The 58,275-nt window shown below is 33.5% G+C and overlaps 2 protein-coding genes across 2 annotated transcripts; both read left to right on the top strand.

Annotated features, from left to right (window-relative positions):
- The first annotated feature begins 2,596 nt into the window (after nucleotides 1-2,596).
- On the top strand, nucleotides 2,597-32,676 carry LOC129741367 (uncharacterized). The gene is made up of 2 exons (XM_055733090.1): nucleotides 2,597-2,667; nucleotides 28,203-32,676. Exons 1-2 carry the CDS (start codon nucleotides 2,597-2,599, stop codon nucleotides 32,674-32,676), a joined length of 4,545 nt encoding a protein of 1,514 aa, XP_055589065.1.
- A 188-nt stretch (nucleotides 32,677-32,864) lies between these two features.
- LOC129741366 (uncharacterized) lies at nucleotides 32,865-34,124 on the top strand. Its single transcript, XM_055733089.1, has one exon. It carries the CDS (start codon nucleotides 32,865-32,867, stop codon nucleotides 34,122-34,124), a length of 1,260 nt encoding a protein of 419 aa, XP_055589064.1.
- Nucleotides 34,125-58,275: the final 24,151 nt, after the last annotated feature.

Raw genomic sequence — 58,275 nt, 5'->3', positions numbered from 1 at the left:
CCATTTCGTCAAACGGCCGTAGGGTCATTTAACCCGATAGGCCCATTTAGGAAACCTTTCCCCTAAACGGAAAACATGCTCTCACGCACCACAGAAATAAAAAAAAACTGAAACAAAAATCAACAAAAATACAAAAACACAAAAATGTAGAAAATGTAAGAAATGTCAAAAATGTCAAAAATGTCAAAAATGTCAAAAATGTCAAAAATGTCAAAAATGTCAAAAATGTCAAAAATGTCAAAAATGTCAAAAATGTCAAAAATGTCAAAAATGTCAAAAATGTCAAAAATGTCAAAAATGTCAAAAATGTCAAAAATGTCAAAAATGTCAAAAATGTCAAAAATGTCAAAAATGTCAAAAATGTCAAAAATGTCAAAAATGTCAAAAATGTCAAAAATGTCAAAAATGTCAAAAATGTCAAAAATGTCAAAAATGTCAAAAATGTCAAAAATGTCAAAAATGTCAAAAATGTCAAAAATGTCAAAAATGTCAAAAATGTCAAAAATGTCAAAAATGTCAAAAATGTCAAAAATGTCAAAAATGTCAAAAATGTCAAAAATGTCAAAAATGTCAAAAATGTCAAAAATGTCAAAAATGTCAAAAATGTCAAAAATGTCAAAAATGTCAAAAATGTCAAAAATGTCAAAAATGTCAAAAATGTCAAAAATGTCGAAAATGTCAAAAATGTCAAAAATGTCAAAAATGTCAAAAATGTCAAAAATGTCAAAAATGTCAAAAATGTCAAAAATGTCAAAAATGTCAAAAATGTCAAAAATGTCAAAAATGTCAAAAATGTCAAAAATGTCAAAAATGTCAAAAATGTCAAAAATGTCAAAAATGTCAAAAATGTCAAAAATGTCAAAAATGTCAAAAATGTCAAAAATGTCAAAAATGTCAAAAATGTCAAAAATGTCAAAAATGTCAAAAATGTCAAAAATGTCAAAAATGTCAAAAATGTCAAAAATGTCAAAAATGTCAAAAATGTCAAAAATGTCAAAAATGTCAAAAATGTCAAAAATGTCAAAAATGTCAAAAATGTCAAAAATGTCAAAAATGTCAAAAATGTCAAAAATGTCAAAAATGTCAAAAATGTCAAAAATGTCAAAAATGTCAAAAATGTCAAAAATGTCAAAAATGTCAAAAATGTCAAAAATGTCAAAAATGTCAAAAATGTCAAAAATGTCAAAAATGTCAAAAATGTCAAAAATGTCAAAAATGACAAAAATGACAAAAATGTCAAAAATGTCAAAAATGTCAAAAATGTCAAAAATGTCAAAAATGTCAAAAAAGTCAAAAATGTCAAAAATGTCAAAAATGTCAAAAATGTCAAAAATGTCAAAAATGTCAAAAATGTCAAAAATGTCAAAAATGTCAAAAATGTCAAAAATGTCAAAAATGTCAAAAATGTCAAAAATGTCAAAAATGTCAAAAATGTCAAAAATGTCAAAAATGTCAAAAATGTCAAAAATGTCAAAAATGTCAAAAATGTCAAAAATGTCAAAAATGTCAAAAATGTCAAAAATGTCAAAAATGTCAAAAATGTCAAAAATGTCAAAAATGTCAAAAATGTCAAAAATGTCAAAAATGTCAAAAATGTCAAAAATGTCAAAAATGTCAAAAATGTCAAAAATCTCAAAAATGTCAAAAATGTCAAAAATGTCAAAAATGTCAAAAATGTCAAAAATGTCAAAAATGTCAAAAATGTCAAAAACGTCAAAAATGTCAAAAATGTCAAAAATGTCAAAAATGTCAAAAATGTCAAAAATGTCAAAAATGTCAAAAATGTCAAAAATGTCAAAAATGTCAAAAATGTCAAAAATGTCAAAAATGTCAAAAATGTCAAAAATGTCAAAAATGTCAAAAATGTCAAAAATGTCAAAAATGTCAAAAATGTCGAAAATGTCAAAAATGTCAAAATTGTCAAAAATGTCAAAAATGTCAAAAATGTCAAAAATGTCAAAAATGTCAAAAATGTCAAAAATGTCAAAAATGTCAAAAAATGTCAAAAAATGTCAATACTGTAAGAAATGTAAAAAATGTCAAAAATGGCTTAGATCGAGCCAAAAATTTACACAAATATAGATACCTAAATATTGTCTTAAATATGCAATGAAAAAGACAATCAGCAAATTTGATTAAAATTCTTCTGTTCTTAGTTTCTTCTGATGAAGAATAAAGTTTGAAAATATTATAAAGTTAAAGCGTTGAGTATAGTAAAAAACTCCAGATTCTTGGGGCGTCACGTTTCATCCGCAAACCCCCTCGCGGTACGTCTGTCTTCTTCGTCGTTTCGCGTTGATGGAACCACAATTAGCCCGAAAATGGAAACTTTTCCAAAACCACATTAACTACACTAGCACAGCCGAAACGAAACTTTCCACCCGAAAATTGAAATTTTACCCCGGGAAAAACGGCACGTTTGAACTAATTTCACCCAGTTGGTTGTTTGTAAATTACACCTCCAGCTCACAAATTTAATTCCCGTCCAGAGCTAAAAGCTCGTCGACTAATGGCTGTGGAGCTGTTTCTCTCCATCTGATTATCCGATTAGCCAGAAGGCGACGAAATGTTGAGAGATCAACTCCCACACCGGACCATGGACCAGAAACCATCGCCTCCTCGAGACCACTCCAAGACTTATGGCCGTGTCCGGTTTGCCAAAGTTCGGTACAATTTATAGGACTTTCCGAGGGGTGTTCTCGGTGTTTTTTTTTCGGGACGCTTTTCAGCTGTAACTCGGAGAAATAATGCTTTCCTCAACTTTTAACTCGGACGTGCATTGTGTGATAAATTGCCACTTAACTTCCGACACGGAGGGAAGTCGGTGTTTTTTTTCATTTTATTTTTGGTGTTCTGAAACGGATGGCAACTAACTACTCCCTGCTGTGATGAGCATCGGTGAGGTATCTGTTGAGAGGAATCTTGGGGACTGCCAAAAAACAAGACTTGTGGCCAAAGTTTCGGATGAATATCAGTCGCCAAGCTTCAACGGAGATCTGCGACGTTGAAAAAATTTCAGTCAATTAATTTTCAAATGACTTTCTTTGTTATTTCTGCAGTGAAAAAAAACATGCAAAAAAGGTTAGCAAAAGGATTTTCAGATCCTTCAAGAATAAATAACATTAGAAAATAAAGCAAAAGTTGAACATAGAATATGTCTTACAAATTCTGATCACAGTGTTGTATAGTCTTCAAAAATACTTGGGCCTTGCAGTAATGAAAAAGCTCTTGAATCTTTTGATATTTTTGATATTTTTGACATTTTTGGCATTTTTTGTCATTATCGTCATTTTTGTCATTTTTGTCATTTTTGTCATTTTTGTCATTTTTGTCATTTTTGACATTTTTGACATTTATGTCATTTTTGTCATTTTTGTCATTTTTGTCATTTTTGTCTTTTTTGTCATTTTTGTCATTTTTGTCATTTTTGTCATTTTTGACATTTTTGACATTTTTGACATTTTTGACATTTTTGACATTTTTGACATTTTTGACATTTTTGACATTTTTGACATTTTTGACATTTTTGACATATTTGACGTTTTTGACATTTTTGACATTTTTGACATTTTTGACATTTTTGACATTTTTGACATTTTTGACATTTATGACATTTTTGACATTTTTGACATTTTTGACATTTTTGACATTTTTGTCATTTTTGTCTTTTTGTCTTTTTGACATTTTTGACATTTTTGACATTTTTGACATTTTTGACATTTTTGACATTTTTGACATTTTTGACATTTTTGACATTTTTGACATTTTTGACATTTTTGACATTTTTGACATTTTTGACATTTTTGACATTTTTGACATTTTTGACATTTTTGACATTTTTGACATTTTTGACATTTTTGACATTTTTGACATTTTTGACATTTTTGACATTTTTGACATTTTTGACATTTTTGACATTTTTGACATTTTTGACATTTTTGACATTTTTGACATTTTTGACATTTTTGACATTTTTGACATTTTTGACATTCTTGACATTTTTGTCATTTTTGACATTTTTGACATTTTTGACATTTTTGACATTTTTGACATTTTTAACATTTTTGACATTTTTGACATTTTTGACATTTTTTACATTTTTGACATTTTTGACATTTTTGACATTTTTGACATTTTTGACATTTTTGACATTTTTGACATTTTTGACATTTTTGACATTTTTGACATTTTTGACATTTTTGACATTTTTGACATTTTTGACATTTTTGACATTTTTGACATTTTTGACATTTTTGACATTTTTGACATTTTTGACATTTTTGACATTTTTGACATTTTTGACATTTTTGACATTTTTGACATTTTTGACATTTTCGACATGTTTGACATTTTTGACATTTTTGACATTTTTGACATTCTGACATTTTTGTTATTTTTGACATTTTTGACATTTTTGACATTTCTGACATTTTTGACATTTTTGACATTTTTGACATTTTTGACATTTTTGACATTTTTGATGTTTTTGACATTTTTGACATTTTTGACATTTTTGACATTTTTGACATTTTTGACATGTTTGATATTTTTGTTATTTTTGTTATTTTTGTTATTTTTGACATTTTTGACATTTTTGACATTTTTGACATTTTTGACATTTTTGACATTTTTGACATTTTTTACATTTTTGACATTTTTGACATGTTTTACATTTTTGACATTTTTGACATTTTTGACATTTTTGACATTTTTGACATTTTTGACATTTTTGACATTTTTGACATTTTTGACATTTTTGACATTTTTGACATTTTTGACATTTTTGACATTTTTGACATTTTTGACATTTTTTACATTTTTGACATTTTTGACATGTTTTACATTTTTGACATTTTTGACATTTTTGACATTTTTGACATTTTTGACATTTTTGACATTTTTGACATTTTTGACATTTTTGACATTTTTGACATTTTTGACATTTTTGACATTTTTGACATTTTTGACATTTTTGACATTTTTGACATTTTTGACATTTTTGACACTTTTGACATTTTTGACATTTTTGACATTTTTGACACTTTTGACATTTTTGACATTTTTGACATTTTTGACATTTTTGACATTTTTGACATTTTTGACATTTTTGACATTTTTGACATTTTTGACATTTTTGACATTTTTGACATTTTTGACATTTTTGACATTTTTGACATTTTTGACATTTTTGACATTTTTGACATTTTTGACATTTTTGACATTTTTGACATTTTTGACATTTTTGACATTTTTGACATTTTTGACATTTTTGACATTTTTGACATTTTTGACATTTTTGACATTTTTGACATTTTTGACATTTTTGACATTTTTGACATTTTTGACATTTTTGACATTTTTTACATTTTTGACATTTTTGACATGTTTTACATTTTTGACATTTTTGACATTTTTGACATTTTTGACATTTTTGACATTTTTGACATTTTTGACATTTTTGACATTTTTGACATTTTTGACATTTTTGACATTTTTGACATTTTTGACACTTTTGACATTTTTGACATTTTTGACATTTTTGACATTTTTGACATTTTTGACATTTTTGACATTTTTGACATTTTTGACATTTTTGACATTTTTGACATTTTTGACATTTTTGACATTTTTGACATTTTTGACATTTTTGACATTTTTGACATTTTTGACATTTTTGACATTTTTGACATTTTTGACATTTTTGACATTTTTGACATTTTTGACATTTTTGACATTTTTGACATTTTTGACATTTTTGACATTCTGACATTTTTGTTATTTTTGACATTTTTGACATTTTTGACATTTTTGACATTTTTGACATTTTTGACATTTTTGACATTTTTGACATTTTTGACATTTTTGACATTTTTGACATTTTTGAAATTTTTGAAATTTTTGAAATTTTTGAAATTTTTAACATTATGATAATTTTAATAGTTTTGACAGTTCTGACAATTTAGCGATTTGGACAGTTTGAACTGTTTAATTTTTTTTACACTTTTTTCACCTTTTTTGTCGTTTTGATTTTTTTTGACGTTTTCGAGTCATTTGTTTTTCTTTTTTGCTTTATTCATATGTCATTAGCTGATTCTGTTTCCTTTGCTACACCTTTCAAATGTTTTTTGATTTTGAAGATTTTTTTCATATTTTGATTAAGTTTTCATTATTTAAAAATATGTTTTTAACATCATTTAGATTCAACCATTTTGAAATGCCTGCGTTTACTTGAGTTTGAAATTTTATACAAAAATGATTTTTTCCTGTTTTTCTTAAACTTTTTTTTTTTATTTACATTTTTAAAACCTGATCTTAAACTCATTCATCTATAGTTGTTGTAAATTTTTCGGCCTATGCTATAAAACTCCCTCACGTTCACCACTTGCAAGAAAGATACTGAATCTTTGAAGTAATATTTTTCGTATGCATTCATGCTCTCACGTTAAATATGGTTAATTTTGTTTGATAAATTCTCGTGTTAGTACACAAAACTCGTATGGGTGCCCCTTTGTTGTCCATCTCGTGGAAGACGAGAGGTGTCTCCTTGGCAAATTCTTTCACTTTCTTGATTAGTTTTTGAGATTTACAACAAGATTTTTATGATTAGTTTTTGAGCTACACAACGAATATTTTTAGGGAATCTTCCCCCTGTAAGGCTGGTCGGCCTCAAGTAATACCAAATTTGATTTCATTTTCCTTATGAGTTTTCCAGATAAGACGAAAAATGTATGTTTCCTCTTCCCACTGGAAAAGACAAGAATGATCTTGAATAATCAAATTAGTTTGCTTCATTAGTTCTCGAGTTATGTAAAAATTGTATAGGAGTCGCTCTCTTCTCTTTGAATGTTCCGATTAAAAAGAGAACAGGGAGGGGGTGCCAAATAGTAATAAAAAATCTTTTAGTGCTTTTTGTATCCCTTCTTTTACTAATTTGATTAGTGTTCAAGTCACGCAAATCGAAATATATGGAAGCATGTCCCCGCTTCTTATCTTCCCACTGAAAAAACGAGAGGGGTCTAAAATCGTTGTTCAGTTTGCTAGATAAGCTCTAGAGTAATTAAAAAAAATGTACGAGAGACCTCCTTTTCTCTTTTTATTTCCTCATTTAAATTAAAGGAGGGTACCACATATTCATAGAAACATTTCTGGAACCCAAATATCTTTGCCTGCTAAATTCGATTCCGTTTTCTTGATTAGCATTAGAGTTTTGCAAAAAAAATGTATAGAGCCCTCCTTGGCCCTTTGTAATTGAGAAGGGGTGAAAGAAGAGCACCCTTTTGAAAGAGAAGGGGGTGCTTAATCGCCTTGGAAATATTTTACGTACCCAAATATCTTTCCATGTCCAATTTGGGTTCCATTTACTTGAAAAGTGATCGAGTAACGCAAACAGTATTGCAGCATCCCTCTCTGTTTACTGTTCGATGTAAGAAAGGAGGGGTCCCAAACAATCAAAGAAACATTTCTCGTATTCAAAAACTCTTCCATATCAAAGTTGATTCCATTTGCTAGATTGGTTCTAGAGTTGCATCAAAATTTTCAATGAAGACCCTCTTCGCCTTTCCTATCTCCCCAGTGAAATGAAGGGGAGGAGCGTACCAAATTATTATAAAAATATTTTACGTACCCAAATATCCCGCCATGCCAAATTTGGATCCATTTTATCGATAAGTGTTCGAGTTACACAAAAAAAAATAAATATAGGAGACCCCTCCCATTTGTCTACTGAAATAAGAAAAGGGTACCAAACCATCATATAAACATTACCATATCAAAATATCCTTCCATGCCAAATTTGGTTCCATTTGCTAAATTAGTGTTCGAGTTTTGGAAGAAAATTATATGGAAGCCCTCTCGTCCCCTCCTATCTCTCCTCTGGTAGAAATAAGGGAAACCAAACCTTAATAGAACATTCCTCGTACTCAAATACACTCCCACGCCAAATTTGGTACCATTTACTTGATCGGTTCTCGAATTATGCAAAAATTTGTCTTCTTTTAAGGAAGCCCCCTTCCTCCTTCTTGTAAAAGGGGGGGGAGTCTAAAACCATAAAAGAAACCGCTCATCTGCCAAGTTTCACACAAATCGGATCTGTAGTTTCCGAGTGTATAGAGAACAGACAGAAATCCATTTTTAAATAAATAGATTTTCATGTCTCTTTATGTTATTTTGATGTCATTTCTATTTCGAAATATTTTCGTTGTTGAAACAGGTTTCGGTGCTGATTTTTGACTAAAAGGATTTTTTTTTAAGTGAAAGTGCAGATATTCACGTGGCCACGTTCAAGGCAAAGAGGCCAGTGTGGGGATGAAATTTTTTTTTTTCGTTGTGTAAAGAGATTTTTGGTGGTTTTGTCAAAAATCAGGGCATAGAAAAAATTTAGGTTTTTTAGGACACCACTAGATTGATGGAAGTATTGTCGCTGAATTCCGAAACCGGAGGTTTCGTCAACATCAGCGACGGCGACATCACTGAAGACAGTTAATGTTGACCAGACATTTATCAAACATCTTCCAATTTTCGGAACCAAACAAAGTAAGTGTTGCCGATTGGCGGGTTGTTTTCTAAATTGAAATGAAATCTTACATCGTCGTTTATATTTTGTTTCATACGACGTAATGAAAGCTCACGCGAGGCTTCACTATGGATTTATTTTTCAGAGATCTCTGAAAAAGTAAACAGAATCAATTTTTAGGTCTTCTTCTAGCTTTTCAAACATTTTTTGAAAAAAATATAGTTAGCTATAAGGCTGTAAATTGAGTTCTCAAAAATTGGTGTTTTTCTTGCCACTGAAAACACACCAAAGTATTTTAGTAGTTTTTGAATGAAAATGTGATGTTTTCACAAAAACTCATATTCAAATTATTTCAAAGTAGTCGAAGATTCCTTTGAATTCAGCTACAGTATTTGAAAGACCCAAATACTAGTATTTCACTAGCTACTTGCTAGCATCCTCAGTGGGTTATCGACTGAAGAAAGTGTATCATTTCCCTCCCTTAAATTGTCCAAGCTAGGTAGCTCTGAATTATTTGTAGGTAAAAAGAACCTTCGAATGCTCGGCAAATGTGCCGTTGTCAGTTTCTTGGGCCTACCTACCCTTTTCTGGGTGTTGTCAGGTAGATTATTATTGTTACCCGCCCTATTTTGGGCGTTGTCAGGTAAATTATATTTCTTCTTACCTAAGAACTTGAACAGCCAACTATGACCTGGTCCGTTGTCTCCGTTCAACAGATTAGCTGAATTTTGATTGAAACCCAAACCCTTAACCCAAAAGGACTGTGCGAGGGCTGAAGTAGCAGAAGTCCTGAGGAAAGGTATCAAAGGACACTCGAATAAGGATGAGCTTGATGTGGTTAAAGAGCTCAAAAAGAAACCGGTGTTTTTTGTGAAAGCGGATAAGGGTAACTCAGTAGTTATTTTGAATAAAACTAATTACAATCAGTTAATTCAAAGTAAGATCGATGAGGGCCCCTATCGAATTCGCAGAGAGGATCCTTTGCCAGAAATGGTGAAGGAAGTAGAAAAAACACTAAAAGAGTGTGGGCCCATTCTGGGGTTTGCGCCGATCGCATTGAAAGTATCAGCCCCTATCGTCCCCAGAATCAAAGGTTTACCTAAGATTCACAAACCGGGGAATGAAATGAGGGAGATAATTTCAGGTGTAAACGCACCCACAGAAAAAGTGGCAAAATGGTTACTAGAAGAGTTCAAAAGGATGCCAAAACCTTTTAGAACTAGATCGGTAACCAACACTCTGGAATTTGTCAAGAGACTTCAAGCTTCAGGCAACATAGAGGAGGATGATATCATGGTTTCTTTTGATGTTTCAGCACTATTTCCAAGCGTCCCAGTTAAAGAAGCTTCTAATCTGTTAGAGGATTGGTTGCTTCAACAACATAGTGGCAGCGCTTGGAGACTCAAAGTGCGAAACTACAAGAAACTTGTTGACTTGTGTATGGGACAGACATATTTCAAGTTTAGGGATCTGTTCTATAGACAGACAAAAGGGGCTCCAATGGGAAACCCGTTGTCTCCGTTTCTTTGTGAACTGTTTATGGCTCACTTGGAGGAAACTCTTGAAAAACAGGATTTACTACCCGAAAAATGGTGGAGATACGTCGACGATATTTTCTGTGTAGTAAACAAAGATTTTCTTGAGGAACTCCTGACAGCCATAAATGGTTTACATAAGAATATCAAGTTCACTTGTGAAGTGGAAGAGGATAAGAAAATCCCTTTCCTGGACGTTCTCATAAAGAGAGAAGATAATCTTTTCAATTTTTTAATTTAATGATTAATGGCATTTCGGTGAATTATACATTCTAATAGGAAGAATTTCAAATGAAAGTAATGAAAATTATAGACGGATAGATTAGATTAGGAAGCATGAAAGGTGTTGAAAATGAGCCAAGAGCGTGATTTGAGAAAACTTCTTGCCGCACAAGACCATTTGTCCCACATCGTATTATTGTCTAGAAGAAGCAAAGTCGATAGGCTGACTTTGCATTGATCTATACAATGATACATGGATGGATCGAAGCACGTGTTTTTCGTACCCCGATCGGACAAAAGGAAATGTACGGCCGGCTCAGATGAAGTTTTCTATTGCGAGAGCTGGTTCGATCGATGTGTAAGCTGTTTTCGGGTGTTCGTTGTTTGCACGGCGACGCTACTACTTTATTGTTTCGCGCACTTTGAGTAACCGTCAACGTCCCTACTTCTTAAGCCATGCACATCAATTAGTGAACTGCATTTTTATTTCCCCATATTTCCCCCCTTTTTTCTTTGCCAATTGATTTTGTTCTCTTTTCAATTTTGAGATTTACAGGAAACCAACCAATACTATGAGGGTTATCCCGAGCACCTCTAATCATTCATTCGGACATAAGATGGCCGCTTTCCATCATATGATCCACCGAATGAATTCGATTCCTCTCTCAAAAGAAGGGGAAGAAAAGGAACTTCAATATATCTTCCAAACGGCTAATAAGAATGGATACCAATCCAGTTCTATTCAAGCCATCATCAACAAAAAACAAAAAATTCTTCAGAGAAAATCCTTCACTACTTTAACTCCAATTCAAAACGAGTTTCAACGGAGATCGATGGAATTTAATAGCTTCAATGCTCTTGAATTACGATCCAAGTTAACAAAATTTGATATTGAATTGGTTTTTAGTAGTTCCAATAATCAATTGAAATCCATTTTAGGATCAACAAAAGATCCGGTGGAACTTTTGCATAGATCCGGTGTGTACAAGATCAGTTGTTCTGACTGTGATAAGGTATACATTGGACAAACAAAAAGGAAGTTAATAGAGAGATTCGAAGAACATTTGGCAATTGCCAAATCAGATTCGAAGAAAAAAGTTCTCCCTTCACAGAATCCTAGATCTTCAGTAGCATTACACATCTGTGAAACAGGCCATTTGATCGATCAAGAAAATATTTCTTTACTTCGGTCGTTGAACAGTAATTCGCTGAAGTTAGATGTAGCGGAAAGTATTGAAATTTTCAATCAAAATTCAGCTAATCTGTTGAACGGAGACAACGGACCAGGTCATAGTTGGCTGTTCAAGTTCTTAGGTAAGAAGAAATATAATTTACCTGACAACGCCCAAAATAGGGCGGGTAACAATAATAATCTACCTGACAACACCCAGAAAAGGGTAGGTAGGCCCAAGAAACTGACAACGGCACATTTGCCGAGCATTCGAAGGTTCTTTTTACCTACAAATAATTCAGAGCTACCTAGCTTGGACAATTTAAGGGAGGGAAATGATACACTTTCTTCAGTCGATAACCCACTGAGGATGCTAGCAAGTAGCTAGTGAAATACTAGTATTTGGGTCTTTCAAATACTGTAGCTGAATTCAAAGGAATCTTCGACTACTTTGAAATCATAGTTTCATTCAGCTAAGAGGTTCTTCAAACCTTTGATTATTAGTCATATTCAAAATTAATGTTGGAGATATTCGAAGGCGAATTTTATTACAGTTCTGTTTTGGAATGCATTCTAACTAGGCAAAAAACTGGTTGGAAACATTGGATTTTCATCCTGTTTCTGTTAACCAAAGTAACAAATTTGTAGGTTTTTTTTTCTGGAATCAACGGAATTTTTGAGTTTTTTTATTGTACTGAAAGAAAATTTTCAAGTTATTTAGATTTTTTTATAAATTTATTCGTGTGTCGTATTCCATTTATGAAAAATACACTTATGGAATCTCTGCTCTTAAATGTGATCTGTTTACATGTTTTCGTATTTTTTAAAATATTGAATGTTTTTCCGTCGACGTGTCTCGCAAGCATTCCTTTTAATTAGATGCGTGTTCCCAAAAACTTCCCAAATGCTCTAAACTCTACTATGGGACATTTTGTGGCGCTTCTGCTTGGTTATTATCTCCCATGGTATAGTTGGTAAGTAGAACAAGCACTGCGCAAAACCGAATTGACAAATGAAGCGCAGATTTTAAAAGGCTTCTGCTACGAAAAAAAGGTTTCTTACTACTCCTCCGGTAGAAAGACGGAATGGCACAAGGAGCGTCGATTTTTAAAGGCTGCTACTACGAAAAAAAAAATAGTTTCTTATTCGGCCTCCTGAAAAAGACGGATTGGCTTAGGAAGCGCAGATTTGAGGCTGCTGCTGTTGGTTGCTTGTTTTGATTAGGCCTTCCGGTGGGAAAAGACAGATTGGCTCTGAAAGCGCAGATTTTTAAAGCTGCTGCTGTTGGTTAAATCAAAATTTGGCTGTTGGCCAAATCAAAATTTGGCCTTCCTGTGAATAAAGACGGAATTAGCTTAGTAAGTGCAGATTTTTTTAAGGCTTATTCTGCTGATTTTTGTTTTAATTTGGTCTTCCGTTGGAAAAAGCCGGAGTTGGCTTAAAAAGCGTAGATTTTTTAGACTTTAGCTGCTGTTTGATGAAAACTTGCCTACAGAAATGATCCTGTGAAGCACAGTCTTACTGCTGCAGCTGATTGTTTGTTTTAATTTTGGGCTTCCGGTGGAAAAAGACAAATTGGCTTAGGAAGCGCAAATTTTTAAAACTGTCGCTTCTCATTGTTTGTTTTGATTTGGTTCCCCGGCAAATAAACACAGATTTAGCTTAGAAAGCGCGGATTTTTCAGACAGCTGCCGCTGATTGTTTGTTTGGATTTAGCCTTCCACTGTAAAAGATGGATTTATTATGAATGTGCAATACTGACGATAAACAAATTCAAATAAATTGCTATGGCAAAGTTTGTAATTTTGGCAACACTGGCAAAACAAACAAAACAAAGTCAATCATTGATCTATTCTTGAGAGAGACAGACGTGTCTGAGTGAATCTCTGAATTGAGACTCGTAAAAATCGTAAAATCACGACAAGTTTCATGAATAAAACCTTCAAAACAATTTGGATTGAAATTAAAAGTCAAAAATAAAATTAAATTACCAACAAATAATTTTAAAGACTAATTATTTGGTCAACTGTGACTTGTCAATGCCAAACTCAAGAACAAAAAGTCAAAAAATATCATAAGCAACCATGGTTAAAGAGAAATGCTAAAACTGCCCGAAGCAATGTTGTCTTTCTCCGGAGATATTCCAGCTCACCTGGTCCAGCTCAATAAAGTGATACAAGCAAACCCCAATAAAAGTCATTGCTTAAAATATCAGCTTGCCCAAGCTTCGTCTTCATCCAGTTTTACGGATCGTTTGAGCCACAAGCTTCGCCCGGAAAGGATTTATCCGAGCCCGGAGTGCACATTCCCGAGCTTGGAACTTGAAGACAAATTGTGACAAATGAGTATGGGATTCTTTGGCTTAGGATTTTTTCGAAGGAATACTTGCAGCTATGGTCTTTGGACGAAATATTCGAAAAGACGTCCAATTATAGTGAGGAATTTTTCGATTAATTCATGTGCTACTGCTTATTTCGGCGAACCTTCGTCTAATTGTGACTTAAGTTGTTGGATCAATTTATTAGCTAGAATAATATGACAGGAGGCAATTCGCTAATACAAGTCCAAATTGAATTTATTAAGTCATGTTATTACACCTCTTCATTGGTCCCCTGAAATCTGAGAGAGGGAAAAAAAAATTAAAAACTCGGTTAGAGAATTTATGTTTCCTTTAAGCGGAAAGTTTAATTAAGTGCTAGTCCGCCTAATTAGTCTTAAAGTGAAGGTTAACAACAGCAACTGAATCGGATGCATATTTCTTTTTTACGGGTTTCTTCCTTTATTCGCGAGCCTTGAGCTGTCGCGTCAATTTCGCAACTTGGAGGTAGAGAGTTGCGTTAAAATTTTCGCTCAAACCGGTACGCTTCCATCGTCGAGTTTCTGGAAAGTTTAAAAGAGCTATGAAGCTACTTATCTTGACTGGAAGCTCCCTCCGGATGACGACAAAATCGCGACGCACGACATTATTAATGACCAAACATAATTAAGATTCAGTGCGGCTCTCACAGGATTGTTTTTTTCTTTTTCTTGCTTCTGACATTTCTTGACAAAACCGTAAAGCTAAGTTGTTATTCGCCAAATTTATGCCAGGGCACACGCAAGATTTCGCCCCGTTCGTCGTTCTCCCTAGACGATGTTGACTTGGCTTGTGGGCTCTCAACGGCAATGCACTTCAAGACGTGTCGTTTAAGGTGCTGCACGAGATATAAGTATAAGAAAATGTAAATTTCCTTCCACCTGGATGCTGGAATATAAAGAAGAAAAAACCGAAAATAAGCAGATGAGGTTGAAGTCAGTAGCTTTTCGTTTCTTTTTCATCCCGAGAGACTGTGAGACTGGAAAACAGAAGATTTCATTACCAAGATCCTGAGCCTGGTCGCCGTCGTCGTCGTCGTTCTTAGCTGTTTATCTCCGAGTTTCATATTTTGCTCCCTTCTGGTTTATGGGCAAACATTACGAACAGAAAACCGAGCGTGGCTGCCAGAAAAGTTTGGCAAAAAATAATCATTATAATAATAAAACATCGGCTTCAGATGGGCTTGAGTTGTCGATGCTTATGATGATGCTGCTGATGCTCCCGTTGATGGTGGATTTCGCAAAGAAGGTAATTTTGTGTTGTTTTTTTTTTCGTTCTCCGGTTTTTGGTTGTGATCATTTTGTTTCGTTTCGCGTTGAGTTAAGGGGGATCAGCCGCTGGGAAATTTTGTGAATGGACCAACAAACTACAGACTTCAGCTCAAGCAACAAACTCGCAACACAAAACCAACCAGAAGAAGCCCCCGAAAGCTTTTGCGGAAGGTAGTATTTTACAAAGTAATTCCCGCTTTACTCTCCGTTTTGATCACCGAAAACTGGCAGCTTCGACGAAGCAGGTACCGGTGCCTACCGGTTGGGAATTAAATTTATTGCGCCTTGTTTGGGCTTTAATTTGGGCGCGATGATGCTTTAATATGGGTTGTTGAGAATCGAGATTTTTTCGTTTAATTTTGTTTTTCTTCCGAATCCTTAAAAAATATTATCTACTTGCACAAGAAACGTTAACTGTAATTGGAACAAAATCTTTAAAAAAAATGATAAACTTTTTTTGACGGTCGCCATGAAATCCCAAAAAATCACCTTAATCAGCTACCATTTTTTTTTAAATTGATTTAGGTAAAGATTTCTTTACTTGTCTTGGGGACTTGGAACTTTGGACTTGGGACTTGGGCTTGGGACTTGGGACTTGGGATTTATGACTTGGGCGGGACTTATGACTAGTAACTTAGCACTTGGGACTTGAGCTTGGGACTTGAGCTTGGGACTTGGGACTTGGGACTTGAGACTTGGGACTTATGACTTGTAACTTAGCACTTGGGACTTGGGTTTGAGACTTGGGACTTGGGACTTTGGACTATATCGAATTCGCGGAAAGTTATATTTTAGTACCTTTTCGATTGCTTCGAGTTTTTATGTCCTTCTAGATTCAAACACTAAAAATCAGGGCTGGATTAAGCCATAAGGGGGGGGGGGGTTCTCGGCAATTTCCACGGAGGGCCTATGAAATAATTTTTTTAATATGCTGTCCCAGAGATCACAATATTTAAAACATACAAAGAAACTGTAAAAAGTTCGATATATTGCCATCAAAAAACCATATTGACTGATATCTTCAAACAATAATTGTTTATCCATCACGCGCAAACATTGCGAAAAAATTAATCAACTAATCGAAAGTTAAAATGCTGATTAGAGGTGTTAAATGAAAAATTCATTTCAAAATTTATTTAATAACTCTATCATCATCCAAAAATCTAATAATAAAAAAATTACGGATAGATTTTTTTTTGTATTTATTAAGGACCTTTTTGATCATTTAGGTCCAGGATAGATAAAAAAAATCCCTCATGACTAAGTGACAAAAAAAATCTAAAATAAACAAAAAAAAAAACCGAATAAAATTCAAATTCCATGGAACAAAGCAATCATTCCAAATATCCTGGTTTTAGCAATTTTATTCACAACATAGTCCGAAAAAATACGGATTTCAAATGAATTTCTTCAATTTCTTTACTTGTTTCAAAATTCTGCAAATTTTCTTTCAATAACTGACAATTTCTGTATTTTTTTTTTAAATTTTGACCAATCTAAAAAAAGTTAATCAATCGTAACAGTTGTTATGTTTTCTTTTAAATGAGGAAAATATACCTCCATATCTTAAAATAATTTTTGAAATATTTTCATCCTGGGGTTTCAAAATTAAGAAGACAAATTATTTCCTAAATTAGGCTTAATTTTCTTTGTTTGTTTTATCCAAATTGTGTTTTTGGAGTTTGAGAAGAGAATTGAACGCTGCTGACGTGTTTCGATAAAAAAATATGAAAATTTTTATAGGTTGAGTAATTTTCTAATAGATTTTTTTTCGAATTATCATCGAATTCTGCTATAATTTGTGCTGATTTCATGTTGAAAAATTCGAAATCACTTTCATATAGATTTTTTTTTTCGAATTATAATCGAATTCTGCAAACATTTGTCCGAATTTTTTGTTGAAAAATTCGAGATCAAATGCTCAGATATTGCCAGGTATTGTTAAAATTTGTTCAGCTTAATAGGCTTGTAAAAGACGCAATTTTCTGTATTTTTTAAACTGATTGTTTTTCTCTTTAAAGTATTGAAAAAAAAAAACAGATGACTAGGTATAGCGTTTTATAAAACGTGTATTGTGTTGCTTTTAACATAAGCTTGTCAGTTTGCTCGGTTTACCCGGACTTGCCCGGATATATGATAAATAATTTGGGAAAGGTTCGGCCTGGCCTAGATTGAAGTCTTCATTGAAAATACACGGTTTTTGCCTGGATTTATTCACTTTATTTACAGAATCTAACATAAAACTCAAACCAACCATTACAATTTATGATTAAAGCATCCAAAACCGAATATTACTGAGAAAATTTTAATAAAATAAGGCTGGAACAAATATCAATTTCTTCTTTTGTCACCCCCGAAATTTTCAAAAAACCCGAAGGGGGAAATAAATGAAGTTTGAAGTATTTTATGTAAATTTCGAACAAAAAATCAGATATCCGAAAGATTACAAGACCAAAAAACAAATTTTTGGAAGATTAGATTTATATCACCTTTTGTATTCTTGATTTTATTGAATTTTCCGATAAAAAATACTTGATTTGTAGGTTTTGTGCAATGATATAGTATGCAATATTGTTGCATACAAGATTTCGTGCAATTAATTCCAGTCTATTTGTTTTTCGCATTATTTTTTATTGTAACCCCCCTCCCCCTTGCGATGTTCTAACTCCGAAAGACAAAAGAAGGATTTGAAATTTGTTCCGGCCTAACTGTTAACTGTTATTCGGAAGCCTAACATACGATTTAGTCTGCTGATGTATTTCGATGAAAAAAAATATTAGTCTAGGAATTTTTTCTCTTGATTTTTGTTGGGGAAAAGTAAAATTTCATTATTTTCCCAAATTTGCCCGGATATTGCCCGAAAAATTTTGATAATAATTACCCAGATATATAAAAAAATATACAAAAAGATATATAAAACTGCTCGGATTCACTCGGCTCAGATACTTGCGAGATAAATTCTGGTGACCTTATTTTAGTATGCTACAGCTTATGCTGGACGTGATAGCAAAAAATGTAGATACAGAAAATGTGAGAAAATTAGTTATCTATAACGATTTCTTGAGTTCCAAAGTTATTTGTCTTGATCCAGATGCAACATTTAGCCACAATTAGCTTCAAAACAACCAAATGAACTTAGAAAGTGGTTCTTAAATCATATTCTGTACTTAATGTTCTGTGGAAATTTAACGTAAGAATAAGGACATAGTTTCAAATTGATGAGAAAACTTAAATAAGAAAATGAGATTGATTTTTTCTATTTGTTTCATCAAAATTAGATCAGAATGATAATGAAACAACTTTGAACTCAAATTTTGCTATTTGCTTCAAAAATAAAATTCTTAAATAAGATTAAAAATTTATAATGCAGAATTTGAACTCGGAATTCAAATTTTGAATTTGCAATCCTAAATCGAATTCATTATTCAAATATAAATTAAAAACAAGATGAAAAACTCATTTCAAAAGGCTACCAATCGAGCTCTGAAAATTCAAAATAATAAAAAAAAACTATATAACTAATGAAATTTGAAATGAAACCGTAGAATTTACCGATCCTAGTTTTTTCCAAATATCTCCTTTTTCCCAAAATCGCGGCGCGAAAAAAAATTTCTCGCCTTTCTGCTCTTTCGACGACATTTTTTTAAACTATTGTGTTGGACCAAAGGACCAAAGAGTGCGCACAGTGATTCAAATCTTCAAAAAGCTGAAAAAAAAGTCCAACTTTAAAGTCAGTGTCAATAAACTTAATAATTTAAGATTCGAATCTTCAACTTTCAAGGAACCTTTTGATGTAATTAGATATTTTCTACGACTTTTTTTTTTAAACCTTTCATGAAACGAACAAGAACGACAACTTAAACACTAAAATAATAAAAAGGATTTTTCATTCTTGACTCCGAACAATTAAAAAAAGTCATCTTTATCCCTAAAAATTCATTAATTTCTAAACCAATATAATATATTATGTATTTACTATTTTACAGTTTGGAGATAAAAAACATTCTCAATGTCTTTAGCTTATAAAGTTTCACTTAGTTAGGAACCCAATATTCGAAGATAAGAAAATTTCAATTTTCTCTGTTTATTTTTCGGAAGCAAAAAAAAAGCACTGCCAATCACCGTATTGAATTATAAACCATTGCAAAGGTGAAAGTTTCAACAAAATTATATCTTGAAATTAGCTTCTAGTTTATGTTATAGTTTGCTTTGAGTGGAATGTTGTTTGGTTCAAAAATGAAAATTTTCATGTATTCATACAGAGTAAATCAAGCATTGATTGCTTCGATATATAGGTAAATTCATCATAAAACATAAATTTTAATATTCATACAACTTACCAAGTGGAACTTTGGAGTCCATGCTTAATTTTAACAAAATTTTTAATATAAAATTGAAAAATATTCAATTTGTCAGTATGGGACTCAAAACCTGTTATGGAAATTTAAGAAAAAAATAACAAACATAAAAAAAAAATCGATTTCATATTCGTTCCATCTTTCCGTATACAATCTTCAATTAAGAACCTTTTTTATAATGTTTGCTAACCTTTTTTGATATTGAACCACAGTGCGTATGACAACCGAAAAATCATCCATACTCTGTTCGAATATCTCGTATTTAATTTCCAAGTGGATATCAATAAAATTTAGTCAAAATATAAGAAAAGTACATAAATATTAGAATAAATAATGCTAAAAATGTTGGAAAAACATTACTATTCGACCTAATTGCTAAGCAGCAAATTTCAAGTTCAAATAATACAAAATTATCTGATCATGGGAACGAATCGTCCACCAGTGAAATATTTATGAAGAAAACATTTGATCGGTGGAACATTAAAAAAAACGTTTCATTTATGGAGTAAACAATTAGGCTTCTCTTAGCCCCCAAAAACGTTCGATTACCGAGCTTGTCCGATTCAATAGCGTTCGACTAACTAGCGAGAAGCCAAAACTTCAAGAAAATGTTTTTCATATTTTTGTAAAGTATCGGCGAGCTAATGTAATTTCATTACTAGAACAACTAGGTATGAAAATCGGAGAAATTGCAAAATAAAAATGTACAAAAAACAGTTTCTTTTGAAAATTTATTAAAAAAAATCTGTGCTTTGTATTTTGAGTATTGAAAGATGCGAAAATTATATGACAATTTTTTAATTCGCTTTTCAACATTTTTCTTCTGTGGTTGTAACTATTATGACAGTTCATGGATTAGTTTTCAAACCACTTTTTTACATTTTTATGGTCATGATCTTAAATTTTTATCAAAAAATCCTTTTGCGTATCATATACCATCCAACTTCAGCTTTCTCATGCACTAAATAAAATTGTTTTCTCAGAGTTTTGTAGCTTTTCGATTCAAACACCCTGTTGTCTTTTTGATTTTTTTCTTAGACTTTGAATAACTTAAAAATAATTTGATGCAGCAAAATATTGGATTTAAATTCCGAGGTTTTCAAAACTATTAGTATTCTACAAATCGATTAAAAAACAAGAGAAATAATGCGGTTTCAGTTAGGAGTATCATATTGACACTCCAAGAACTCCAACGGGTTAAAAAATCTGGGATGGACTAGGTTAAAACTTCGATTATTTTATCAGCTCACTATATAACGCCAAACTTATATTGCCTGGTTAAACAAATTAACCGTTTATTTGCAGTATTTTAAAAAAATAACCATTTTTCACTGTTGCCTCAAATCCAGCAACCTTTAGCGTTTTTCAAATTCTTCACGTTATTTTTATTTCAATTAAAAAAAAATATTGCCAGAGTGCGATGTTAACGTCCCTTCTTAAAAAATATCACATTTTCTACCATCTATAAATCCAAAAATATTTTTAGAAAAAGCTTTAATCATTTAAGCATTCTAAATGCAGTAGACACGCGACATTAAACTGAATAGATTTGGGGTCATTTTTAAATATCACAAACCGTTGGTTTTAAAAAGCTTCATTTTGGTTTAAATCTCACTAATGATTTGTAGCAGAATTTTAAGAAACCCTCACATGAGTTAATTTTGACTCTTAAGATTGTATGAGAAAAATTAATATCTAGTTTATTAGTTCTGAATTTAAGTTCTGAAAAAAACAACATTTTTTTACTTCTCTTTTGGAACCAAGCCTATGCTTGGCTTTTATGTCAATTTATGGATTCTTTAAAGGAAATTTTCCGCTAAACAGCTTTATCGAAGACCACAGGAGAAAATTTCCTTCAATAAATTTATTATTTGTAAAAAAAATCCTTTAGCTGGCTCGGTTTCACTGGAGACACCAAAATTATGCGAATTTTTTAGAACAACAAATCAATTTTACCATACAAACCCAAAATTAAAAATTAATTCATGTAATCGTTCCTTAAAAATTCTGCAAAAATTCATTCATGACCACAGGGTTCGAAAAACTCAAAACGAATCCGAAAATCGACTGAGTCTAATGTGACATACCTTTGGGTAAAGAACGTAAAAAAAGTCTTTTTTAAATTATTATTTTGTAATTAAAAATGAACTCATTGAAATGCATGTGTTTCATCTATATATATAAAAATGAATGTTTGTCTGTCTGTCTGTTCCCTATAGACTCGGAAACTACTGAACCGATCATCGTTAAAATTGGCATCTAAGGGTTTTTGAGGCCGGAGATGGTTTCTGTAATATTCAAAACCCCATCCGACTTAAGGGAGGGGTGGCTTCCATACAAAGTTTGTAGTTTTTCGAACCAAATTAAAGTCATGACATCCATTTTCTCGAGATTTTTTTTCCTTTGGGTGGTTTGTTTTTCGTCTCCATGGTCGAGGCGTCGTAAGCCAACGTCGCAAAAGCTATCCATGGCAGAGCATACTGATCAGTGGGAATATTTTGGCGCGTATTTCTCAACCAAGTATTTTCTCAATGCAAGGGGTGGCGATATGAAGCCTTGATGTGATTTTTTTTTCTACTTATTCCTAACTCATTTGTATAGCACATGGTTATGAATGACGCCTAGATGTGACCCAGATTGTCATTTTGAAGATCGAATAAAACATATAAATTTTTTTGCCAATTTAGATCGTGTTAATGTAGGTAGCATTTGTTGTCTAAAAATATAAATTTAGTTCTGATTCTAATGAAATAATGGTAGGAAACTTTGGGGACAACTGAAAATAAAAATACAGAAAGTAAAGAGTTTACATAGATACAATCTTTTAACCCATTTCGCCTACAAAGTTATTTTTCAGTCAAATTGATAACAGAAATATGAATAAGATGTTTTCTACAGAGGTAGATCGCAAACATTTTGTTGAACATGAAAAAAAGTTCTTAACTGAAGTTTTATCAAGCGCCATTCAAATTTAAAGAAGAGAAAAAAAAATCCGATCCGACACATGAACTGATCAAGAGCCTCTTCTTTAAATTAGATAAGATAGAACTGACGTGTGCATAAGAGAAAGGTATCAATGAAATAAACTAATTTTTATTGAACAAAAGTGAGGGAATTCATTTTCCGAAAGAATTTTCATTCAAGGAACACTAGAGCAATAAACGTCCAACTTTTCTCTGTTACAAAAAAATTTTTTTTCTTCTAGAAATGGTTACTTCGGTCTAAATACACAACTGAAACGAATTTAGAAATGAAAATGGGAGCTTTTTATTTTAAATAATTCTTAAAAAAAATATATCGTACTTTTTGTTAACATACCAATTCCAGTACGTACTTTACATGAAAAGTGTTTTTGTGTTACATGGCTGCGTAAAAGAGACTTTTTTTATCCACTTCTTTTTTGAAAAGTGAGACATTAGATCTGATATTCAACTGGAAACAAAAATTTTATGAGAAATTTTTAGTAAACCCCTACAGTTAAAAAAAAAAATTCCGTCCTGACAACTTACACGGTGGGGCAAGGGCCAACGTCGAACTTTTAAGAAATTCATCCTATGATTCAATATGTTGGAAAGACCAGAAGGGGTATTCCGAATGTTGAAGCGTTGATTCCGAAAACTGAAGCGGATATTCAAAATTCTTAAATGTCTTTAGTAATGAAGGTCATTTGCTTTGAACAGCATTCGTTAAAAGTGGAGTAACAAACATAAATTTATACTGCAGCAATAATGCAGATATAAATATCAATGAAATTTGACAAAACAAACAAACAGAAATACCAATCAAATCCGTTTTAAAGCCATTACTCTGACGCATCTGAAAATAAGTTTTGCATTTATACTTGCCCCAATAAACGGGGAAAATGTTAACTTAGAATTTTTTTTTTGCCAACATTTTTGAATATTTGACTTTCAAAGAGAAAATAAAAAACGTTGAAAATTTATTTCGTGTTGCAACTGATGTTTTTTTTAAATATTTAAATTTTTTACTTAAACAAGTTTATTAAAAAAAAGAAATTTGCATTGTATAAAATCGATAATTTTCATACCATGACAAGAGCTGTTTGGGAAAATTTCAAGCTGTAATGTCTCATGTCCATGAGTTTGGCATATGGCGAAACATTTTTTTAACATAATTTTGGCGCAAAAAGGATAGATATTCAAACTGCTGGGCGAGGATGGTGAAAAACGCTGTTTGAAAGTGTTTATTTAAAATACTTTTCATCGTTTTATTTCGAATTTCTATAGCCTATTTTTTCAACATCAAAAAATACACCATCTAAAGCAAATCAGGAGCTGTAAGTGATCATAACAAAGGATATAAGGAATATACTCAAAAAACTGTTCCGACTCACGCTATTGATCGATTTTCGAAATTCTATTTCTATAAAGTACAATATGCAATAAATTCCAACATGCGAATCTTTTTCTTTCAATTTGAAATTTATGTAAACTTGAGCCGGGTAAATCAGCCTACCTTCTTCAAGCAGTGTGGGACAAAATTGGAAAAGATGGGGGAGCTCCCATGTAAGTTTAAGATAAAGAGCTTTTCAAAGAAGGAGCCATATTTTATAAAAGGATTTTTTTGCGTACGGATATTTGACAAAACTCAAAAAAAGATGTGACAAATTTTTTTATCGAAGTTCCTAACTTCCCACTTTGGAAAAAACCATGTTGAGAATCCATAAATTTTGACATTATGTAAGTCATTATGAAGCTTTAAAAACAGAGTACAAATTTCAGATCATGAAAAACAAATTAGAGATCAAGTTTCAGTATATAATGTATACCATCTTTGAATTGCAATTCGGAACTCCAGCTGCCGCTCTCATTTCGAAGTTGTTGGTCCTGAACTAGGTTTAATTAAAAAAAATGCTTACAAAAATCTAAATTTGAATGAATTTTTACAAATTACATTTATTTTTGGAAGGTGTAGCAAAGCACACCGGGTCAGCTAGTTTTATATAAATCTTAATTAATGTTTTTCAACTGCAAAACATAGCTGAAGGAAAAAAAATGGTCTTCGATCTAGCTGTTGAGTGAAGTTTTTCCTTTAAAGAATTCATAAATTGACATAAATTTTTCTTATACAAACTTGAAAGTCAAAATGTTCTCATGTAAATTTTACTTAAATATTCTGCAACAAATCATGGGTGAGATTTAAAGCAAAATGAAGCTTTTTAGAACTAATGGTTTGAGATATTAAAAAATGCAACTCAGTCTTATGTCAAAATGTCAGGAGCATTTTTTTAAATTGGTGTACACGGGGTGGCCTTGGCTTAAAAGAAAAAAAAAACATGATTTCACTGTTTCCACCCCCGTATATTGTTCCTTTTTGCGAAGCATATTTTTCGGATTTTTTTCTAAGATTTTGGATAACGGAAAACTGAAGTTGTGTAGCTGAATTTTGCCTAAGAAACATATTTGAGTTCCTTCACGAGGTTTACAAAACAATTTGTTTTGTAAAAATCGGTTGAGAAAAATAGAAATATACCGATTTCACACTCTAGGTCTGATTGGATTTTCATGGTGTGTCCATGAAAAAATTAATGATGCAAGATGATGAAGATTTCTAGAATTTATTGAGGGTTCCCGAATAAAAAAAAAAGTTGAAGGCTAAAAACCCTCTAAAAATAAACATACAACAACAACAACAACCATTTTAAAATCACGAAGGCCCTGTTTTTATTTTGACGAACAGAAATCGCGATATTAAAAGATAGTATAAACATTGAAATTTTTATGTGAGCAAATCAATCAATAACCGTTTATCTTTAATTTTAAAAATTTCATTGAGAAGGTGTTTTGCATTTTTTTTAATAAGTTCTCTTGAATTTCCTGATAACTGAAATCCACTATCGTGTTTCTTATTTCCAATTATCTGATTGCATGCAACGTTTTTCAATTTCCAAAATTTGTCTAAAATTTATGTGAATTAGTGAATTAGTGTTTGCATCGTAAAACCTATCATCAAAGAAAAGAAGGCTACAACAGAGCGAAATAAAGCTTATTAAATTTGTGCGCCTGCAAAAAAAGCTGAAAAAAATCTGTTTTGATACTAGTTATTTAAGCTCCAAACCACACATCATAAATTTTGGTTTTTTTTTGGAAAAAAAATCACTTAAAAAGAACTCAGCCGACAAGATGAGACCAATTATGATAATTATGTTTTCCCATTGTGGGCGCCACACGAACACATTTTCTGATTATGATTCTCTTCTCGAGAGATCTCCCGGGATGTCGGGGAGGAAAAAGAATGGGATGGCACCAGGTAATAGGGGACCTCATTTGTCCCCGTTCGTGGATGTGATTTGAGAAACTAATTTGTGCTTGAGCCGGAGGCGAAAAAGGCAGAGTGAATGATATTCTTGCGTTCATTTTTTTTTGCTGTTGTTCTGATGTTTTTTTTTCGCCTTTTTGGGCGAGATTCTATTGAAGAAAAACATAACCGAAACAGCATAACTGGCACGTACTGGTTGATGATGAAAGGGGTCTCAAGCCGAGAAAAAGAAACAAACTCTTCTTGCTGACAGGAAACCTCCAGAGGCTGTGACTTTTTGGGATACAAATTTGACTCCCGAAACGCAACGTTAAAGGTGTTTCTTCTATTCTGTCTTCTAGTTACTTCAAGCTATGACAGGGATCTATCGAATCAAAGAGTTGAAAATATTCTCACCGGTTCGTGACTGGGACTCTGATGATGCTGGAGCTTGTGTGTGATTTTCGGTTGATGGAATTTCCGGTTCAACGTCTTCCAAAATCCGAAGCTAGTTGATGGGATTTGTGCCGGAGTTTATTTCACAAAATTTATCTGCTGATTACAGCTAATCTTTTCCTTAGACGCGAGGGAATTGAAGAGAAATACCCTATTATGTGATTTATTTCTTCGGTAGAATAGGTGGTTAGGAATAAGCCTCACATCATCAAAGATCCACGATGGGGTTAATTTGGAACACACACGCGATACTTCCGTCATGTCTTTCTTTTGGAGGTATTCGAGCCACCCAACAAGAAGCATGGCTCCACGAAACCCGCAAAAACCGATACTTATTAGTTGCCATTCTGCGGTTCGGTCGATGCCGCCGTCTGCTAACTAATAGAAGAGTTACTCTAGTTTTACAGACGCTATAAATTACAGAGTGCCACTGACTGCGTCTAGCGACATCCTCTCTAGAGTCGTCATCATCACCATCATCATCTAGCGACTTCTTCTAAACAAGCAGCGCCCCCTGGTAGATTTAATTTGCGGTTTTATTTGCAGAGACGCGGCGGCTAATTTCAACTCCTAACTTAGAGCCATAATCAACATCAACATCATCAAACAGCATTATCATCGTAAAAAGGCACGATTAATAAATTTTAGGGAAAAGTCGTAACCATAGGCCTCGTGGCTGGCAACTGGAGACAGATGATTTATATGGGCTGACGGCTCAGAAACAGTTCGAAATTTGGGTGCAGCCATGTGGAACATTGCCAGCGGAAAATTGGAAGAATGAGTTCGCGCGGTGCAAATTTTGATTCCAAAAGCCAAAACGGAGCTTAACAACTAACAACAGTTCTACTTTTTCAGTTAATTTAATGAGACAGTGAGTTATGGTTTTGATTTTACTTTAAAACGGGGACAGATTTATGATGCTTCAAAGTATTTCAAATGAAAAATTTGCTAAAAAAAATTACAACACCAAAAAAACACAATAAATAAGAAACATGACTTCTTAAACCATTTTCTAACTGATTACACTAGTTTGCAGCATTTTTGAACTTAGTAAACTGAAGGTCATTTTTAATGTGAAATTAGGCGCTGAATCCGGAAATGAAATTAAAAAAAAATCTCAACAGAACAGTTTTTGAGTTATGCTCCAAATATGAAATTGAGGATAAATAAAAAAAAAGTACTTGTACTTAGATTAAAATATCTCGGACTGCGTATAGTTAGAATTATCTTTTTTGAACAATAAAGGTGAATAAATTTTCTATCGATCATTCCAACATCATTTTTGCATATGATCAACAGTATTGTTGATATTAGAGACATTATGATAGAAAAAAATATAAAAATCGTATCGTATTTTTTAGAGAAAATTTTTTTTCAGCGAAAGTTTTAGACTCGATGTTAAATTTTAAAAATACGATTTTCTATTGGCCTTAAATTTCAATTCAAAAAGGAGATTTCAAGTGGTTATTTATCAAAATCGGTTGAAAATTGAAGAAGTTATGGTTAGTTCACCATAACAGTAATATTTTCATTTTTTCAACCGATTGTGATAAATAACCAATTAAAATCTTCGTTTTCATTGAACATTTAAGGGCAATAGAAAATCAGATTTTTTAAAAGTTACCATTGAGTCTAAAACTTTCGCTAAAATAAATTTTGCTCTAAAAAAAATCGTTTTTTATAATCATTTATATCATAAAGTCACTACTATCAACAATACTGTTGATCATATGCCAAAATGGTATTCGAATGATCGATAGAAAATTTATTCACCTTTAATATTCAAAAATGAGATTTTAAATAACTGTTATGTAGTCCGAGATTTTTTAATCTAAGTACACGTACTTTTTTATTTTTCCGAAATTTTATATTTGGAGCACAAATCAAATTCTGTTCTACTGAGCAAGGTTGCCGAAAAAAATTCTGTGTTATAACGAAAAAAAATTCTTGAATTCTGTGATTTGAACCTAAAATTCTGTGACGGTTTTCTGTGACGCTAGTTCTACGAAATTCATTGCAGAAATCATGTGAAACATCAACTAATTGTGTTGCGCGCTACGAAGTCCCTCGGACGAACCACATACAGGTTTTCGGTTTCCAGCCGCCACTTCTCGAATTCTGGCCGCGAAAACGTCGACCCCAGTAAATAAACCTGTAGTGAACGAGGAGAAAACCCCCGCAGCAGTTGCTCTTGATCTCGCTGGATGGATTGTGGATTTAGATCATACGTCACTACAACGAACTACTGGTAGCATTTCCATAGGAGAGGGTCAGGACATTGAGTCTGTTGATACAGATGAGGCTTCTATGCAAAATCCGAGTGCCTCTAAATTCCCAATGGTAGACATACAACCCTTTCTACGCCTGCTAAAGGATGTGGAATCTAGCGAACAAAGAACTGGAGCCTATCCGAAGCCTTCACAGCCAGAATTCGAGAAGTGGCGGCTGGAAACCGAAAACCTTCGTCGTGTACAGAGTTTACAACAACAACATGCCCAGGAAAACGATATTCGTCGAAAGCGAGAAATCGAATTGACGAATCAGCTGAAGTTGGTTGAACAACAACATCGTGCGGATGTGGAGAAAATGCAGGAAAAGGAGGCGGAATATCGTAGACAAATACGACGTCAGGAAGAGGAACGTATCGAGTATCGTAAACAAGCTGAGAAAGCATTGGAAGAGCGTGATCGTGAATTGAGTCGATTGCGTTTTGTTGAACAGGAACTTATGAGTCGGCTGGATCAACTTTCTCAGCAGTATAAAAATTTATCGTCGGAAATAAACAACGGACCCACACAGTTACAGAACTGTAAGGCAGCGGCAGGTAACAGTACCCTCCCCCAAAATGTTGGACCATCGGTAAGTGAAAATTTTATACAACGCACTCCCTCTGAAAACCACTATGCACCGATCGATGCACATCTAAGTACACCCATCGGGGGAAGAAGCCCTTGTTTCGATATCCCACAATTTGCACCACCCACGTTGCCTCATCAACTGCCCTGTCCCCCCGCTCCGGTTGCTTCAATCGCAAATCCATCGTTCGAATCAAATCAGCATAGTGATAATCTTTCTGGACCAACACCGCAGCAGTTAGCTGCCCGTCATGTCGGGAAAAAAGACCTTCCTGTGTTCAGCGGAGACCCCGTGGATTGGCCACTCTTTTATAGCAGCTATCAGCACTCCACACAGTTATGCGGTTTTTCGAATTCTGAAAATCTTCTTCGCCTACAACAGAGTCTGAGAGGCAATACTAAAGAAGCCGTGAGCAGTTTCCTGTTGCACCCTTCGACGGTTCCTGAAGTGATAGAGACGCTTAGAACTTTATTTGGCCGACCAGAACAGATCGTACATCACATGGTCAATAAGGTACGCAGTTCACCAGCCCCGAAAGAACATCGATTAGATATGTTGCTGAACTTTGGATTAGTTGTACAGAACATGTGTAGCCATCTCAAAGCCGTAGGTTTGGAAAATCATTTGTCTGATCCTACATTGCTTAAAGAACTTGTCGACAAATTACCACCTACAGCCCAATTCAACTGGGCTATGTATCAGACACAGTTCTCCCACGTGAATCTTAATGATTTTTCCAAATACATGCAGCACGTAACCACCGCTACTAGTCGCTTAGTAATGAACGGCGGAATAAGCAATACAACATCGAAAAGCAAAGGAAAGGAATTTGTTCACACGCACGCTGAAATAGTCGATGACTCTCAACAACCCGAATCGAGTCAGACAGAACAGCTGAACTATATTGGAGTGAAAACATGCGTCGCGTGTCAGAAGTCCGCTCACCCATTGGAGAAATGTTTCAAGTTCCAAAGTATGAATATAGATGACCGTTGGAAGCTAGTTAAACAAAATAATAAGCTTTGTAGACGTTGTCTTGTTGCCCATAGTAGATGGCCTTGCAAGGGAGAAGTTTGTGGGATAAATGAATGCTCAAAGAAACACCATCGCTTATTACATTTCGAACCACAAGTAATGCAGCATGCCACCGTGTCTATACATCGTGAGGTTACATCATCCATTCTTTTCCGCCTACTACCTGTAACGCTTTTTGGTAGCAAAGGCCATGTACAAACCTTTGCATTTTTGGACGACGGATCTTCTGTCACGATGTTAGAGGAATCTTTAGCAAACGAACTAGGTGGCGACGGAATTACAACATCGCTCTGCCTCCAGTGGACTGGGGGAGTGAACAAAAACATCTCTAATACTCGAATTATGGAATTTGAGATCGCAGGAACTAGTGAGACTAGGCGTCATAAATTATCCGAAGTATATACTGTTGAAAGTCTCGATCTGCCTGAACAAAGTCTGTATTTCAACAGCATGTCACAGGAGTATCCACATCTACAAGGTTTGCCCGTAAAAAGTTATGAATGCGCAGTGCCGAGACTACTTATCGGATTGAGCAATGCTCATTTGCTTATGACATTGAAGGCTAGAGAAGGCAGACAGGGTCAGCCAGTTGCTACCAAAACACGGATTGGGTGGTCAATTTTCGGTCGAGTGCCAGGGAAAGCGATTACATTGCCACATCGCCAGTTACACATTTGTGCTACGAAAGCCAATGATAGTTTGCACGAATTTGTGAAAATCTTCTTTTCGATTGAAAGTCTGGGTATACGAGCTGCACCAGAATTGCAGACGTTAGAAGACCAACGAGCCTGTAAAATACTATCAGAAACAACAAGACGTACACCAAGTGGCCGTTTTGAAGTTAGTTTATTGTGGAAATATAATTACATTGAATTTCCAGATAGTCGCCCCATGGCTGAGAATCGCTGGAATTGTTTGGAGAGACGATTAACGAAAAATCCCACTCTGTATGACAAGATCCGTCAGCAAATTGTAGATTATCAACTTAAAGGCTATGCGCATAAAGCCACCCAAGCTGAATTCGAACGCTTTGATCTTCGCCGTACGTGGTTTTTACCCATGGGAGTAGTGCTAAACCCAAAAAAGCCTGAGAAGGTTCGTCTGATATGGGACGCAGCTGCTAAGGTCGACGGTGTATCATTAAATAGTATGCTCATGAAAGGTCCCGATCTTCTTACTTCACTTTTGTCCATACTTTTTCGTTATCGAGAGCGCGAATTAGCCATTGCAGCGGATATAAAGGAGATGTTTCACCAAATATTGGTGCGGCCTGAAGATCGTAGTGCGCAGTTGTTTCTATGGCGAGATTCGCCGGACAAACCATTGGAAACCATGGTGATGGATGTGGCCATATTTGGCGCAACGTGCTCGCCTGCGCATGCACAGTTTGTAAAAAATTTGAATGCGTCAGAACATCAACATGATTATCCCAGAGCAGCGGATGCTATCACCCGATGGCATTATGTAGACGACTACATACAGTGTGTTGACACTATCGAGGAAGCGGTGGAATTAGCCCTGCAGGTGACTGAAGTCCACTCCAGGGGGAAATTCGAAATTGTTAATTGGATATCAAATCGAAACGAAGTTCTGGAACAAATCGGCGCCAACAATCCAAGAGCTGTAAAGAATATGCATTTTGGTGAAGATTCAGAAGGTCAACGATTATTAGGAATGATTTGGCAACCGTCCTCCGATGTATTCTCCTTTCCCGTGCAATTTTGCAAGGAGATTGCAGATTTAGTTAATTGTAAAACCATTCCAACGAAAAGGCAATTATTAAAATTGGTTATGAGTTTGTATGACCCTTTGGGACTGATTTCCGTATTTACGATTCATGGAAAAATAATCATTCAGGAGGTGTGGCGAGAGAGAATTGACTGGGACGAACAAATACCTACAGAAATTTTCACTAAATGGAAACAGTGGCTGAGCGCATTGCCAGATATAGAAAGCTTGAAAATTAAACGATGCTACTTTCCTGGGTATTCGAAAAACACGTATGACCACGTTCAACTGCACATATTCGTCGATGCGAGTGAGCAAGCGTATGCAGCAGTAGCTTATTTGCGAGTCGTAGAAGGTAATCAAATTCGATGCGCTCTGGTATCTTCGAAAACAAAGGTTGCACCTCTGAAGATTTTGTCTATTCCACGTCTGGAGCTGCTTGCGGCCTTGATAGGAGCCCGGCTAAGGAAGGTTATAGAGGAAGAACACACCATCACCATCCATGAAGTTTTTTTTTGGAGTGACTCGACGACAGTACTGTCATGGATACGGTCGGACATGCGTCGCTATAATCGGTTTGTAGCTCATCGAATAAATGAGATACTAGAATTGTCCAAAATTGAAGAATGGAGATGGGTTCCCACACGCCTCAATGTCGCTGATGAAGCTACGAAGTGGGGACGAGGTCCTTCATTTGACGCAGAGAGTCGATGGTATAAGGCACCAGAATTTCTATACGAACTGGATGAAAACGAATGGCCAAGAGATCGCACTATTCACGCTGAATGTAGTAAGGAAGAATTACGCATCGAAAGTGTTCATACTCATGTGGCACGTGTTCCAATCATCGCTTTTCCAAATGGGAACGCATTCTACGAACGACAGGCTACGTTCATTATTTTGAAGATTGTTATATGAAGACATTTCTGGGGAAGCAGATCGACACCATTGGTATGGGAAGCGATCACTTGAAAAGAGCAGAACGTACATTGTGGAGAATTGCGCAAAATGATTCCTTTTCGAAAGAAGCAGATGTACTCCGATATAATAAAACGGCGAGCGATTTGAATAAGAGAAAGATTTCAAAATCTAGCCCCATAGCTTCCATGGGCCCAACTATCGACGAGTTTGGGGTGATTCGAGTAGATGGTAGAATGCAGGCCGCGGATTGGATGCAACACGATGCCAAGTACCCGATTATCCTACCAAGAGATCATCGCATTACACACCTTATACTGGACTGGTATCATCGACATTATGGGCACGCGAATGATGAAACTGTCGTCAACGAACTGAGACAACGGTTCAGAATACCTAGACTACGAGTTGAATTAAAAAAAGCCAGAAAGGCCTGCCAGTGGTGCAAGGTCTACAAAGTATTACCTGTGGCTCCAAAAATGGGTCCGCTTCCACGCGTACGACTGACACCCCTGGTACGTCCGTTTACCTTTACTGGGATTGACTACTTTGGTCCATACCAAATTAAAATAGGAAGAAAAGCGGTCAAAAGATGGGTAGTGTTATTCACCTGTTTGACTTTAAGAGCCATTCACCTAGAAGTTGTTGCATCCATGTCATCCGACTCATGCAAAAAAGCTATCCGTAGATTTGTAGCACGTAGAGGGGCCCCTGAAGAGGTTTACACAGACAATGGGACCAATTTCCTTGGAGTGAGCCGTGAGCTACAAATGGAATTGAAGGCGATTAACAATGATTTGGGAAGTACGTTCACCGACACTAGAACTCAATGGTTTTTCATACCACCTGCGGCACCTCACATGGGTGGATGCTGGGAACGGATGGTGAGATCCGTTAAAACAGCGTTGAAATCGTTGCCATCTGTGGATAAATTTGATGAAGAATCCTTTCATACGGTTCTAATTGAAGCTGAACACATGATTAATTCAAGACCGTTAACATTTATACCGCTTAAGTCGGAGAATGAAGAATCGTTAACTCCCAATCATTTTTTGATGTTGGGGTCTCAAGGAGTATGCCAGGGTGTTAAAATGGCTGACGTAAAGGGCAAAGTTCTAAGGTGTAGCTGGGACCTGATTCAGAGTGTATTACAAAATTTCTGGCAGCGGTGGGTGGTTGGTTATTTACCAACTATTACAAGACGAACAAAGTGGTTTGAGGATGTTCGTCCGATCGATATTGGAGATTTAGTCGTAATAGCTGATGAGGGTGCGAGAAACCGATGGATCCGGGGTCGAGTGATAAAGGTGTATCCTGGAAAAGACGGAGTATCTCGAATGGCTGATGTGCAGAGCAACGGGCGAGTTCTAAGTCGTCCGTGTACGAAACTTGCGCTTTTGGATGTAAGCAGTGAACATGACGCCGAACGAGATGTTCTATCGACATGAGGGGGAGGATGTTGCGCGCTACGAAGTCCCTCGGACGAACCACATACAGATTTCAAATGACTGCTGGTTGACAGATTGGAAGAGGCGTCGCGACGCTGATTAGTAAGACATAAGTGTCAAGAAACATTTTGTAATTGTAATCAACACGTTTATATCACGTTTATATCACTGTTGAGTAAGATTTATAATTCTCTTTTCTAAATATTTGCTTATAATATCTATACAGTTCTAGCTTACTTTGCCTTTATTTCTCTGGTACGATCTGTTCGTGATAGTAAAAAGTAGAAGGAGACTAAATTGTAAGTCTGATCATATGAATTATTAACACAAATCATGAACAATAAACGTTTTGCAGCTTGAGCTGGATTTACCATAAATTGGATTTATTCTTGCTGGAGAACTCTGGACCACCTTCGCGAACAAATTGAAAAATATGTACTTACAATTTTGATAGAAAAAAATCATTTTACTTCACCTTGTTTTCATATTTTCATGAATTATAGTCAAAAATAAAAAGTCAAAAGTGACATAAAAATTTCGGACTTTGGAAATCTTTACAAAATTTAGAAAATCTGTGAATTCTGTGAAAATTTTAAAAATTCTGTGTTCTGTGACACAGATTCTGTGACGAAATTTTGCTTAAAATTGTGTGATAATACAGATTTTTCTGTGATTTCGGCAACCTTGCTACTGAGTGCTTTTTCATTTTCGGATTCAGTGCCCGATTTCACATTTAAAATCTAGGTCGGTCAATAAAGTTTACGATAATTTTTAAATTTTGTTTACTAGTGTTCTAACCACACAAAATCAAAAAATAATTACTTCAATGCTAAAACAAATCAAATTTTCGAAAAAAAATCATTATGAAAGTTTCAAATCAATGCTGTTTCCGGTGAGTCAATAATACATTTTTCAAAATGAAGTTCCATGTTTTGAACTAGAAATTTGCTTCAAAATAATTTCTAAGTGGTCTTGTTTTCAAATTTAAATTAAATATTTCCGTAACACAGATTAATAAATTAAATAAATGTCAAATCAGGTAAAAATTAAAAATGGCTATAAATTGTAAGGAAAATGAGAGAAGTTTTATTTATTTTCCATCATAATTTAAACTTCTTTTCTTCATTTCCATTGAAGGGTTGATTGAAACAATTTAGCTGTAGTATTTTGAAATTGAATAAAAAATTTGAATACGATTAAAAATGTGAATTTGATCGAAAAAACATCCATTTTGAACTAAGGAGAAATAATTCAATAGTTGATGATTTAATTTTATTAGAAAAAAAGAAAAAAAAAATGATATTATTTCAAGAGGAACAGTTATCAAAGTCAGAAACAATTTTTTTTTCTAAAACACTTTTTTTTCCAATTATAAAAAAATGCTTAAAAAAGTCCAAAATAATAACTTCATATATTTTAGTTTAATAAAACAGACAAAGTTAATGTTACGAAGGGTGATTTCGTGAAAAATCAATAAGAAATTGACAAAAAAAAATAAAAATAAAGGATTTCAAGTTTTGTTGTAAATATTGAAAGCACAAAGCAAAGACAAAATTTGTTAACATTGCTCTATAAAGTAACGCTTTAAAGTTACTACCTTCAATAATTTCTCGAATTTTTTAAAGAATAACTAAAAAATCATGATCGATTAAAAAACATGATTTCATATTACAAAAATAAATGTTAACTTTGTACACTTTCAATTGCTGGTTTAAAAGTTTTTAATATTAAGTTTTAAAGATTTTGTCATTTTCTATTGAAATATTTGGTCCTCGAAAGGACATAAGGTAGAAACTATGGTTTTTCTTATTAAGAAATTCAGATTTAGACGCTTATGTTTTCAAAACACAAAAATTCATAATTGAAAACAAAGTCGAACAAACAAAAAATATTTCTAAAAATTTAAATAGTTTGACATTAAAATTCGATAGATTGATTTCAAAATTAAAAAAAAACTGTACAATAAAATTCGATCAATTTATTTGAAAATTAAAACCAAATATAAAGATGAAAAAGATAATTTTTTTTACATTTAAAATGATTTTTTTTTTCAATAAACACGTCTTACCATATATAAACTTATTAATAGAATTCAATTATAACTCTAGGGAACAGCATTTTGGTGCTTATGTTTTGAAGATTGATTTAAGCCTCCTTCCTGAACTCGAATTTATTTTCAAATTTGGTCTAACATGTTTGGTTTTGGTGATAAGGAGTTTATAAGTTTTAAAATAAACCAGTTAAAAATGTTGAAAACTGAATCACAAATAAACAGTTTTTTTTTATCTGAAAAGATATCATAGAAAGTATTTCTTACATTACTGCAGAAAGTTTAGAAAACTTTACTTAATTTGACAAATTTTTTGAAACCTGCAGAACGATAAAATTTAGGATTTATAACTACCTAAAATGCAAATTGGTTCAGAACCTCTTTAAAAATTCGCTAAATGAGGAAAAGAAGAAAAAATAGAAAAAATTTAAAACTTTTTCCGCAGAACTTAAAATTGATTGAAATCTTGAGAAAAGTGGTTAATAGAGTAAAAAATTTGATTTCAAAATATATTATTTTTGTTTTTAAGTTTTATATTGGTTGGTCTTCATAAATAGTTTTTCGTATTTAAAATTTAGAAAAAAAACATCCTTAATCTTTCAAATGATGTTAAGGATTTTTATGAAGGATCCTTTAGTAACGAAATAGGAAACTTACTTTCACCGAAGGTTGAAATTTTAAAGTTTACATCAAAATCTGGTGAACTAAGCTTCAAATGGCCAGAAGCTCTCCTGCACGTATCCGGGATATTGTATTTGAAACCTGGCAAAATTCGAGCATTCTATTTTCAAATTTTCAAACAAAGATCCGGCACAATCCGGGAAAATTATTCAATAACAGTTACAAAAAATCGAGGAAAAAAACATTTTTATCATTATTTTTTCATCGAAAAACATAGCCAGATTTTGAATCGTATTTAAGGCTCCCAAAAAATCGTTTCTTTTTATTTTTATAAATCAAGCTTGGAAAATTTCATTTTTGAGCTACAAAATTTAAAATTATTAGGTTAATGTTATCGACGTTTCGACCATTTTTGTTGGGCTTCCTCAAGGGTATTGTTAAACAACCGTCAGAAGGCCACCAAAAATGGTCAAAACGACGGGCAATTAAAAAAGAAAGTTGTTTGCTTGAAATCCAATACCAAAAATAATTAAAAATAGAACATTTAAAATCATTATGATGTAATTTGAATTTTTGCTTGGTTTTCCAAAGAAAAATGTGAATGAATCCGGACAAAATCAGGATATTTTTCAACAAAATTTTAGCAACCTGATTGGGCTGAACCTTTTCCAATTTTTTATCAAATATCCGGGCAAGTCCGTGTAAAACTGGGTAATCTGGCCAGCTTAATTTTGCATATTGGATTCGAACTTACAAAAAGTTTTTTTTTTAAAGAAAGCCTTCAATTTCGAAGAATTTCTTAAAATAAATACAATTTTCAATAGTAATTCAAAGTTCAAATCGCATTAATGCAAACTTGATCCTAGTTTGAGATTTAAGTTTTAAATTTGATTCATAAGAGAACTGCAATATGAATATGCCAAAACATATCGAAAATAAGTTTTTCGTAAGAAAAAACTTGCAAAATGAACTCAATGTATACTTATTTTTCGTCCTTTTGGCTGAATTGTGCAAACGAATTTACTTCGGTTAAATTTCAAAATCGAACTAACAGTCAACTTGATAACATTATTTTTACTGAGTAACTTATTTATGAATTGAATCTGAATCTAAATCTTGAACGGTTTCAAAATATGAGGAATTTGTTCAAAAAACGTGTTACAAAACATCAAAAACAGCCCAGAAAAAGAATTTCATAAAAAAAATAAGATACACAAAAAATTCAACAAATTTTACAATAGTTAGAAACGGAAACGATACGCCGTATCTAACCAGACAAAAAACGAAAACTTTTGCGGTAAGAATCACTAAGATTCAGTAGAAGTAAACTTAATTGTGCCATAGATTTTAAACCCAGGTGAAGATCCTAAAAGGATTGGAACGTTGGATATGTAAAAATAAAGTCATTTTTACTAAAAAAAAAAACTTGAGACCGAAAGCCGAGAATCAACTCACTGAAAGAAATAAGAGCCAAGAATTTAATTCAGTTTCAGAGCCTCCAATCATGAATCCCAAATTGATTATTTAGGTTTCATTGATTATTCTCGATTAAAAAAATGTTAAATCAAATTTAATTAACATCTTCAAACACAGCATTTCATTCCAATTTTGAATGATGATTCGAACCGAAAATCAAGAATTCTGAACTGGATAAAATATCCGGAATATGAACACAAAAATTCTATTTCAATTAGATTATAGAAACTAGAAACTTAAAATTTAGTATTCAGAAATCTCGTATTTATAATTAAGTATTCATGAATTATTGTCCATAATTTTTGAAAACTTTAACTGAGCTCTAAACCTGGGATTTGTTTCTGAGGTTTTGACATCAGTTCTGAATCAAGATTATTACTATCGAATACTCCATCATCATAGTTTGATTAAGAGTAGCATATTTTGAGTGTTGAGTAAAATACCTAGCTTGCTTTTGATGGACCCTCATGGAGGTGAACCCTAAACCCCCTCCCCCCCCCCCCCCCCCTCTCGCTCCTAGGGCTATGTTGAGAGTATTGGAAATTATCGATTGAAAACCTCTTTACCGAAAAGGTTCTGTGCAATAGAAGCATTTTAAATTATTTCGATTTTTGAAGATGGTGCTTCTTTTGACTTTTTAAAGACTCGATTGATAAATAAATCTACAAAAAACTTGTACAAACAAACCATCACGTGCTCTCGTGGTATTGATCGCTTACCTGTAAAAAAAGAAAGAGAAGAAATAACAAACATTAAAATCGATTTATTTCCAGGAAATCTCGAAACACAAACATTTGCCAATGTTTCGCGCAAACAAATGTTGAATCAGTACGTGGTGGTACGACGCACAGTGCGGTGACCAGTGGACAAAAGTCAAAAATTTTAGTTTATCAAACATTAAATTCAACTTGGTGGTTTAAATTTTGAAATATTTTGACCTAAGATAAAGCATACATCGGCCAAGTTCCCGTGAATACCATATTCGCTTGAAAAGGAAATTGTTGTATTCAGTTATTTTCTATGTGTAACATTAACAGTACCAAACTCAATCGTTCGTGAAAGCAAATATTTGACAGATCCAATGGATCTTTTGTAAAAAAGATTGAAAATCTTCAAAATATGGGTTTTTTAAGTCATGGATTTTAAGGCGTCAAAAATCAAAATTGAGACAAAAACTTCAAAACACAGTTTTTCTGACGTATTTTCAATAATTGAACATTAAAACAAATATTTTATAGAATTAAAACTGTTTACGACTTTTGTCCATCGGCTCTATGGGATCACCGCACTGTGCGACGGCTCTAACACGATTTATTCCGTTCAATTTCCTGATACCAAAACGTACTTGAAATAACACCAGTCCCAAAAGGTTGTTGATACTGAGTTACACCCAATCATCAACAAAATCACCATGATGATGGGAGCCTACGTCATCATCGTCATCCTGATCAACAAGAGGAACTTGAAAAAAAAAACGGTAACAAATTCTATTCTTTCACCAAACAACATCAACATCGACCATCATGCAAACACTTTCAACGAAATTAAATCTCCTCCTCTAAATAACGAACTGAATCGTGATTAGTGCCAATGATTTTCAACTTCGCTACAGATTTACGTCTTTCGACAATCGCAAAACGAAAACTGACAACGAAAGTCGACAGTCGAAAATCGATTATCAAAAATAAACAATCAATAATCGATAATCGACAAGCGACAATCGATTATCGAACAACCGACATTAGACAATCCACAATTGTTAATCGACAATCGACAATCGACAATCGATAATCAACAATAGACGTTCCTTAATCGACAATCGACAATCGATAATCGATAATCTACAACCAACAATCGAGAATCGACAATCGACAATCGAGAATCAACAATCGACAATATAAAATCGACAGTTGATATTCGACAATCCTCGAAAAAAATAGCTGCTCCCAAACAGCTTTAAAACAGTCAATCGATCTTCAAAAGAAGAACAAACCGGAAAAGTCCTCGAGCACCACTGAAAAGCTCCACTTGAGGCGGTGAGTAATTTATGGGAAAAGTTTTTTGTGTTTGCTGCAGCATTCAGATCTTCCATGCAATTTTTCCGACCTGTTTTGCCTGCCTGTCTAAGAAGTTATTGTTTTGGAAGCTTAAACCGCAGAAACTTTGCTAATTTTCCACCAAACGAGAACCAAACATAAACACAATCATAAGTGGTAAACTCGTCGTCGTCGTAAGCATTCCACAACAAATTAGAGCTTGTTACTATGCCACATTTGCTGCTGCATACAGTTGCCAATTGGCACCGAGCTTTTCAGAAACTTTGCTCCAAATTTCCCACTTTTTAATTTTAGTGAACGAAGGATGCAGAAAAAAAAACAGGCGAAACTATGTTACAACACACCACACTTTGTCCGACTCCTGCTCCGGGAAGCTTTATCCATGAGTTATGTTCCATTCATCCAGCTTATCCATTCACAAATAGACACACAAGAACCGAAATGTTTTGACTGGATGCCAGCTAGGGAAGTTTTTTGCGATACCGGGAAGTCAGCTCGCAAATAACAATCCTTCCGGCAAACGTTTGCTGGAGCTTCGGCCGGCAGTCTCTTGAAGTAATTACTATTCGACATCATCCGAACGAAGGGAAAGATGAGGTTTTTTTTAAAGTTGTTTTTTATCTAATGGAAGATGTAATGGAACTTTTTTCAAGAACCTCTGGCAAATTTCATGTGAAAATATTTTCTTTTACGGCCTTCTTTTGGAAGATAAATCTAGCGTTTTTAATTGGAAAGAAAGAATATTTGAAACCGTTTACCATTACTGCATGACATGGAGAAAATATGGATCAAAATTTTTTTTTGCAAAACAAGATCAATTTTGGACTGTAATCTCGAGAAAATGATTGATTGATAGCAGCGAGCAATGCTTTCTGAAAGTTTTTCGTAGCCAAAATTGTATTGAAATCTAAAAAAAATCTACATAAATATACAATACTAATCACAAGATGTGGACTTTAGTTGTTCGAAACCGACCAATCGAAATTCGAAAAGTAGAAATTGACTTTTGATAAAAATCATTGAAAATCGACAATCGACATTCACGAATCGACAATCGACTATCAACAATCGATAATCGACAATCAGAAAGTTCAGAAAATTAATAATCAACAATCAAGAATCGACAACTAACAATCGACAACTGACGCTAGACAATCGGATATCATTAATCGAATATCGACAATTGAATATCGACAATCGACATTTGATAATCGTCAATCGACAATCGTAAATTGAAAACCGATAAACGACAATCAACAATCGACTCTGGAAAATCTACAATAGGCAAACGACAATCGAAAATCAGAAATCATCAATCGACAATCGACAATCGATAAACGACTATAATTGAGTATTGACAATCGAGAATCGACAATAACCAATGCAATGTACAATTACAATCGACAATTGAAATAAACAATTGACAATCGACGATTGGCAATCGATAATTGACTATCGACATTCAAAATCCAACATTTGAAAATAAAAACCGACAATCGATAATCGACAATCGCAATTGACAATCGACAATCGGCAATTGACAACCAACAAACAACAATCCACAATCGACTATTGACAATCGTCTATCGACAATCGACAATTGGAAATCTACAATCGATAATCGTCAATCGATAATCGACAATCGACAATCGCTAATCGACAATCGATAATCGACAATCGACAATCGATAATCGACAATCGACAATCGACAATCAATAATCGTAAAAGATAATCGACAATTGAAAATCGAGTTTCAACACTCGATAATCAAAATCGAAAATCGACAATTGACAATTGGCAATCAAAATTTCACAATCGAAAATCGACAATCGGCAGTTGACAATCAAAAATCAACAATCGAAAATCGTCAATCGATAATCGAAAATCGACAATTGATAATCGACAATCGACAATCGACAATCGACTTTTGACAATCGACAATCGACAATCGACAATCGACAATCGACAATTGACAACCGACAATCGACAATCAACAATCGACAATCGACAATCAGATATCGACAATCAATAATCGACAATTGACAATCAAAAATTGACAATTGATAATCGACAATCGAAAATCAAGTTTCGACACTCGATAATTACAATCCAAAATCGACAATTGACAATTGGCAATCGAAATTTCACAATCGGAAATCGACAATCGACAATTCACATTCCAAAATCAACAATCGATAATCTATAATCGATAATCAATAACTGATAATCGATAATCGAAAATCGACAATCGACAATTGACTATTTGCAATCAAAATTTCAAAATCAAAAATCAAAAATCGACAATCGACAGTCAACAATCGACAGTCGACAATCGTCAATCGTTAATCGTTAATCGTTAATCGACAATCGACAATCGACAATCGACAATCGACAATCGACAATCGACAATCAACAATCGACAACCGACAATCGAAAATCGATAATCGACAATCTACATTCGACAATCGACAATCGACAATCAACAATCGACAATCGTTAATCGACAATCGACAATCATTAATCGACAATCGTAAATCGACAATCGACAATCAACAATCGTCAATCGACAATCGACAATCAACAATCGTCAATCAACAATCGACAGTCAATTATCGATAATCGACTATGGATAATCGACAATCGACAATCGTTAATCATCAATTGACAATTGAAAATTTGAAATTAAAGATCGAAAATCGATAATCGTCAGTCGGCAAATGAAAATCGACAATCGTTGGATGACCGATCGACAAGCGACAACCGAAATTCAAAAATGGATAATCGACATTTGACAATCGACAATCGACAATCGACAATCGACAATCGACAATCGACAATCGACAATCGACAATCGACAATCGACAATCGACAATCGACAATCGACAATCGACAATCGACAATCGACAATCGACAATCGACAATCGACAATCGACAATCGACAATCGACAATCGACAATCGACAATCGACAATCGACAATCGACAATCGACAATCGACAATCGACAATCGACAATCGACAATCGACAATCGACAATCGACAATCGACGATCGACAATCGACAATCGTTAATCGACAATCGTTAATCGACTATCGACAATCATCTATCGACAATCGACAAACGGTAATCGACAATCGACGATCGTCAATCGTCAATCGACAATCGACAGTCAATTATCGATAATCGACATTAGAAAATCGACAAATGACAATCGTTAATCATCAATTGACAATTGAAAATTTGAAATCAAAGATCGACAATCGATAATCGTCAGTCGGCAATTGAAAATCGACAATCGTTGGATGACCGATCGAAAATCGACAACCGAAATTCGAAAATCGACAATCGATAATCGACATTCGACAATCGACAATCGACAATCGACAATCGACAATCGACAATCGACAATCGACAATCGACAATCGACAATCGACAATCGACAATCGACAATCGACAATCGACGATCGACAATCGACAATCGTTAATCGACAATCGTTAATCGACTATCGACAATCGACAATCGACAATCGACAATCCACTATCGAAAATCGACAAACGACAATCGACAATCGACGATCGTCAATCGTCAATCGACAATCGACAGTCAATTATCGATAATCGACAATACAAAATCGACAAATGACAATCGTTAATCATCAATTGACAATTGAAAATTTGAAATCAAAGATCCACAATCGATAATCGTCAGTCGGCAATTGAAAACCGACAATCGTTGGATGACCGATCGACAATCGACAACCGAAATTCTAAAATCGACAATCGATAATCGACATTCGACAATCGACAATCGACAATCGAAATCGACAATCAGCAATCGACAATCGACAATCGACATTCGAAAATCGACAGTCGACAATCGACAATCAAAAATCGACAATCGACAATCGACAATAGACAATTGACAATCGACAATTTGACAATAGAAATTTCACAACCGACAATTGACAATCGGCGATCGATAATCAACAATCAAAAACCAGCAATCGAAAGTTATCTAACATAAAATTTTTTGACAATTGACCATCTGTAAATTACAATTGACAATTGACTAGCAACTTTTGTCAAATGATAAAGATCATTTGAAAAGCTTCCAAATACCATTTTCAGGGTATAAATGTCACCGGTGATTGTCTTCAACGACAAACACACTCCAAATAATTGTTGTCAGTTGTTATCACCATCCGGTAAGCTTCAAAGTACGCTCCCTTTGGGACCAATTCAAAAAGTTTTCTTATTCCGTTTTGTTTGTTTTTGTAAAGTTTCAAGTCTCATGCGATTTTTCATTGGCTGACGTTCGCAGTCTGCCAAAACTTTTTACTTTACCCGGAGTTTTTCCCAAACATGGCTGTCGTTTTGTTTTTTTGTCGGTTTTTTTTTCGAAAAACCCTTTGTACCAGATGGGGTAAAATTTCTCGCTAGACCATCATTGGATGCTGACGTAAATGGAGGACAAAAAAAACGAGACACCGATCTCGACAATTGAGGCAGGAAACAAGAACGATACATACCTTGGTACAGACGACCGTTTATGCTGGGCCACGTTTCAGGTTCTCGTTTCGGTACGATAGTTTAGATCGTGTATGTGTTTTTTTTTCGTTCTTCTCCCTCAAATTACCGGAAAGGATAGCACACCGGAAAGAAAACTTTCCGGAAATATGGAATGCTTTTACTTGATTGTGTTGGTTGCAGCCGTATTGACGTAGCTTAGAATTCAGGTGGGTTCAGGATTAAAGTTGTCGAAATTGGAAAAAAAAAATTGGAAATTTGGAACATTCAAACTTCTTTTTAAAGTTATAAAAATAAGGTGGTTGTCGATTATCGATTGTTGGTTGTTGATTGTGAATAGTCGATTTTCGATTGTAGATTGTCAATTGTCGACTAACGATTGTTGATTGTCGATTTTCGATTGTCAATTGTCGATTGTCGATTTTCGATTGTCGATTGTCAATTTTCGATTGACGATTGTCGATTTTAGATTGTCGATTGTCAATTGTCGATTGTTGATTGTCGATTGTCGACTAACGATTGTTGATTGTCATATTCGATTGTCGATTGTCAATTATCGATTGCCGATTGTCGATTGTCGATTGTCGATTGTCATTGTCGATTGTCGATTGTCGATTGTCGATTGTCGATTGTCGATTGTCGATTGTCGATTGTCGATTGTCGATTGTCGATTGTCGATTGTCGATTGTCGATTGTCGATTGTCGATTGTCGATTGTCGATTGTCGTTTGTCGATTTTCGATTGTTGATTGATGATAGGCAATTGTCGATAGTGTTTTGTGAGTTTTGGAATGTTGGTTGGAAAATTAAAAAAAAAAGAGTTTGAAGGCACACTCAAGCAGATATACTTTCAAACTTTTCGTATAGCCAATCATTTATCAGATGAACGGTATCTTTTTGCCTAACATGATTAGCTTCAACTTCGAAGGTCGTCCACTCACTTGTCGAGGGCAGCTTACCCTGGAGTTTCTAATCCCTGTAAAATCTTGTAAAGCCTAAACGAAACATCGTGTTTGCCTAATGTTGAGGGTTTCCTTTTGAAAGAGAGGAAGTTTGTTCCGTGTCAAAACATGACCGACTTTCGACCTGCTGCTGCTACCGGCTCCAAGAGAGACGGAGAACAACATAATAAATAATTAATCGTACCCGGTGGGGCTGATGAACATTTCCGGCCCCGTGAAGGGACCAAGAAGGAGTGTCCCTTTCCGACAGGAGGCTCGTGTTTGTGTATCCTGCCCAAGAAAGCTTTCCCTCATTTTCATCCGCCATTTATTTCCACTCAACCGGGACGCTTGAATAAGGAAGGATACGGCCGGTGTTGGTGTGTGTCTCTAGTAGGACCAGAAACCGAAACCAAAACGGCCCCAGTTGAAAGTCAATTCAACCAGGGAACAGACTCTCCTTCAGCGTCCAAGCCACTTTAGGGGATACCTTCATGATGATGTGAGGTTTGCTCCAGTAGGTTTCCTTCAGCCTAGAAGTAGTTTCCAAGTGCTTAGTCAGCACGGTTTTGTCATGCATCATGAAACCGAGGACCAAAGACTGGATTTGAAGAGGAAGACGGCTGCTGATAAGCTGCCGGAGTAAGTCCGCCTGAAGGTATGCAAGGTGCGGCCGACCGACCGACCGGACATGATGACAAAGTGTTCCTTCGAAGCCATTTCCTTGATGAGAGAACAACTTTTGACCGGGCTAGTCCTACAAACTTCCGAAAAGTTAATCGATTTCAGAAGTCAGATGCCCTGTCCGCCCAGGATGCTATTAATAGTGTGCAGTTATCCGAGCCATTCTATCACTGCTGGTGTCTTGATTAAGGTTTGGTGTTTTTTCCAAAATTGCCAGAATTTTCCGGAGCAAAGGACAACAGAGGGCAGCCAGAGGTGGTTTCGGGTCAGCAAGCAAATGGCTTTCTTCTATCAACCTCCCAACATTGATTAAGTATTGAGTCATTTAGCAGGAAATTACGCTCTCGGGTATCATTGATTTAGACGTCATCCGTGGTGAAAAGGCCGCACCCCGACTCCGGGAAAAAAGGGGGTGAGTGAAGCCGGGGAGGTTTTTATACCCTCAGAAATAGCAACCAAAGCGAAGCGTGTTTTTCTGGCTCGATAGTTTTTACACATACTAGGTTCTGTTCTAGGCCACTAAACTTGGTGGTGAAACGACGATGGGATCAACGAAAGGGCAGGAATAACAATGAGTTGGACCCCTTTTTTGCGAGCTAGTTTGCCTGATTAACACCTACTCGGGTGCCGATATCAACCCAAAAAAGGGGGGCAGTCAAGAGGGTCAGAGTTAAGCAATCCATATTAAGCAGATTATCAGGGATGATTTAGATGTGAAGTGATGATTTGCGGGTGGTGAACCTCGAATTACCGATTAAGATTATCTGCTGGTTGTAAATCCAGGAAATTGAATGATTTTATTTCCTAGAAAAAATTCCTCGGTAATGGAATTATTTCCATGTTTTTGAGCATTGAAATGTAGTAACGAGTAATATAAAAAAAGAAATTGAAAGAGAAGATCAAGAAGTCAATAAATTTAAATCCTTTTCACTAAATTGACAATCGAAAATCGCCAAACGATGATTGACAATCGACAATCGACAAACGATAATCGACAATCGAAAATAAACAATTGAATATCGACAATCGACAGTCGACAATCGATAAACGATAATCGACAATCGACAATAGAAAATTGAACACATTTGAAGATATTTCAAATAGCTGACAATTTTGTCCATATTGTTAATTTGGTCAATTGAGACAATTTTGACAATTTTGACAATTTTGACAATTTTGACAATTTTGACAATTTTGACAATTTTGACAATTTTAGCAATTTTAGCAATTTTGACAATTTTGACAATTTTGACAATTTTGACAATTTTGACAATTTTGACAATTTTGACAATTTTGACAATTTTGACAATTTTGACAATTTTGACAATTTTGACAATTTTGACAATTTTGACAATTTTTACAATTTTGACAATTTTGACAATTTTGACAATTTTGACAATTTTGACAATTTTGACAATTTTGACAATTTTGACAATTTTGACAATTTTGACAATTTTGACAATTTTGACAATTTTGACAATTTTGACAATTTTGACAATTTTGACAATTTTGAAAATTTTGACAATTTTGACAATTTTGACAATTTTGACAATTTTGACAATTTTGACAATTTTGACAATTTTGACAATTTTGACAATTTTGACAATTTTGACAATTTTGACAATTTTGACAGTTTTGACAATTTTGACAATTTTGACAATTTTGACAATTTTGACAATTTTGACAATTTTGACAATTTTGACAATTTTGACAATTTTGACAATTTTGACAATTTTGACAATTTTGACAATTTTGACAATTTTGACAATTTTGATAATTTTGACAATTTTGACAATTTTGACAATTTTGACAATTTTGACAATTTTGACAATTTTGACAATTTTGACAATTTTGACAATTTTGACAATTTTGACAATTTTGACAATTTTGACAATTTTGACAATTTTGACAATTTTGACAATTTTGACAATTTTGACATTTTTGACAATTTTGACAATATCGACAATTTTGACAATTTTGATAATTTTGACAATTTTGACAATTTTGACAATTTTGACAATTTTGACAATTTTGACAATTTTGACAATTTTGACAATTTTGACAATTTTGACAATTTTGACAATTTTGACAATTTTGACAATTTTGACAATTTTGACAATTTTGACAATTTTGACAATTTTGACAATTTTGACAATTTTGACAATTTTGACAATTTTGACAATTTTGACAATTTTGACAATTTTGACAATTTTGACAATTTTGACAATTTTGACAATTTTGACAATTTTGACAATTTTGACAATTTTGACAATTTTGACATTTTTGACAATTTTGAAAATTTTGACAATTCTGACAATTTTGAAAATTTTGACAATTCTGACAATTTTGACAATTTTGACAATTTTGACAATTTTGACAATTTTGACAATTTTGACAATTTTGACAATTTTGACAATTTTGACAATTTTGACAATTTTGACAATTTTGACAATTTTGACAATTTTGACAATTTTGACAATTTTGACAATTTTGACAATTTTGACAATTTTGACAATTTTGACAATTTTGACAATTTTGCCAATTTTGACAATTTTGACAATTTTGACAATTTTGACAATTTTGACAATTTTGACAATTTTGACAATTTTGACAATTTTGACAATTTTGACAATTTTGACAATTTTGACAATTTTGACAATTTTGACAATTTTGACAATTTTGACAATTTTGACAATTTTGACAATTTTGACAATTTTGACAATTTTGACAATTTTGACAATTTTGACAATTTTGACAATTTTGACAATTTTGACAATTTTGACAATTTTGACAATTTTGACAATTTTGACAATTTGGACCATTTTGACAATTTTGACAATTTTGACAATTTTGACAATTTTGACAATTTTGACAATTTTGACAATTTTGACAATTTTGACAATTTTGACAATTTTGACAATTTTGACAATTTTGACAATTTTGACAATTTTGACAATTTTGACAATTTTGACAATTTTGACAATTTTGACAATTTTGACAATTTTGACAATTTTGACAATTTTGACAATTTTGACAATTTTGACAATTTTGACAATTTTGACAATTTTGACAATTTTGACAATTTTGACAATTTTGACAATTTTGACAATTTTGACAATTTTGACAATTTTGACAATTTTGACAATTTTGACAATTTTGACAATTTTGACAATTTTGACAATTTTGACAATTTTGACAATTTTGACAATTTTGACAATTTTGACAATTTTGACAATTTTGACAATTTTAACAATTTTGACAATTTTGACAATTTTGACAATTTTGACAATTTTGACGATTTTGACAATTTTGACAATTTTGACAATTTGACAATTTTGACAATTTTGAAAATTTTGACAATTTTGACAATTTTGACAATTTTGACAATTTTGACAATTTTGACAATTTTGACAATTTTGACAATTTTGACAATTTTGACAATTTTGACAATTTTGACAATTTTGACAATTTTGACAATTTTGACAATTTTGACAATTTTGACAATTTTGACAATTTTGACAATTTTGACAATTTTGACAATTTTGACAATTTTGACAATTTTGACAATTTTGACAATTTTGACAATTTTGACAATTTTGACAATTTTGACAATTTTGACAATTTTGACAATTTTGACAATTTTGACAATTTTGACAATTTTGACAATTTTGACAATTTTGACAATTATTGACCAAATTGACCAAATTGACAAAATTGACAAAATTGACAAAATTGACAAAATTAACAAAATTGACGAAATTGACAAAATTGACAAAATTGACAAAATTGACAAAATTGACAAAATTGACAAAATTGACAAAATTGACAAAATTGACAAAATTGACAAAATTGACAAAATTGACAAAATTGACAAAATTGACAAAATTGACAAAATTGACAAAATTGACAAAATTGACAAAATTGACAAAATTGACAAAATTGACAAAATTGACAAAATTGACAAAATTGACAAAATTGACAAAATTGACAAAATTGACAAAATTGACAAAATTGACAAAATTGACAAAATTGACAAAATTGACAAAATTGACAAAATTGACAAAATTGACAAAATTGACAAAATTGACAAAATTGACAAAATTGACAAAATTGACAAAATTGACAAAATTGACAAAATTGACAAAATTGACAAAATTGACAAAATTGACAAAATTGACAAAATTGACAAAATTGACAAAATTGACAAAATTGACAAAATTGACAAAATTGACAAAATTGACAAAATTGACAAAATTGACAAAATTGACAAAATTGTCAAAATTGTCAAAATTGACAAAATTGTCAAAATTGACAAAACTGACAAAATTGACAAAATTGACAAAATTGACAAAATTGACAAAAATGACAAAATTGACAAAATTGTCAAAATTGACAAAATTGACAAAATTGACAAAAATGACAAAATTGACAAAATTGACAAAATTGACAAAATTGACAAAATTGACAAAATTGACAAAATTGACAAAATTGACAAAATTGACAAAATTGACAAAATTGACAAAATTGACAAAATTGACAAAATTGACAAAATTGACAAAATTGACAAAATTGACAAAATTGACAAAATTGACAAAATTGACAAAATTGACAAAATTGACAAAATTGACAAAATTGACAAAATTGACAAAATTGACAAAATTGACAAAATTGACAAAATTGACAAAATTGACAAAATTGACAAAATTGACCAAATTGACAAAATTGACAAAATTGACAAAATTGACAAAATTGACAAAATTGACAAAATTGACAAAATTGACAAAATTGACAAAATTGACAAAATTGACAAAATTGACAAAATTGACAAAATTGACAAAATTGACAAAATTGACAAAATTGACAAAATTGACAAAATTGACAAAATTGACAAAATTGACAAAATTGACAAAATTGACAAAATTGACAAAATTGACAAAATTGACAAAATTGACAAAATTGACAAAATTGACAAAATTGACAAAATTGACAAAATTGACAAAATTGACAAAATTGACAAAATTGACAAAATTGACAAAATTGACAAAATTGACAAAATTGACAAAATTGACAAAATTGACAAAATTGACAAAATTGACAAAATTGACAAAATTGACAAAATTGACAAAATTGACAAAATTGACAAAATTGTCAAAATTGTCAAAATTTACAAAATTGACAAAATTGTCAAAATTGACAAAACTGACAAAATTGACAAAATTGACAAAATTGACAAAAATGACAAAATTGACAAAATTGTCAAAATTGACAAAATTGACAAAATTGACAAAAATGACAAAATTGACAAAATTGACAAAATTGACAAAATTGACAAAATTGACAAAATTGACAAAATTGACAAAATTGACAAAATTGACAAAATTGACAAAATTGACAAAATTGACAAAATTGACAAAATTGACAAAATTGACAAAATTGACAAAATTGACAAAATTGACAAAATTGACAAAATTGACAAAATTGACAAAATTGACAAAATTGACAAAATTGACAAAATTGACAAAATTGACAAAATTGACAAAATTGACAAAATTGACAAAATTGACAAAATTGACAAAATTGACAAAATTGACAAAATTGACAAAATTGACAAAATTGACAAAATTGACAAAATTGACAAAATTGACAAAATTGACAAAATTGACAAAATTGACAAAATTGACAAAATTGACAAAATTGACAAAATTGACAAAATTGACAAAATTGACAAAATTGACAAAATTGACAAAATTGACAAAATTGACAAAATTGACAAAATTGACAAAATTGACAAAATTGACAAAATTGACAAAATTGACAAAATTGACAAAATTGACAAAATTGACAAAATTGACAAAATTGACAAAATTGACAAAATTGACAAAATTGACAAAATTGACAAAATTGACAAAATTGACAAAATTGACAAAATTGACAAAATTGACAAAATTGACAAAATTGACAAAATTGACAAAATTGACAAAATTGACAAAATTGACAAAATTGACAAAATTGACAAAATTGACAAAATTGACAAAATTGACAAAATTGACAAAATTGACAAAATTAATATACTAACAATAATTTGTATCTTTGCTGGCGACCGTCATTTTTGACGTAGAATTACCCCAAGTAACCAAAAGTTCCATAAAACGGTCTTTTAGAAGCTTACTCAGCCCTGTTTTCGGGCTGTATAGCCTTCTACTCAGCTTCAAATTTAAGTTCTTATTGATACTTTAAAGTCTCAAAATCAAAGCTGAGTAGAAGGCTATTCAGCCATTGTATGAGATTTTGAATAAAAAGATTTTTTTTCAAAAAGCATTGTAGGGGTATTTACTTTAACCCGCATTGTAGGGGTATTTACTTTAACCCCCCTCTCCCATTGAAATTCTATTCATTTCATTTTTATTATACCTACTATTCCCGTTACTCTTAATGAAATTTATACTTACAATTTTCATGAAGATTTGAACCTGAACCTTTTTGGTGAAAACTGAACATGCTACCTCTGTACCATAGCCAATACTAAGATTGATGTTATTTAAAACTTCTATTCAAAGTTAACTCTGGTTTATCACCTTTTCCGAGTAGGCTTATTATTAAAAATGTAAACATTTGCATCCATTAAATAATGCATCATTTATTTTCAAAGCGGACTCGCATGGTTCGTGATTAAACGTAAGTTTTTAAATGTTTGATTTTGCTTTATGTAAAATGTGTGCCTTACTTTTTTGTTTCAAGTTCTAGTTTAAAAAAGAAGAACCAATAATGAAGTGCTGCGATATCTCTTCAAAGTTTAAATTTTCTGCAACAGCAAATGGAAAGCCATATTGAGCTCGTGAATTAGTATGGTTTTTTAAAATGAGTTTTATTTGTTCTGTGCCACTAACGATATTTTTTAAATTTTAGATTCTTGTTGGATGAAATCAAAAAACAAAGTTCTTCAAAATGGGCCTGAAAAAAACCAGAAGTCGCATAGTTTTAAGTTTTTCTCATATGAGGGCTTCTCTCGGTACCTACCAACCAGTGGAGACCTTGCTTTAGGCCGCTCCGATTCTTCTGTAAAGCTGCTCCTCCATGAAGAAAACTAATGAAAATGAGAAAATATGATTCGGTGTGAATAAATACTATCATTGAAAACTATTTGAAAACAAAATTTGAATAAAAATTTGATTTTTTTGTTTGTTTGGCTCAAAAACAATACTATGGATTATCAATGTTCCAAAAGTAAAGAATTTGTGGAAAGCTGGTGCAGAAACTTGTTTTGGATTTAGTAAAATATTCCCTTAGTATCATTTACTTATGAACCTGGACTTTTCCATTCCAATGTTCTTTTCCTAACATCATTCTTGTTCTAATCGCCGACGGAGATAGTAAAACCTACCATTCTTTTATTTTTTGTAAATAATGTATACGTTTGCTTGAAGTTCTTAAGAAGTTCCTCATGGAACCAAAACGTTCGTAACAAGTTCTGCATGGATCCAAAAAGTTCGTAAGAAGTTCTTCATGGAACCAAAAAATTCGTAAGAAGTTCGTAACGAAGCACGATAGTCCAAATTGAATCCTGGATTTTTAAAGGTACTTGGAACGCACATAAATGACCTATGCTACTTTTTTAGACTTTTTATGTTCGTTCAGAAGTCCGATTCAAGCACTTATATTTAATTCTCCTGAGGACCTTTTACTCAGCCAAATGTGAACTTTTAATGCACAGGATTAAGTATCTATGAGACTTTTGGTTACTTGGGACGTCTTACGGCAACATTATAGGGGGGCAAATTGAAATTCGCGAACGGATCTCGCGTCACGAAAAACGCCTCTTTCACAGACATCTTTTTCGTACATCATTTTGGGTCGGCTATGTAATAATGCACCAATACTAATAAAGCGCAAATACAAATTGGTGCGCAAATCACCCTAGCGAAAAACAACCCAAAGTTATAAAAGAGCTATGGATGCGCCGTCCCAGTTTCATTTGTCATTTCGTCGTCACAGAGTGAAGATCGCCGCTTCAAGCTGACTTCTTTCCAGTTGCTGTTGCTTTAGGCCTTTCCTCAGATGAGCCGTGTTGCTGCTACCCAGCCCTGCCAGATCCCCAGTACCCACTGCTGCCTAGCCCAGCCATGCCAATGCTCGCCCAAGCAACCAAAAGTCCCATAAAACAGGTACAAAAACGCTTACTCAGCCTCATCATTGATATGAAGTGCGTTCTATGCAGCTCAAAATTTAAGTTCTTATTGATACTTTCAAATTCCAAAACAAGTCTTAATGATCTTCTATTCAGCTTCCAGCGGCCTCTTCATTCAGCTTCCAACAAATCGCAAAATGAGCAAAAAAATTTCTCTCTATCTCAACTGAACCGTTGGCTTCGGTTCATATCACCTTCTCTTGATTATTTACTGTGTTCTGTGTACCGGTGCCGCCATGATGCTACGCGCCGGATTTTAAACTCAACAAATTGCTCAATTGCTTCATTTCTACATTTCCTACATATATCGCATCAGAATGGTCACTCAAGTACAAAATTACTTATTGAAAAAAATCTTACCCTGCTTGGGGATCGAACCCCGACCTTCGTGGTGAGAATCGAACACGCTGCCACTAGGCCACGCCTAGATGTTGTTCTAACTGAAACTAAAACTCGAAGTGGTGATTCTATTTTCAAAGCACATCAATGCACATTTTGTGACTTATAAAATCCCGTTTGAGCACTTTTGTGCCCTTTATGTGACTTACTAAATCCCGTATTGAGCACTTTTGTGCCTTTTATGTGACCTCAGTCCCGTATAACGTACGTATAGATCACTTTTGCAGCTTTCAAGTTCGTTAATGAGCACATATAGTTCACTAATGGGAATTGGGCAAAACAAGTCACATACAACGTACATATTAATCACTTTTGCAACTTTCAAGTTCATTAATGAGTACATAAAGTTCACTAAAGGGAATTGGGAAGTTGATTCTCTTTGTAAGCCAATGTGTAACTTTCGATGCCTTCATTCAAGTAAATTTGTGACTTTTGGTTGCTTGGGCGCTTACTCATTCGGGCCCCTGCCCATGTTTCAGTGCAGCTTAGACTTTTTCTGCGCGGTGCGGCGTAGCGCGTGTTGTGAAATCGTGGATCTGCCTCTGCTGTAGCTGCTGTTTGGTCAAGCCTGGCTTGCCTCAGCTTCTGCTTGAGCTACTGCTATTGCATCGTTCTAATCCTTACCCCGATTACCGCCTATGCATTAACATGCCTCTGCCCATGTCCCCGTTCCTACAGATTTTTCAGCGCGGATGGTGGCGTAAGATCAAAATGATTGCTTTTTCTGGGTTCAGAAAGAAATCCAGACAAAATTTTATTTACAAATGAGCCCAGAGAATTGAACGACGAGTTTTCTAAAAAACTTATATAGTTGCACTACGTACACCAGGAAGAAAATACACTCATCTTCCAAAAATGGGTGCCGAGGCGATGAACGTCAAATTTTAATCCATCCAAGTAAGCGATGATTTTGTTAGAACGAATATTCAGAAAACCCCGGAATAGCAACAACAAAAACTCGTAGCGTTCGAGGAGGAAAAAGTTGATAAAAAGGCGGCAATTTCCCCTTCAGCGGCTCATTTTAAGATTGAGTTTCATACCTTGCGGTCGCAATTAAACGTCCGACCCAAAGATGAATGTGGGTCCGGCCAGGAATAATTTTGAACTACTCGCCTTGTTTTCCGATACGACAATAAACCAACAACTATATGCACTTTTTGCCTCTGAACCAACACAATTGGAATCCCATTTTTTTAGTAAAATTGCTAAGTTTTGTGCCCTCTAAGACGTCGTGTGTTTTTGTGCAGCATTTTTTTTTCGTTTAACACAACCTCTAAAATGACTTGACCAATAATTTTTTCTCTTGGCTTAAGTAAAACCCATAAAAACTATCAAAAGTTGGATGGCTTCTGACGATAAAGTTTGATTTTCGTTCTAGAATTTTCTGACAATCGACGAACTGACAATCAAAATCTTTAGTTTTCGCTAGTTTACATTTTGATTTCAACGACATACATAAGAGCATGCAGAGAAAATGCATATTTTGTCGCGGATTTATTAATCCATCAAAGCAAGTGCAAGCAAAACAAACAACTCGGAGAGAGTGACCTAAAAAGGGATTACCCAGCAATAATTTCAGCCTTCTCGCTTCATATGCAGCTTTCACTTAGAGACAAAATCACGTGCCTACACACTTCAAACCTACTGATGGGCTTTTTACGATGCTGAACCAAAATGTTTGCCTTTATCCTCCCATCTACTATTGCATAGAGGGAAACTTTCATTTAAATTGACGATCACTTTACTATCTTATGAACTGTCGTCTTTATCTGTAAATGTTACAAAATTTTACACTTCACAAGAAACTTTGTACATATTTTTAAAATCCAATTCAATGTCAAGATTTATACAGTGGAAAAGATAGGCTTGCGTAATTCTGCGTATTGCGGTCGTGTCTCGTACACAACCTCTTCAACTTTTTTTTTTCTTTTTCAAGGTTTAATCAACTTCACAAATCTTATTTTGGCTTTTGAAGAAACGGGTTTAAAACAAGTTTCTGATGAAATCGAGTTATTGTTTTTCCTTAACACTAGAAGGACCGGCAAATTGAATATACCTATTCGGACCGTGACCAGTCAAAATGATTGGTAAAGGGAAAATTTTGTCTTTCAAAATATTTTTAACTTTTTTCTTTTGAAATTATGTTGTTATTTATTCGATAACATTTTTGTTATAAAATGGAAATATTTTTTCACCATGGGTGCCCGGAATCACCTCATTTTGGCATAGTTGACGAATGCGTGTATGTCATAAAATGAATATGGTGATAAGTTTTAATCGCCGATAAATTTTATTAATTTAAAGTCTGCTTCATTTAATATTGGAACACAAACAATTGCATGTAGTTCAGTTTTTTATTAACGAATTCATAATTTGTTTTTCATACAAATGTAGCATTTTCTTTACTCTTTCATAAAAAAAAAGACTCAGGGGTCGGCAAAAGGGGTTATTATCCGTTCACTGTTTTTACGATATTCTCTTGATTGAGCATAGAATTGTAATGAAAATTGACACATGGGAGTTTAACAGAAAAGATAATTGATTTCAGGTGTCAAGTTTTGAATCGGTGTCAAAAAAAGGCCGTCTATGTTAGTTGCTCACTGTTTTCGCGATATTGTCGTGATCATGCATCGGATTGAGATGAAAATGTTCAGATGAGGGTTATAAACTATAAGCAATTGACTCCAGGTAGCATGTTCCGTGTCAAGGGTCGGCGAAAGGGGCGTCTATAATCACTGATCACTGTTTTCAAGTTCCTGACGTTATTTTACATATAATTTTAAAAGAAAAAATGGCACAAGGGAGTTTTGAGGAACGTAAAATTGGTTTCAATTATCGAAATTCGGGCTATGGGACAGAAAAAGAGGGTTTCATTGAAAGTTCAGTGTTTTGTGCAATAATTTTGTTGGAGGCAGTTAATTGATACCAATTTAAGTGTGAAGGTCAAGCAAAAGAGTCGTGCACACAAACAAATAGTACATGTTTCTGCCATAATGTCTAGATTTTGCAACCGATCGAGAAGAAAACACTCTCACATAAATTTTAATTTGAATTTCAAGTAATAGTAATAGTAGCGACTTTAAACACTGTTGAATTTTTTCCCCAAAACTGTCAAAAGAATGTTTCGAATTCATTTTCTAAACTCATTTTGACGTACCAATGATTTAAAGCGAAACGAAGTTCGTACGGGATCAGCTAGTATTTTATAAATTTGA

This window comes from Uranotaenia lowii, chromosome 2, assembly GCF_029784155.1.
Source record: "Uranotaenia lowii strain MFRU-FL chromosome 2, ASM2978415v1, whole genome shotgun sequence".
Classification (NCBI taxonomy): Eukaryota; Metazoa; Arthropoda; class Insecta; order Diptera; family Culicidae; genus Uranotaenia; species Uranotaenia lowii.
This window is presented reverse-complemented; position numbering and strand designations above follow the sequence as displayed.

Bases quoted from the DNA above. Each gene is read 5' to 3' on its own strand.
- LOC129741367 (XM_055733090.1), top strand. From the start codon at position 2,597: ATGGACCAGAAACCATCGCCTCCTCGAGACCACTCCAAGACTTATGGC. The intron at 2,668-28,202 runs GTACAATTTATA...CGCGCTACGAAG, and splicing joins GTCCGGTTTGCCAAAGTTCG to TCCCTCGGACGAACCACATA.
- LOC129741366 (XM_055733089.1), top strand. From the start codon at position 32,865: ATGGGCCCAACTATCGACGAGTTTGGGGTGATTCGAGTAGATGGTAGA.